The sequence below is a fragment of the Triticum dicoccoides genome, chromosome 6A (assembly GCF_002162155.2).
Source record: "Triticum dicoccoides isolate Atlit2015 ecotype Zavitan chromosome 6A, WEW_v2.0, whole genome shotgun sequence".
NCBI lineage: Eukaryota > Viridiplantae > Streptophyta > Magnoliopsida > Poales > Poaceae > Triticum > Triticum dicoccoides.
Genome location: NC_041390.1, coordinates 187,142,823 through 187,214,911, shown reverse-complemented (window position 1 = coordinate 187,214,911; position 72,089 = coordinate 187,142,823). Strand labels below are relative to the sequence as shown.

Here is a 72,089-nt window from a genome sequence, read left to right as displayed (position 1 = left end):
TCTACAAGCATAGAAAATTTTCTACTCTCCACATAAACAAGATTCTTCTCAATCGGAATAGTGTGAGCATCATAAGAAACTCGAATACTATAAATTGTTTCCACATTGAAAGAATAAAATTTAGAAAAAGGGTAATCATAATCATGACAAGTTTTATAAATATAATCATCACTACTTTTTATAGCGTAGGTGTCATCACAATAATCATCATAAGTAGCAACTTTGTTCTCATCATAATCAATTGAAACCTCTTCCAAGATAGTGGAATCATTACTAAATAAAGTCATGACCTCTCCAAATCCACTTTCATCAATATAATTATCATAAGTAGGAGGCATGCTATCATTATAACAATTTTGCATATCAAAACTTGAGAGGCTAAACATATCATCTTCATAAAACATAGCATCCCCAAGCTTGGGACAAACATTAATTGCAACAAATACATTCTCAAACATGTCATTCTCATCAAACATAGCATCCCCAAGCTTGGGCCTTTTCATATCATAAGCATAATCACTCTCATCATTGATAGTATGGATAGCACCAATAGTATAACAATTATCATCATCACAATGAGTAATAGGAGCAACATCATATGGGAGGGATACCTTTTCGCCTTTGCTCCTCCGTCTTTTCTTTTTCTTCTTCACATCATGTGTGGGTTTAATCCTCTTTTCGGAGCTCCTTATTAATGAGATTGGTTGAATAGGAGGCTCCTCCTCGTTACCTGATTCATCATAAGAAATAATAGGAGAATATTGGGAAGTCTCTTCCCTTTCATTAGTATTCTCTTCATCTTCTATCTGTTTTCTTGTCTTTATGTAATTGGCCATATAAGGATTTTCAATGCAATTCACCGCATAATACATAAAAATTTCTTCTAGATCAAAATCAAGAAATCTATCAAGATTAAATTTTGGAATACCCTCAGTTATACGTTTCATTTCTTCATACCCCAAAAGAAGATTGAGCTCTTTATGACGCTCAAGGGTAATCAAGTTATCACAATTTTTGGACACGATTTGATCATGAAACAAATAGCATTGGAGCTTTAAATGACCATGTTCATTGCAAAGTTCACAAGGATCGAGATAAATATTGAATCTTTCAGCACAATCATCTAGCCTTTCTTGCAACCATTTAGTTTCCAAATACTTATGCCTCTTGCTAAATCTATCTTCCCTATTTGTTGTGTGCTTGCAAGCTCTATGTATTCCACAAAAGCTGGCATGCTTATAAGAGACATTTTCATCATGATTAGTGCAATCATCATTAGTACTATGGATATTCAAAGAATTCATACTAACAACATTGCAATCATGCTCATCATTCAAAGATTTAGTGCCAAACATTCTAATGCATTCTTCTTCTAACACTTCCGCACAATTATCGGAATCCTTATTTTCATGAAAGACATTAAAAAGATGAAGCATATGAGGTACTCTTAATTCCATTTTTTTGTAGTTTTCTTTTATAAACTAAACTAGTGATAAAACAAGAAACAAAAAGATTCGATTGCAAGATCTAAAGATATACCTTCAAGCGCTAACCTCCCCGGCAACAGCGCCAGAAAAGAGCTTGATGTCTACTACACAACCTTCTTCTTGTAGACGTTGTTGGGCTCCAAGTGCAGAGGTTTGTAGGACAGTAGCAAATTTCCCTCAAGTGGATGACCTAAGGTTTATCAATCCGTGGGTGGCGTAGGATGAAGATGGTCTCCCTCAAGCAACCCTGCAACCAAATAACAAAGAGTCTCTTGTGTCCCCAACACACCCAATACAATGGTAAATTGTATAGGTGCACTAGTTCGGTGAAGAGATGGTGATACAAGTGCAATATAAATAGTAGATGTAGGTTTTTGTAATCTGAAAATATAAAAACAGCAAGGTAACTAATGATAAAAGTGAGCGAAAACGGTATTGCAATGCTAGGAAACAAGGCCTAGGGTTCATACTTTCACTAGTGCAAGTTCTCTCAACAATAATAACATAAATGTATCATATAAATATCCCTCAACATGCAACAAAGAGTCACTCCAAAGTTACTAATAGCGGAGAACAAACGAAGAGATTATGGTAGGGTACGAAACCACCTCAAAGTTATCCTTTCTGATCGATCTATTCAAGAGTCCGTAGTAAAATAACACAAAGCTATTCTTTCCGTTCGATCTATCATAGAGTCCGTACTAGAATAACACCTTAAGACACAAATCAACCAAAACCCTAATGTCACCTAGATACTCCAATGTCACCTCAAGTACCCGTGGGTATGATTATACGATATGCATCATACAATCTCAGATTCATCTATTCAACCAACACAAAGAACTTCAAAGAGTGCCCCAAAGTTTCTACCGGAGAGCCAAGACAGAAACGTGTGCCAACCCCTATGCATAAGTTCACGAGGTCACGGAACTCGCAAGTTGATCACCAAAACATACATTAAGTGGATCACGTGATATCCCATTGTCACCACAGATAAGCACATGCAAGACATACATCAAGTGTTATCAAATCCTTAAAGACTCAATTCGATAAGATAACTTCAAAGGGAAAACTAAATCAATTACAAGAGATTAGAGGGGGAGAAACATCATAAGCTCCAACTATAATAGCAAAGCTCGTGATACATCAAGATCGTGCCAAATCAAGAACACGAGAGAGAGAGAGAGATCAAACATATAGCTACTGGTACATACCCTCAGCCCCGAGGTTGGACTACTCCCTCCTCATCATGGAGAGCGCCGGGATGATGAAGATGGCCACCGGAGAGGGATTCCCCCCTCCAGCAGGGTGCCAGAACGGCTCTAGATTGGTTTTCGGTGGCTACAGAGGCTTGCGGCGGCGGAACTCCCGATCTAGGTTATTTTCTGAAGGTTTCTGTATTTATATGAAATTTTGGCGTCGGTCTCACTTCAAGAAGGTTCCCGGGTCATCCACTAGGCAGACCCACGCGCCTGGGGGGGCACCCTCGTGGATGTCACGGGACTCTTTTGGCTCAACTCTTTTACTCCGGGGTCTTCTTTTGGTCCATAAAAAATCGTCAAAAATTGGCACGTCAATTGGACTCTGTTTGGTATTCCTTTTCTGTAGAACTCAAAAACAAGGAAAAAACAGAAACTGGCACTGGGCTCTAGGTTAATAGGTTAGTCCCAAAAATCTTATAAAATAGCATATAAATGCATATAAAACATCCAAGGTTGATAATATAATAGCATGGAACAATAAAAAATTATAAATATGTTGGAGACGTATAACTGGTTCCCACGCATACCCTGGTCTATTTTACCGCTAAGGTATTCAGAAACACTCCGCACCTTCGGGTCCAGAGGTTGAAGCTAAAACGTCTGCCATGACAATTGTTTTTATAATTCAGCTAGAGTCACATATGTCAAGGAAAGTACATAGTCACTAGGACTCAAAAATTTCCTCCTCTATGTTGTCCAGCAGGCAGTCTAACTTACAATCCTGCTAGGAATACTTGGCGGCTACTTCTACTTGGTCATATACCAAATTAACGAGAACTTCTTTTCCATCTGACCCTAGAGGTCCGACCCGAGCCATATGATTCGGATCAAGCTTGGTATACCATGTTTTCACCATGGCCTAGGCTTCCCGTGCACCTTCCCAACAGGCCGATATCTTCCACAGTCGAAAGCGCCGCCGCACTCCCTTGAATAGTTGTATCAGCTACTCCATCTTTCCTGGAGGGGAGGCGGATGGCCATAGGGCCTTGGCAACACTTCGCATCTCCTGCCAAGCTTGCTCGTGCACCTGCGACAGCTCTTGTAGCAGATCGCTCGAAGATCCGGGCAAATCCTCTTTGGGACGACCGGTCAGCATACCTGTAGATATTACTCTATCAGCACCTTCTGCCTCTGAATTATTCGAAGGTAAGTTCGACCACATACTGAATATGTCGCCTCACAGCCTTTTATTCTCCTTTACGGAGTCCGCCAGCTGGGCCCGTACATCTTTTAGTTCCTCGCCCAGTTGGGTGTTCGAATCCCGGAGCTTGTTTTTCTTCACAACAACCTTTGTTAACACATGCTCGCCCGCGGCTAGCAGTTTTTTGGATCCTCGTTCTTCGCTTCGAGCGGCTTCCAGTTGTTCTTGCAGTTGACCTAATGATCCAATTAAGAGGTAAGCAACAGTGTTAGCATTATTGGTATACCATTATGTTTTCTCGATGGAGGGACACATTACCAGGAGATGCCTTCTTGGATTTCTCTAGTTCGGCATTGGCAGCATTTAGTTGGCTCCTACACTTTTCTAGTTCCGAAGGCAGATGGAGCGCGCGATGGTGATCTCATCAACTTTGGAAACACTTCCAACACACATTGTCACCTCGCCCTTAGCCAGTCTCCGTTTAGTCCGTAGCTTTTGCTTCAAGTCACCAGTAATAGCAACTGAACCGGTATCCAATACCCAGGTGCTACCAGGAGTACTAGCGAGGTACACATTAATAACACGTATATACTTTGTTGAAGTTGCCAGTCTTCTTATCTACCATGCATTTGGGGTAATTCCGCTACCAGTGACCGTTCCCCTTACAATAGAAGCACTTAGTCTCGGGTTTGGGTTCAACCTTGGGTTCCTTCACTGGAGCGGCAACTGGTTTGCCATCCATGAAGTTTCCCTTCTAGCCCTTGCCCTTCTTGAAACCAGTGGTCTTGTTAAACCATCAACACTTGATGCTCCTTCTTGATTTCTACCCTTTACGGTCTTAAGCACCGCGAACAGCTCCGGGATCAACTCCATCCCTTGCATGTCATAGTTCATCACGAAGATCTAGTAGCTTAGTGATAGTGGCTAGAGAACTCTATCAATCACTATCTTATCTAGAAGTTTAACTCCCACTTGATTTAAGTGATTGTAGCACCCAGACATTCTGAGCACATGCTCAGTAGCTGAGCTATTCTCCTCCATCTTGTTGGCTAAAGAACTTGTCAGAGGTCTCACACCTCTCAACACAGGCATGAGCCTGAAATCCCAATTTCAGCTCTTGGAACATCTCATACGTTCTATGGCGTTTAAAACGTCATTGGAATCCCGATTCTAAGCCGTAAAGTATGGTGCACTAAACTATCAAGTAGTCATCAGGACGTGTATGTCAGGTGTTCACAACATCCACAGACGACGTTGTAGGGGTTTGCACATCGAGCGGTGCATCAAAGACGTAAGCCTTCTGTGTAGCAGTGAGGACACTCCTTGGACTATGGACCTAGTCTGCATCATTGCTTACAATATCTTTCAACTTAATCTTTCTCTAGGAACGTATTGAAACAGGGAGCTACAATGTGAGCTATTTATCTACAACATATTTGCAAAGACAATTTAGACTATGTTCATGATAATTGAGTTCATCTAATGAACTCCCACTCAGATAGACATCCCTCTAGTCATCTAAGTGAAACATGATCTGAGTCAACTAGGCCGTGTCCGATCATCACGTGAGACGGACTAGTCAACATCGGTGAACATCTTCATGTTGATCGTATCTTCTACACGACTCATGCTCGACCTTTCGGTCTTCCGTGTTTCGAGGCCATGTCTGTACATGCTAGGCTCGTCAAGTCAACCTAAGTGTTTTTGCTGTGTAAATCTAGCTTACATCCGTTGTATTCGAACGTTAGAATCTATCACACCCGATCATCACATGGTGCTTCAAAACGACGAACCTTCGCAACGGTGCACAGTTAGGGGGAACACTTTTCTTGAAATTTTAGTGAGGGATCATCTTATTTAAGCTACTGTCGTTCTAAGCAAATAAGATGTAAAACAAGATAAACATCACATGCAATCAAATAGTGACATGATATGGCCAATATCATTTTGCTCCTTATGATCTCCATCTTCGGGGCTCCATGATCATCATTGTCACCGGCATGACACCATGATCTCCATCATCATGATCTCCATCATCGTGTCTTCTTGAAGTTGTCTCGTCATCTATTACTTCTACTACTATGGCTAATGCTTTAGCAATAAAGTAAAGTAATTACATGACGTTTATGTTGACACGCAGGTCATAAATAAATTAAGACAACTCCTATGGCTCCTGCCAGTTGTCATAATTATCGACATGCAAGTCGTGATTCCTATTACAAGAACATGATCAATCTCATACATCACATATATCATTCATCACATCCTTTTGGCCATATCACATCACAAGGCATATGCTGCAAAAACAAGTTAGACGTCCTCTAATTGTTGTTGCAAGTTTTTATGTGGTTGCTATAGGTTTCTAGCAAGAATGTTTCTTACCTACGCCAAAACCACAACGTGATATGCCAATTTCTATTCACCCTTCATAAGGACCCTTTTCATCGAATCCGATCCGACTAAAGTGGGAGAGACAGACACCCGCTAGCCACCTTATGCAACTAGTGCATGTCAGTCGTAGGAACCGGTCTCACATAAGCGTACGTGTAAGGTTCGTCCGGGCCGCTTCATCCCACGATGCCGCCGAATCAAGATAAGACTAGTAACGGCAAGTAAATTGACAAAATCGACGCCCACAACTGCTTGTGTTCTACTCGTGCATAGAAACTACGCATAGACCTAGCTCTGATACCACTGTTGGGGAACGTAGCATAAATTCAAAATTTTCTACGCATCACCAAGATCAATCTATGGAGTAATCTAGCAATGAGGGGAAGGAGAGTGCATCTACATACCCTTGTAGATCGCTAAGCGGAAGCGTTCAAGTGAACGGGGTTGATGGAGTCGTACTCGTCGTGATCCAAATCACCGATGATCCTAGTGCCGAATGGACGGCACCTCCGTGTTCAACACACGTATAGCCCGGTGACGTCTCCTACGCCTTGATCCAGCAAGGGGAGAAGGAGAGGTTGGGGAAGACTCCATCGAGCAGCAGCACGATGGTGTGGTGGTGGTGGAGGAGCGTGGTACTCCAGCAGGGCTTCGCCAAGCACCGCAAGAGACGAGGAGGGAGAGGGGTAGGGCTGCGCCAAGAAGGAGATGTTCTCGTGTGTATGGCAGCCCAAAACCCCCACTATATATAGGGGAAAGGGAGGGGCTGCGCCCCCACCTAGGTTTCCACCCCTAGGGGTGGCGGCCAGCCCTAGATCCCATCTAGGGAGCGGCCAAGGCGGGAGAGAGGGGGGCGCACCACTAGGTGGGCCTTAGGCCCATCTGAGCCTAGGGTTTCCCCCTTTTCCCTTCTCTCTTCGCCTTGGGCCCTGGTGGGGGGCGCACCAGCCCACCTGGGGCTGGTCCCCTCCCACATTGGCCCATGCAGCCCTCCGGGGCTGGTGGCCCCACTTGGTGGACCACCGGGACCCTCCCGGTGGTCCCGGTACATTACCGATAAAACCTGAAACCTTTCCAGCGACCAAAACAGGACTTCCCATATATAAATCTTCACCTCCGGACCATTCCGGAACTCCTCGGGACGTACGGGATCTCATCCGGGACTCCAAACAACATTCGGTAACCACGTATATCTATTCCCTATAACCCTAGCGTCATCGAACCTTAAGTGTGTAGACCCTACGGGTTCAGGAACCATGCAGACATGACCGAGACAACTCTCCGGTCAATAACCAACAGCGGGATCTGGATACCCATGTTGGCTCCCACATGTTCCACGATGATCTCATCGGATGAACCACAATGTCAAGGATTCAATCAATCCCGTATACAATTCCCTTTGTCTAGCGGTACGATACTTGCCCGAGATTCGATCGTCGGTATCCCGATACCTTGTTCAATCTCGTTACCGGCAAGTCTCTTTACTCGTTCAGTAACACATCATCCCGTGATCAACTCCTTGGTCACATTGTGCACATTATGATGATGTCCTACCGAGTGGGCCCAGAGATACCTCTCCGTTACACGGAGTGACAAATCCCAGTCTCGATTCGTGCCAACCCAACAGACACTTTTGGAGATACCTGTAGTGTACCTTTATAGCCACCCAGTTACGTTGTGGCGTTTGGCACACCCAAAGCACTCCTACGGTATCCGGGAGTTGCACAATCTCATGATCTAAGGAAATGATACTTGACATTAGAAAAGCTTTAGCATACGAACTACACGATCTTTGTGCTAGGCTTAGGATTGGGTCTTGTCCATCACATCATTCTCCTAATGATGTGATCCCGTTATCAACGACATCCAATGTCCATGGTCAGGAAACCATAACCATCTATTGATCAACGAGCTAGTCAACTAGAGGCTTACTAGGGACATGGTGTTGTCTATGTATCCACACATGTATCTGAGTTTCCTATCAATACAATTCTAGCATGGATAATAAACGATTATCATGAACAATGAAATATATAATAATAACTAATTTATTATTGCCTCTAGGGCATATTTCCAACAAAACTGACAGGTGGAGCCCACCTGTCAGCCTCTCTGGGTTAAACAGTGGGTTAAACTAATCTAACAGACTAATTAGAGGGTGGGCCCCAAGTGTCAGTGAATAACTAACTACTAATTAAATAACAGATTTTTACTAGCATTTTTTTTATTTATAAAAATGTTTTAAGCTAGTGGGGCCGCATGTCAGTGGGTTAGAGTGCCCAGTCAGTAGTTGACCCAGTCAACAGGCTCAACTAGGGCCCGTGGGGCCCAGCGGCAGTGTCATAGGGGCCCACTTGTGAGGCCACGTCGGCGATGACTGGAGACGCGACGCCAGCGACCAAAACAGTGGTCGGGCTTGCCGGACTTTGCCGGAAATCGCGCATAAGGGGGTCTTTTGGCACGGGACTTGGCGCGTTCAAACGAGCGCATGAAGGCGCGTCGACTGGGGGCGGTGGCATCGCTGGAGTTGGCCGGAGCGGCACCGACAAGCGGCGAGGGCGGCGGTCGCTTGGGCGACGATGAGGATGGTGCTACAGGGCACGACACTGGATGCGGGCCACGATGCAGGGCTACAGAGAGTGTGCTGAGCACGAGGCCGTGTTCGGCTGAGCTCGCCGGCAGGTGTGGCCACGGCAACTATGAAGTAGGGCGGCAACGAGCTACGATGACGTTGCATGCTAGCGGCAGGGGGGCCGAGACGCACTAGGAGAAGCAAAGGAAGGAGGGAGGCGGAGCTCACCTCGGGGGCACACGGGGGGCCGATGAAAGATTAGGACCAGCAGGTGGCGACGGGGTCAGAAGAGACGGCGGGGCTCGTCGGGGCTGATGTCGAAGACGACTGGTAGGGGTCGATGCCGGGGCCCTCGACTCGGTCTAGTCGGCGAAGATGAAGCAGGGGACGGCGGCGGTCCTCCTGGGCACGGAGTGGCCGGTGATCACAGCGGGGTGAGGTGGCCGGCGATGACGGAGCGCGACCGTGCGGGGAGGGCGAGGGGAGAGAGAAGGTGGATCTGGGGGTGGGTGAAGGTAGGTGGGGGAGGACTCGAGGAGCCGGAGGGGGCGCTCTTATACCCTCCCTCGTCGTCAATGGCGAGGTGGTTCGATGGCGACCGGCGAGCGCGATCGCTGGGTCGGGTGAACAAAAAGGAGGGAGGCGACCAGGGGAGGTGGGCTGCTGGGTTGGGTCGCCCAGATGACTAAGGCCCATGGGGGTCAAGTTTTTTTTGCTTTTTCACCTTTCTTTGGTTTCTGTTTTTTTATATAAACATAGATGGGTAAGAAAATATTGGGCATGTTATTTACTTAGAAAAAATATGGGAAGTGCCCCTTTTATTCCCAGGTGATCTTATGCAGTGCCACAATTATTTTGGAGACCAGGAGAATTCATTTGGTAATTTTCATAAATAGGATAGCATTTAAAAATGCTGAATTGGTGCTATTATAATTGCTAATGCTCATCTTTGCACAAAAGTTATGTTGTGTTCCTTAACAAATAATTGTTATGGAATTTTTGACAAATGATGAACATTTTTCCAGCAACTTTGGAGCAACTTCAAACTTCACTTGAATTGGAATTGACTGGAATTTCAAATGGGATATTGAACAAAGGTGATTAAGCACTGTTTGAAAAAATGACTAGTTTAATCACAGAGGGTTACTGTAGCATGACACCGGGGGTGTTACAAATCTCCTCCACTACAAGAAATCTCGTCCCGAGATTTAAGGGGTGGAGTAAGGGGGAAAGAGTTGGTTACGAAATTCTAACGAGTCTTCACAGTCTTGACTACCCTTCTCAAAGAAGCTGATCCCTTTTGTTGATGCCTTCATTTCAATGCATCAGGGCATCATGATGAAGTCTTAGTCCTCTCTTCAGGATCATCACCATACTTACGAAAGGATGATAGGGGAAACTCTGTAAGGACGAGTTTTAACAAGATTGAGCATCAGACGATTAACTCAGGGGAAGAAGCATAAAGTGCCTCTCGAGTTGTTTGTATAAAACACCTCGAGAGCATTATATAGTGGGGGGTATGAAAGTTTTAAATGGGTAAGCAATCATTCGATACCTGAAGTAGAGTGTGAAGGGGGTCCAGAGTAGCGGAAAAAATATTGTGTCTGATACCAGAATAGATCATCTCTAGAACGATGGCTCATGAATTACATACGAAGGCAAGTGGAAAGGATACTTCAGAATCAAGGATGTACAAGAAAGTCAGGTTTCGATCCTGTGGAACTATGGGTTATGGGACCACCATGTGGGTTAAGAGTCGGAAGAGCAGTGACATCTTGTACGTTCATGATAGCAAGCATGTCAAACGATAGTCTGTCAGTTATGTTGGCAACTACGTTGGTACTATGGGCGAGGGATGAAGAGAACCATTTTCCTACTCGCAAGGCGAGGCGGACCAATAGGCAAAGTTCTCGTGCATCGGTGGTTACCGAAAAGTCACCAACAATAGTAACAGGGTTATAATGACGATGTTGTACATCGAGGTGTTTACATAAGCAGGAGAGTATTACTGCTTAGATCATATAGATCACAAGAAAGGTTAAACCAAACAATGTAAAGAAAAAAATTATCAGATTAAACAAAACAATGGAAAGGAAAATGTGTTTAAACACATATTTCCGGGGCACATCCTTCCCAAGGACAAGCAGAGCATTATATCCATGACAGGGTAGAAAGTAGAAAACCATTTAGGTAAGGGGAGAGGAATTTCATGATGTTACCCATACAATGGTCTTTGGATAAGTCATCAAGAAACAGTTAGCATTGCGCCTCCATTGTTCTTAATGATGTTCGGAGTAACAAAGTCATGCTTTTGGGTAGCGTTGACATGGTCATCAGGGAAAGGTTGGACCTTGGGAACACAAAGGATCCATCGGGAATTTTTAGAACATCTCTTGCAATTTTATCAGGGAAAAGATGAGGAGGTGGCCGATGGGTTCAGCAGCAATCTATCAACATGTCAAAAAGGATGTATTTCCAAAAGTTATATGAACAAGTTTTGTGTTTGAGGGGGTGACAAGAATGTTGTCAATGATAACACAAATCATCAAGGGGCAAGGTTGGTATTTCTCATCATGAATCTGATTTATATCCTAGAACAGCTTAGAATGTTGATGATGATCACGACACATTTGTTGAGAGATTTCATGAAGATGTAATTGATCGGCGATGACATCAAGTCAAAGGAATGATGAAGCGAAAGGTTATTGGAACCACGAGTACAACACAAACTCTAAATCAAGCTTGTTGTTCAAGGTGAAAAATGATAAGACGATGAAGATCGATGTAAGCTTAGCTCATTGTCAAAAATTATGCTCCGGGAAGAAGGACCAGGTAGCACAGTTAAAATTTGGCACGATAATGATATTGTCGATCAGTCTAGGGATGACTAGAAGGGTTATTAAACTCATAAGCAACAAAAAATACTTAAGACTTATTGAATCGGAGTGTGGAATCAATTCACCTATCAGTGTTCTCGGTTGACAAACAACCCAGAACCCATGAAGTGACTAAGAAAGGGTAAGGTAGTACTTCATCAAAAGTTCATAAGATGTAGTGCAATGCATGATATCCTCGAGATACTAGAGGGTAATACTCGAAGATAGGGCATAATAGAGTTTGGACATGTGTATTCATCTCTAGAAGACCAGTACTTTAACTTGTCCGAGAAATGAGATCAAAGAAGAACTATATGGTCGGAACCACATTTGCGAAAGACCAAATCCCAGATATAATAACTTATACCAAGGGGACAATTAATTTTAGGAGAACCTTCCATGATAAGATCTACATCGTTTCCATGGGCATGAACATAAAGTTCAAGGTCGACTCCCACTTCTCCAATACATAACCTTTCATTCACTTCTCACTTTGAAATTGGCATTGGTGTTGAAAGTTTTACCTGGTGAAATATCAGATGAGTATGACTCGTGAAATCTTTCGGTTTCACACAAATGGCAAAAGAATAGATTCAACCCATAGGGGCATCTTGGGAATATATGACATAAACTCCAAGAGTAAATGACACAAGCTCGGAAGGTAGAGCATGGTTGACAAAAACAGAGGATACAAATTGTCAAAGACATTATGTACCATGGGAATAACTCACAAGAATTTTGAAAGTGAAGAATACTATCGGATAATAACTCAGCAATGGCCCTGGTGGTCCACAATGGAGCAAATGTGAGTATCGGTACTCAATCAGAGGAAGAAAGAATGCAAGGGCATCAGATTGTAGAACATCTGAATAATTCAATGCTTAGATAACAAAGGAATTATGATTTACAAAATGAAGGATCAGAAGCAGACGCCCTTATCAAGGATGGATAAGTTGAATAGACCTAGGGGTACAACTGAGGACAAATAGATTGGTCGAGAACCGGCTCATGTTCAAAATGACGTCTGAGCCGGAAAGATATTTTAAAAGGATCGACTGATGATTGCGTGCATGCGCACAACTGTTGAATCAATAGGATCAAAATGGGAATCACAAAGGATTTTAAGGAATATTGCTAGACATATGGAATTAACCATAATGCAAGCACGAAAGAATTTCAAGAGCGGTACGCTACTAAGGATTTCAGAAGATCGAATAGTATTTCAAAGAATTTTATGAAACACATGAAAAATGGGGATGAGCGTATACTCGGTAAGTGCGAGGAATTATCCGTAGAGGTATTCATGTGACAAAGAACTGCAAGGCAGTAGGCACAAAGTATTCTCAGAACAAAAGAGAGAACTTTGGGGTATCTTGTGATAACAAGATCAACGGGGAATGACGGTATGAATGACAAATGTATGTGGTCATCCATAGGGGTTTATCGATGAGAGGGAATTTCAAAAGCGATGACACAAAGTCTTGAGAGAACATCGTAGAGTATCTTCGAAATCTTCTGGTGCAGTAGGCGATCATCTGTAATAAGGGGTTCTCCAGGTGGATGTGACCACGAGATCCTAATGTTAGAGTCAGTAAAACCTTTAACCCTAGGAGAAGAGAGATCAGAACCCCAGAGTAAGACAAGGAATAAAAGATCCTAATACCAACCAATCATGACGTGGGCCCGTAAGACACACAACCATGTTAGTAAAAGTTTTTCAGTGACTAGACTCAATTTCGGCCAAGGAGTTGGAAAGGGGGCTACCTACAGGCAGTCAGCTCTAATACCAACTTGTGAGACCCTCGATTCAATCATACACTAATCATACACGAAAATGTGTACGATCAAGATCAAGGACTCACGGGAAGATATCACAACACAACTCTAGAAACAAATTAAAATAATACAAGCTTTATATTACAAGCCAGGGGCCTCGAGGGCTCGAATACATAAGCTTGAAAACACAAGAGTCAGCGGAAGCAACAATATTTGAGTACAGACATAAGTTAGACAAGTTTGCCTTAAGAAGGCTAGCACAAAAGCATCTACGATCCAAAAGGTAAGGCCTCCTGCCTGGGAGCCTCCTAACTACTCTTGGTCGTCGGCGGTCTCCACATAGTAGTAAGCACCTCGTGGTAGTAGTAGTCGTCATCGAAGGTGGCGTCTGGATCCTGGGCTCCACCATCTGGTTGCGACATCCGAGAAGAATGGAAAAGGGAAAAAATGGGAGCAAAGCAACCGTTAGTACTCATCCAAAGTACTCGCAAGCAAGGATCTACACTACATTTGCATCGGTGTCAAAGGGGTAGTATCTGTGGACTGAACTGCAGAATGCTAGAAGGGAAGGGGAAAGCCAAGTCCTATCTAAGACTAGCATCTTCAGCGGTCTTGCACCATTAGAAGAGTGCAGACTAGCATAAAGTAAAGTAGTAGTAGTAGTAGTGTCATCAACCTCACCCAGAGATCCTTCCTCGACCTCCTGCGAGAAAGCAATCCCAGAGCCATACTATCCATTTCTCATCTCAAGTATCCAGTTCTAGTTGTATCGATCGGAATACAACTCCAAGTGTTTGTTACCGTAGGACAGGCTATCGATAGATGTTTTCTTCCCTGCAGGGGTGCACCAAATTACCCACCATGTTCGCTTAACTCTGGTCATACACACTTTACTAGGTCATGCCCGGCCTCGGCCAAACTATACGCCGCAACCCGACCTAGGCTTAATAGAGAGGTCAGCACGACGGACTAAACCTATGCCCCCAGGGGTCTTGGGCCATCACCCCGGGAACTCCTGCACATTGCGTGGGCAGCCGATGAGCAGACCAACCCGGCGCGCGCCGCTCAGTCGCATGACGTCTATTTAAGCTTCAGCTGATGCATACGACGCAGAAGGCCTAAACTATGCCCACGTGATGGTTAGTGCTATCAGGCCAGAGGCCCCTCGGATCAAATATCCAAATCATAGTGGATTAGGAGCACGCGGTAACGAGCAGAGACTCACGATCGATGTGACCCCGTCGCCCTGTCTCGAGGACTTGTGGCAAGGGCTAAGAATGCCCGGCCACGCCTCGTAATTATCTCGCGGGCACCTTCCAGGTCAACCCGAGTCCACATCACTCGCAATTAAGCTCGCGCGGGTACCCCTCAGGGCCAACCCGTCTTTAGTAACCTGGTTCAGGGTACCAAGTCATAGTAACCATAGTAATCGTGTGTCTAACACCAAGGGGAACCCTGAGGAACCACCCTCGATGGATTCCACTCGATGTAATCATCAAGGTGAACGTAAGAGGAACCACCCTCGAGGTTCACACTTGAGGGGTTGCACGACAGAGTCGTATCGGAAGTGGTTAAGGAGGAAATCACCCTTGATGACCACAACCAAATAGCTACACTACAGAGATCTCGTCAGGAGTGATGTATGAGGTTCCACCCTCGGCACTCGATGGTAACTCTGTGGAGTCGAGCAACAAAAGGAGCATGATGTGATGTGAGGTGTCAGGCTCTGGTCTGTTCACACACGAACACGTCACCGTGTACCTCCAACGCCGACGGTGATGCACCGCAGCTCACGTCGAAGGAGACCCATCCGGAAGCGCGGTACGCAAGCAATCCGGCGGGTGCTTTTCAGGACCCGAAACTCCACACGCCCGGGAGGGACCCCGTCTGGACGTGCGGTGGCTATGGACTACCCTAGGTCGGTTCGCCCGCCCCTAGAGCCTCGAGGATCGCTGCCCTTCAACACGAAGAACGAACGAAGAACGAGAGAGAAAGAACAAGGGAGGGATGTAAAACTAGGATAAAAGTAGATGTGTTTTGCGATTGTGTGTTGTTTCAATCGGCCGTCACCCCCAACATATATAAGAGACGACTGGACTTCCCGCTCAAGCAAAGGATTTATCTAGGCTTACCTTACAAGAAAATTACATCAATTCCCGTCCAAAACCCTAGTCAAATTCGGACTGATTTTATCCGAACTTTCCAAAACTGTTCGGTTTAAACTGGCTGTACTTTGAGAGTCCTTTTTGTGGTGACAAACAACCTCGGATGGAAACGAGCCCAAAAGCAATTTTGACCGTTTCGATGAGACGAACAACTTTCATGTTGAACGTTTTTTCATCAGAGGTCATCTCGAAGGTCAAATCGCTCGTGCAAGACAGCTAATTATTCATGCAGCACATCAGACATACCCACATATGTGTCTGGTTCCGGGTGTCATATTTTTGCTCACTGGAGGGTCGCGCTGTGCGGGCTCTAACTTTTGCATATGACCTCGGATTGAGACGATCTTTATATCAAAATCGATCGTTTCGACGAGATGAAGACAATTCATGTAGATCAGTTTTCAATATGGGGCAGTCTTGGGGGTGTAATCAGCTGAATAGTGTTCTGAATACAAAATCTAAGTACTTCGAACACAACTTCGGCCTTAGAGATGAGACTGGATGACTATGGCCCAAATATCAAAGTTTTTCCTTTTGATGATACAGAACTTTCTCACTTTGAGCACTTCTCCATTTGAGGCCATCTTAATTAAGTTCTTCGCCATGCCAAAATCTGGTGTCAACACATGCCCCTCTGTTTTTTGGCAAACTTGTGTGCCGAAAAATAACTTGCACGATGATTTTCCTAAGGACAATGTCAACACTCCATCGGCTATTTTATGTGCTTCGGACGATAAGTATATATCGGCCATTTGGATTAGCAACAAAAAACATATGATGATTTGGTAATACCCTTTCATGATGTAAGAAATTATATTGCATCCATGGTTTAAAATAAGCCCATTGAGGGTAACCAATCATACCTGATGAGAAATTCCATGGCATAGGCATCAACGACATCGCTGAAGAAAATGGATAATGTGTGGACCGAAGATGTTGAAACCTTCGGCTTGGTCCTTCATAGTTTTCACTTTTTCCCTTCTTCACATTTGCCGCACTCCTTGTAAAGGAAGCTTGCACATAATTCTTATTTTGAATACTTCCTTTGGGAACCCATGCCATATTCCTTTATTCAAGTTCTTGTGCACTAAGTTTTTGTAATTTCTTATTTTGCCAATATGATAAGACGAGTGGGCACCCTGGCTGTGATTTTGTTTGAAGCAATGGAAATTCTTGTTTTACCATGTGCACTCTCAACTTCTTCTCTTCGGATTTGGTACTTGATTGACTTGCCTCATCTCCATTAGTAGCCAATTTCAATAATTTAATTGGCTCCTTCTCATTTGAGATCAAATCTGAAGTAGCACTCTTATGACCATCTTTTTTAACACGATAAATTTGTTTGACCACCTCTTTCTTGTTCCTTGAGCTCTGGACCGATTCCTTATGACTGAAACGGTCTTTGACATGTGATTGTTCAAATGTTAGTCTTTTTGGAGCTGCATAATGTTTGTGAGATGGTCTAAAATAAGATGAAGAATGCGCCCTTGTATCATACTTGTCCCATGATGGATATGGATTTACATGATCATAGTAAGGTATCCATGGCATTGACATTGGCGGCACAAAATATGGATATGAATATACCGCATTAGAATTCTCATTTTGCCAATACCAATCCTCGGGTTTGCGCCTAGGGGGTGATCTTGATGCTTTTCCATTAGTTGGCCGATAAGCACTTTTCTCTTCACTCTTCTTTTGATATTTATCTAATAATTGTGCAAAAGTGACCTTGGATTTCTTGCACTTGTGCTTATTGCGGCCTTTATATCCTTTGTCTTGACTTGCATCAATCTTTGGATTTTCTTGTTGCCCCCCAGTCCTTAGCATCTTCATTGTATCTTCGATAGAACTCATGCCTTCAAGAATATTTTCATTGTGCTCTTGAACAACTTTTTTACTTGAAAGCTTGATACCATCACCTGTAGTTTTTACCTTCTCATCTTTAAAGGAATCATCTTGAAGCAGCCGATTCAAAAACCTTTTTCCATTAGGACCAATCAGAATAGACTGGTCATCCCTTGATGTTTCAACAAATTTTAATCGTCCTTTATAAATGGCCGATTTAACTATTTGACGAAACATGTTGCAATCCTCAAAATTATGCTTGGATGAATCATGCAACTTGCAATACATTCGTCCTTGGATTGATGGCTTCACATGGTGATCAAGAACTTTAATGTAATTATTTTTTAGCAACAAATCAAATATTTGATCACACATGCTTGAATTGAAGGTATACTTCTTATTTTATAGCCGATCTTGGTGTGCAAACAGCTTTGGAGATGAGCAAATGAATGGTTCAGATTTGTAATCTCCCCATTTGGCTATGCATTGTGTTTTACACCCTATCTCCAATGTATTTGGATAAGATATTATATTAGCATCGGATTTTTCAAAAGAATTTGACCTTGGCTTTAAATTTCTGAAACGAAAATAGTTAGAATACACATGTCTCTATTGAGACCAATTGCAAGCCAAGTAAGAAACAAGCAAAGCTACCCAATTAGATATGAAATTTTGATAAAGCAATGGGGAAAACTTTGGCTGCAATAATAGGTCACTATCGGTCTTTATAAATGGCACAATAGACTGGCCGATATGTTCTATAACAGTTTTATTGCTAAAAAGTAAATTTCCCTTCGTCATTGATCTTTCAAAATTACTTATGAGAATTTCTCTTATAGAAGCATCAACAATAAAGCTGCGACCAAATCGGAAGATAGGTAAATCACTTGCTAGATATACCTTTTCAAACACGTTGGGAGAGCATGATGGTTGCGTTACTTGAACGATAGCTTGTTCCTCTTTCAAATAGCTCCCCAACACCTTGTCATCTTGTTTTTCTAGAATAGATTTGCCATACGTAATATTTGATTCGGTCTTTTCAATAGCCGAATTAACTTTATTATCTGAATCACCATCTTTTTTGATAATTCTATCCACACCCAATGCTTTCTCTTTTTGGCATAATCTAGCTTGGATTGCAGTAGAATTAATAGGCTTTCCCTCTTTTATTAATTCATGTAGAACAACATTGCATTCATCCCAAAAAGATGTAAGATTTTTCTTAATGACCCAATCTGGATAGAATTGCCCCCGACACTTTTAGACTCTTTCGGTAATGATATGTCACCGAAATTCTGTAATTGTGTTGGGGGGACATGATATGCCACGGTAGTAGGTGAAGGCATTTGTGCTCCTGTAGAAGTTTCGCTTATTCGGCCATGACCATGAAGGTGGGGAGCCGAATTATGGACATCAACAGTTGCGTATGGTGCCAGAAAATTAGTAGCATGAGGTGTAGCATATGATGTTTGAGGGTAATTGGCCGAATAACTAGTAGTAGCATGGCCAATTCCCTATCCACCGGCACGTTTGGATTAACAAACTGCAAGTTATTTGCCGATGAATAAAAAGTTGAAACACTTTGTTGCATCCTATTGGAAGTTCCTACATGGGGTATCTCAACTTGATTAACCGAACTCATCATGTTGTTCATCGGCATATAGATTTGTGGGGTTGCCGATGCATGGGAGTTGGGATACATATGTTGCATGTTGCTGAAATTATATGAAGTTGAAGCATGAAGATTATTCTGAATCGGTTGTTGCACATAATTAGATACATTATTGATAAAACTAGGGCTAACTGATACATTATGCTCATTAGACGATCTAGCAACAACATATGCATTATTTACATCTACATAAGTGAAGTGGGTATTCATATTACCTTTGTAGATGTCAAACCCTAGATGACGATCTCTTCGTAGCAAGAACGGGCCGGAGACCGTTCAACGCTTCGTCCCCAGCGGAGTCACCAAAAAGTGTGTTCGCACATGAAAACGTCACCGTGTACCCTCGACGCCGGGGGTGATGCACCGCAGCTCACGTTGAAGGAGACCCGCCGGAAGCGCGGTACTCAAGACAATCCGGTGGGCGCTTTTGTACACCCGAAACCCCACACGCCCGGGAGGGACCCCATCAGGGTGCGCGGCGGCTATGGGCTGCCCTAGGCCGGTTCGCCCGCCCCTAGAGCCTCGAGGATCGCTGCCCTTCAACACGAAGAACGAACGAAGAACGAGAGAGAAAGAACAAGGGAGGGATGTAAAACTAGGGTAAAAAGTAGATGTGTTTTGCGTTTGTGTGTTTTTGCAATCGTCCGTCACCCCCAACATATATAAGAGGCGGCTGGACTTCCCGTACAAGCAAAGGATTTGTCTAGGCTTTCCTTACAAGAAAATTATACAATTCACGTCCAAAACCCTAGTCAAATTCAGACTGGTTTTATCCGAACTTTCCAAAACTGTTCGGTTTAAACTGGCTGTACTTTGAGGGTCCTTTTGTGGTGACAAATGATCTCAGATGGAAACGAGCCCAAAAGCAATCTTGACCGTTTCAATGAGACGAACAACTTTCATGCTGAACGTTTTTTCATCAGAGGTCATCTCGAGGGTCAAATCGCTCGTGCAAGACAGCTAATTATTCACGCAACACATCAGACATACCCACATATGTGTCTGGTTCCGGCGTCATATTTTTGCTCACTGGAGGGTCGCGCTGTGTGGGCTCTAACTTTTGCATATGACCTCAGATTGAGACGATCTTTATATAAAAATCGATCGTTTCGACGAGACGAAGACAATTCATGTAGATCAGTTTTCAATATGGGGCAGTCTTGGGGGCGTAATCAGCCGAATAGTGTTCTGAATACAAAATCTAAGTACTTCGAACACAACTTCGGCCTTAGAGATGAGACCGGATAACTCTGGCCCAAATATCAAAGTCTTTCCTTTTGACGATACGGAACTTTCTCACTTTGAGCACTTCTCCATTTGAGGCCATCTTAATTAAGTTCTTCGTCGTGCCAAAATCTGGTGTCAACATGGTCATCGATCACGTTGATCGAGCCGTCGATGATGAAGCCGGGGCAACAAGGACCAGGTGGGTGTCACTGATAGATCACTAACCAACCTATACTAAGCAGTTTAGGATATGCAGGTAAGGTACAATGAGCAGGTTACAAAAGCAGGCTATGCATCAGAATAGGAGGAAACAATAACAGTGGCAAAATCTAATGCAAGCATGAGAGAATGGAATGGCGATATCGGGATTATCAAAGTGGGGCTTGCCTGGAAGCTCTGCTATAAAGGAAGAAGGGTCATCGGAGACGTAGTCGATCACAGGGGTAACATCGATCTCGAGGTCTACCGGAGAGAAAGGGGGGAAGAAACAATAAATATAAAGTAAACAAAGCATCACAAAGCATAACATGGCAATATGTTGTGCCGAGTGTGACCTAACGTATGGCTACACGATATAGGTGAAGGGAGAATTCAATCGGGAATTTTTTTCTCGGTGTTAGGCATTTACAGACAAACGAACCGGAGTGGGAAAGTTGCAGGTTTGATATGCTAGGGATGTGTGGCGGAGAAACGAGCTACGTATCTGAATATGTCTCGTCGTTCTGAGCAACTTTCATGTAGAAAACATTTACATTTGAGTTACGGATTAATTTCTATGATTTTTCAAAGTTTTAAACATATTCTGAAATGATTTTAATAACAGAAAAAAGAGTTATTGCGTCAGTATGACACCATCAATGCGTCAGCATTCGGCTGACCTGCTGACTGGTCAAACTTACAGGTGGGGCCCACCTGTCAGCCTCTCTGGGTTAAACAGTGGGTTAAAGTAATCTAACAGATTAATTAGAGGGGTGGGCCCCAAGTGTCAGTGAATAACTAACTACTAATTAAATAACAGATTTTGACTAATAGTTTTTTTATTTATAAAAACGTTTAAGCTAGTGGGGCCCGCATGTTAGTGGGTCAGAGTGCCCAGTCAGCAGTTGACCTAGTCAACAGGGTTAACTTGGGCCCATGGGGCCCAGCGGCAGTGTCACAGGGGCCCACTTGTGAGGCCACGTCGGCGACGACCGGAGACGCGACGCTGGCGACCAAAACAGCGGCGGGGCTCGCAGACTTTGCTGGAAATCGCGCACAGGGGGGTCTTTTGGCGCGGGACTTGGCGCGTTCGAACGAGCGCATGAAGTCGCGTCGACTGGGGGCGGTGGCATCGCCGGAGTTGGCCAGAGCGGCGCCGACGAGCGGCGAGGACGACGATCGCGCTTGGGCGATGATGAGGATGGTGCTACGGGCACGGCATGGAATGTGGTCCATGGCGCTGGGTTGCGGGGAGCGAGCTGAGCACGAGGCCGTGTTCGGCTGAGCTCGTCGGTGGGTGTGGCCACGGCGACTATGAAGCAGGGCGGCGACGAGCTACGGCGACGTTGCGTGCTAGCAGAAGGGGGGCCGAGACGCGCTAGGAGAAGCAAAGGAAGGAGGGAGGCGAAGCTCACCTCGGGGGCACACAGGGGCCCGATGAAAGATTAGGAGCAGCAGGCGGCGACGGGGTCGGAAGAGACGGCGGGGCTCGTCGGGGCAGCTGTCGAAGACGACAGGTAGGGGTCGATGTCGGGGCCCTTGACTTGGTCTGGTCGGCGATGATGAAGCAAGGGACGGCGGCGGTCCTCCTGGGCACGGAGGAAGGGCGCGGGGAGGCCGGTGATCATGGCGGGGCGAGGTGGCCGACGATGGCGGAGCGCGGCTGTGCGAGGAGGGCGAGGGGAGAGAGAAGGTGGATCTGGGGGTGGGTGGAGGTAGGTGGGGGGAGGACTTGAGGAGCCGGAGGGGCGCTCTTATCCCCTCCCTTGTCGTCGACGGTGAGGTGGTTCGGTGGCGACCGACGAGCGCAGTCGCTGGGTCGGGAGAACAGAGAGGAGGGAGGCGACCGGGGGAGGTGGGCTGCTGGGTTGGGCCGCCCAGATGACTAAGGCCCAGGGGGTCAGGGGTTTTTTTTCTCCTTTCTTTGATTTCTGTTTTTTTTATATAAACAAAGATGGGTAAGAAAATATTGGGCATGTTATTTACTTAGAAAAAAATATGGGAAGCGCCCCTTTTTATTCCCTGGTGATCTTAGACAGTGCCACAATTATTTTGGAGACCAGAAGAATTCATTTGGTAATTTTCATAAATAGGATAGCATTTAAAAATGCTAAATTGGTGCTGTTATAATTGCTAATGCTCGTCTTTGCACAAAAGTGATGTTGTGTTCCTTAACAAATAGTTGTTATGGAATTTTTGACAAATGATGAACATTTTTCCAGCAACTTTTGAACAACTTCAAACTTCACTTGAATTTGAATTGACTAGAATTTCAAGTGGGATATTGAACAAAGGTGATTAAGCACTATTTGGAAAAATGATTAGTTTAATCACAGAGGGTTACTGTAGCATGACACTCGGGGTGTAACACTGGGCCAACTCTTGGTTGATGAACAAGGTGGAGCTCCCGCTATCCACCAGCAACAGGACCTCGCACCCTTGAATGGATGCCAGCAGCTAGAAAGCCTTTGGTGAAACAGTGACGTCAAGAGTCGACCGGGATATGGCCATCACCGTGTCGCTCGGCGCCATGCCACCGCTCGATGGTGATGAAGAGTCGATGCCGAAGAGCTCGAGCATCTCCTCGACGACGTGCAGCTGAACCAATGCGGGGCAGATGTGGTCATGGCCCCATCGCTCACAACACTTGAAGCACAGCCCGTGAGCGTGCCGGTAGTCGCATAGCGCCTTGACCTTGCTGTTGTCGGTGTGCGCGGCGTCAGTACCACGACGATCTGTTGCTGTCGAGGAAGAGGGCGTCGCCTCCGCCCGCGTCGGTGGTGGTGGTAGTGGTAGCGCCACTCCCGCTCGCACAGGAGGGTCGTGTGTGTGCAGCGGGTGGTGGATCCCGCGCCATCGGCCACCTCTTCTTGCAGGAGTGCCAGGGCACATGCTGTGTCCAGGTCCGGCGGTCTCTGAACCAGGACCACGACGCGGATGTCCTTCCGGAGTCCCTCGACAAAACGAGTGAGAAAATAGAAGGAATAAATTGTGTCAGAATAAGAACTAAGATGGTTAATAATGGACTCGAATTGCTCAATGTAATCTGCGACCGTTGTTGTTTGCCGTACAGTATAAAACTGACGGATCAATGTTTGGTGGCGATCGCGGCCAAATCGCGTACACAACAGAGCAGTAAAGGATTCCCAATCGAATTCTGCGAGCCGTTTTTGGATGGACTGTAACTAGATGGATGAGAAATCCGAAAATTTTAACGCGGCCATGGGTACCCAGAATGAAGGAAGAATTCCAACCATGGTAAAGTACTGCTCGCAGAGGGTTTTCCACAGCTTGGGGTTGTCGCCCGTGGACTGCAGAAACTGGATGGATGGGTGCGCCTGACCCAGGCCACTGAGCAGTTGGCTCACGTGGGCGAACGGAGAGAGAGCGGGGGGGGTGACGAGGGGGCGTCGGACTGACCATTTGCCCGGAGCGGCGGCGGCGTCTGGAACGACGCCGCAGGCGGCCCCCTTGGGATGTTGAAGACGCCGTGGCCAACGGGCCCTTGGAGAGGTGATGCCGCGCCGGACACAGTCCCGATGTGGGCACCGGTCGTCGCATGTAGGGAGGTGCTCGGAGGGAGCGCCTAGTTCGTTGTGGCCTCTGATCGTGGTGGTGGAGGAGCGATCTGCGGAGCCGCCACCGCATCGGACAGATCGGCGACGCGCCGCTCGAGATCGTGGCACCATGCCACTAGGTCGTCGATCTTGGAGGTGGAGGCGTGGATCGCGACAGTGTGCTCCTTGAGGGTCGTCTCTAGCCGCTCTAGGAAGGACTGGACGGATGGATCCATGGCCGTGAGTTGAGCTCGTCCTTGGCGTAGGGATCGGGTCTCAATGAACTGGGCCAGATCGACGTTGTGGAAGGAGGTGGGGATGGTCTCCGATACCAGATGTAAGGAGCTTGATATGGATTGCTCACAATCGTGGTGGCTACAAGTGTTGATCGAGGGGAATTGTCTCTATTACATGAACTAGGGTTACAAGAATGGGAAATCGGGAGTAGGTAGCCGTCGGTTCCGTTTCTGCCTGATCCACTAGATGCTTCTCTTGCTGCCGAGACTGCCTTAAGTAGCTGATGGGATGGGCTGGAGTCACCGCGTTGGTTGGGTCGCTCGCTTGGTGGCGAGCTAGTCGAGCCACCTGTGTCTGGGCCCATTGGCAGATCCAGGATTGGAGCAAGCCCCGGGCCCAATTTTTTTTTGTCGCGAGAGAAAAACTTAAAATCCATCAAGCTACATCTACCTCAAAAGAATACCTCAAATATGGCTCAATTGCACCAAAAATTTAGAATTTAAACTCAATGCTTAAAGATACAACAAAATAGATAAAAAGATGACAAGAACTACGAACAGTACACGCAGTAAATAGAGTACCAAATCAATTGTTTGCTTCATCAGTGTCTTCCATAACTTGATCAACGGTGGAAGAAGAGCCAACACCTTAGAGAAATCAGAAGCAAGATTTCATGAGAGAAGACATAAAGATTAAGTGAAACAATTAACATTGTACAAAGTTGAAAACTTACTACTACGATGAGCTAAAGTTCCTTTGCGAAATCTATAGCCTTGAAAGCGATATATAATAGCATCATCATCAACCTTTGCAAATATCTCGCTCAATATTGCACACCATGGAATAATTCAACCAATCATCACCCATCTTATTCCTCAACTCAGTCTTGATAATACTCATAGTTGAGAAAGCTCTTTCCACGGTTGCAACAGGCAAAATCATTGCCAACTCAATAAGACGATATACCAAAGGAAAGACTATGTGTCTATCAGTTTGAACCATCTTCACAGCAAGACTACCAAGGTCATTACAACTAACAAAACTTGAATCAGCCCTCACATCAGCAATGAAGTTTTCAAGTTGGTTTCTAAGGACAAAAGAAACCACACATATGGAGAAGTCATCAGGATACATCTGAGCAAGTTGAACAAGTTTGTCTTCATCAAAATTAGCAAATGAGTTCCTTGGATCAAGACAAGCAATGCATCTCAACAATTGAGTAGATCTTTCAGCAAAGCGGTTATTTAACTTATAATTATTTGGTCAAGCAGAACATTCAATATTTCATATCTGAAGCGTTGATAGAAAGTTACCATTTGACCACCACGCCCCCTTGAACGACCCCGAGCGGGTATTGTATCATCCATGTTAGGCAATATAATGTTATGTTTGACACAAAAGTCAGTTGTGTCCTTCAAGAGTTGATCCCATCCATTATCTCTTATATTTTGAAGTTTCCGCAATGTGATCGCAATCAAACTCACTGCTAGAACTATGTTTTGATCTTTCCTTTGCAACATTGTGACAACTCATTAATCTTGCCCAATAGTTTGATCATAACATGCAATATGAAAACAAATTCTTAAGTTTCCATCTGAGATATCAAGCCACTTGTTGTGGTTCTTTGTGTTAAATTTTTTGCATCATCATGGATGTTCTCTAATACATGCAAAACAGATGTCCACATCTCAATAAACCGACACAAAGTTTTATGATGTGTGCCCCACCGTGTATCCCCAGGTCTTACAAGGTTGGTTGCTTGGTTTTTCCCTCTTCCAGAAAAAATTTCCCTAGACTCCAATTGACTCACAATATTATCATGTTGTTCTTGGGCTAGTTCATCATGTCTCTTACGAGAAGCATTGACGGTGTTGACAATCAAAGTTATGTGGTTAAAGAAATCCAATACAGAGGAACAATACTTGGCAATTGCAACAACCACTAACTGCAACTGATGGGCAAAGCAATGAATATAAAATGCATCAGGATTTTCATCTAGTATCAACCTTTGCAACCCACGAAATTGTCCTCTCATGTTAGAAGCTCCATCGTACCCTTGCCCTCTCAATTTAGACATAGACAAGCCATGTTCAAGAAACATACCATCCAAAGCTGCTTTCAGAGAAGCTGCCCTTGTGTCCCCAACATGCTTAATCCCAATGAACCTCTCAATCGCATACCCATGTTTATCAACATACCTACATAACACAAAGAAGCACGAGAAACCAACAATTAGATACTACAATACTACTATTAGTAAGGAACAAAACAACAACTAACATAAAAGATACAAAGTTACTGACCTTAAAACCATAGCCATTTGCTCCTTTATTGATGCATCTCTGGACTCATCAACAAGTAAAGAAAAATTTCTATCTCCAATATCATCAATAGTTGCTTTGGTGGTCTCTTCTGCATAAGCTTGACACAGTTGCAATTGTATCCCATGTGAAGTCATCAAATGGTTCCCGCCCGCACTATCAAGCAAAGTCTTAGCATTTGAATCCTTCCCCCTATACCAACTCATCATCTCCAAAAAATTCCCCCTATTCTTTGAGCTCGAGCTCTCATCATGACCACGAAAAGCAAGAGCTTGTAATAGAAGAAATCTGATAACACCCAAAATAATGACAAGACGAGCTCTATATTCTTCCTTGCTCTTTTTGGTGCCACGATCGAGCACATTTACCATGGATTGCCTTTGATTTTTGAATGCCACATATTGTTGTCTAGCTTTATTGTGAGCACTATCATGTTTACCAACAAGTGTATCAATAATACTAAGTCCATCCTTCCAATTTTTAAATCCTACTGTTGTGAATGCCTCAAGAAACAAAAGGCCACCTCCTTAGCAACATTATATTCCAACCAATGGGAATGCTTCCCAAACCATTTAGCTTGAAAGGATCTCTTTTTCAAAGATGTTCCTCTAGTTTCTTTTTTAAATTTATGTCCAGTTGGTTGGCATGGACCCATATTTACATACATCCTTCTAGCGACATCTCTAATGTCCGGATATAAGCTTTCAATAGGTTTCCTAAGACCAGGATCAGGTTGAATATCACCTTCCCTCAGTTGACCACGAGCAAAATCTGGACTATTACTTTCTCGAGTTCAGATTGAAGGCGGGTTGTTTGAAGTCAAAGGTGGTGGTCCCATTTCTGCATTGGTTCCATTTTCTAGAGTTGCTTCAGTCCTCTCAGCCCCTTCATTGCCTCCAGCTAAAACCCCGGGTGTAGACACTTCTGTTGCTGCCACGGATGAAAAATATCTCTTCATCTTTTATTCTATAAAATGAAATGAAATTGATATTCAGTTAATATTAACAGTAACAACAGCAACATTCACAAAGAACTGGCTATGAAATTGATATTAATAGTAGCAACACCATCATTCACATTCAAATACAGCAGGCAGCAGATAAAAAATGTTCAGTCTTTAAAATTTCTATCAACATTCAACAACAGTCAACTGTCAACAGGCATCAGCCATTACCAATCCAGCAGACGGAGAAAAGGAGTCAGGAGAGGCCGGAGCAGAGCGGGCGAGCCGACGAGCAGCGAAGCAGCAGGGCCAACAAGGCAGCAAGGGGACGGCGGCGGCGCGAGCCGGCGAGCACCGGAGGCACGGAGCAGCAAGCCGCCAGCGGCTACCGAGCAGGGGACGGGCGAGCGGTGGAGGTCGGAGGGCGGAGGGCGCGGGCGAGTGGCGGAGCCACGGAGGGACCTGGGATGACCGGGGCCAGGGAGGCGCCGGAGCGGAGAGGAGTCACGGGCGGGCGGCGGCTCCTTGCTCAGCGTGGCTAGGTCTGGGGCTCTGGCCTCTATGCGTCGGACGAGCTAGGGTGTGAAATTGGGCTGGGCCCTGGCTGTGTGTTGGGCTAAGGCGCTAAGCCCCGAGCCCGATTCAAAAATATGCCTAGGTAATAACTAAAAAAGCACGCCCCGGGCCTGGGCCCAAATCCGTCCTTGTTTGGGCCCTCCTTGACAGCGCGCGTGTTGGACGCTACTAGTGTAGGGGCGCTGACAGATTGGATGCTTTGTTTCCTGCAAAAGTACAGGCATACCAAACTTCCCGAATGATTGAAAAGCAGCGATTCCCCGAACGCAGCTACAGTGAGAAAACCTGCAGGAAGCAATCTCTTTGAGCTTTCTTTGCTTTTCCGGTGAAGCGAATGGGCCCTTAGCACAAAACTACATGACCGGGGCCAGGGAGGCGCCGGAGCGGAGCGGAGTCACGGGCGGCGGCGGCTCCTTGCTCAGCGTGGCTAGGTCTGGGGCTTTGGCCTCTGTGCGTCGGACGAGCTGGGGTGTGAAATTGGGCTGGGCCCTGGCTGTGTGTTGGGCTAAGGTGCTAAGCCCCGGGCCGATTCAAAAATATGCCTAGGTAATAACTAAAAAAAAGCACGCCCCGGGCCTGGGCCCAAATCTGTCCCTGTTTGGGCCCTCCTTGACAGCGCGCATGTTGGACGCTACTAGTGTAGGGGCGCTGACAGATTGGATGCTTTGTTTCCTGCAAAAGTACAGGCATACCAAACTTTCCGAATAATTGAAAAGCAGCGATTCCCCGAACGCAGCTACAGTGAGAAAACCTGCAGGAAGCAATCTCTTTGAGGTTTCTTTGCTTTTCCGTGAAGCGAATGGGCGCTTAGCACAAGACTACATGACCAGGGCCGGGAGGCGCCGGAGCGGAGAGGAGTCACGGGCGGCGGCGGCTCCTTGCTCAGCGTGGCTAGGTCTAGGGCTCTGGCCTCTGTGCGTCGGACGAGCTAGGATGTGAAATTGGGCTGGGCCCTGGCTGTGTGTTGGGCTAAGGCGCTAAGCCCCGGGCCCGATTCAAAAATATGCCTATGTAATAACTAAAAAAAGCACGCCCCGGGCCTGGGCCCAAATCCGTCCCTGTCTGGGGCGTCCTTGATAGCGCGCGTGTTGGACGCTGCTAGTGTAAAGGCGCTGACAGATTGGATGCTTTGTTTCCTGCAAAAATACAAGCATACCAAACTTTCCGAATGATTGAAAAGCAGCGATTCCCCGAACGCAGCTACAGTGAGAAAACCTGCAGGAAGCAATCTCTTTAAGGTTTCTTTGCTTTTCCCGTGAAGCGAATGGGCCCTTAGTACAAGACTACAAGAGCCAGTTGGCCACAGCGGCTAGCATAGCATTGCTTTTTGGGGGGTTTTGTCATCTCGGGAAAGCCATATGGGCCAGCCCAGGTTTGCCACGCCTGTGGGAAATGTCGACACTTCGACGCAATTACTCCCTTTGCATTACTTTTTTTAGAATTACCTTTGCATTACTGGGGTAGCCACCAGACGCCGAAATTATTAATTAAGGAGTAGTTGTTGCAAAGAACACTCCACTTTTTTAGGTCGTGACAAGTGACACACATGCAGCGCGTCACTTGTCGCAATCTGGGAGTTTTCCCTTTTTTCGTAGATTCCTTTATTCAAAACGTTTTATCTTTTAAACCGTGCGTCCGAATCTTGAACCGTTTTCATCATTCGATTCCTCGCATCGAGATTTTTAAAACTAGATCCCATGTTGATAGGTTTTGACGAACTTTTTTTCACGAAAAAACCGATCGAAAAAACAGAACCGGAAGCACGGTTTTTTTCCCTTTCCAAAAGAGGCACGCCCGTGCCTCTCATGGAAGCAAAACCGTGACTCTCGTGAAAGGAAAAAAAAACAAAGAATGTGTTTTTTTCATTTCCAAGAGGCACGGCCGTGACTCTCGCGAAAGTACAACCGTGCCTCTCGCGAAAGCAAAACCGTGACTCTCGTGAAAAAAAAATAGAAACACGTATTTTTTCCCTTTCCGAGAGGCACGGCCGTGACTTTCGCGTAAGCACAACTGTGCCTCTCGCGGAAGCAAAACCGTGACTCTCACGAAAGAAAAAAAAACAAAAAACGCGTTTTGTTTTTCCCTTTCCGAGAGGCACGGCCGTGACTCTCGTGAAAGCACAACCGTGCCTCTCGCGGAAGCAAAACCGTGATTCGCGAAATAAAAAAAAAAAGAAAACGCGTTTTTTTTTCGTTTTTGAAAGGCACGGCCGTGACTCTCGATAAAGCACAGCCATGCCTCTCGCGAAAGAAAAACCGTAACTTTCGCCAAAGGAAAAAAACACGTTTTTTCGCACAAAATATTTTTTTTTGAATTTTTTTTATCAAAAAGCTAAGAAAGACCGGGAGAAAACTAAAACGTCGAAAAAAACCGTTTAAAAAGCCAAAAACGCGTGCGGAAAAATTTAAAAAATAAAATCCGAAGGAAGCGTTCAGAACGCGACATGTGGCGAATGGCTGAGAGCGCGCCAAGTGACGCTGATCGTTGCGAGGCTCGCGAAGGAGCGCTCGTTAACTAGTTGCTCCCACCAGACGCTCTGCGGTAACATCGCGGGTGCGCATTACTACAGGCCCAAACCAAGTTTGATGGAAATTGACCCCCTGCACCATCTCCTAAACAAGGCTACATCTCAAGGGCACCTCCATCCTCTCTGTGGTAGGACAACGATCATTCGTGCCTCTCTTTATGCTGATGATGCAGCCATCTTTGTCAACCCCATCAAGGAGGGCATCCAGTATTTTGCTTCTGTCCTGGCTTCCTTTGGAGAGGTTACCGGTTTAGTCACTAACTGTGCTAAAAGCCTTGTCGCCCCGATTCGTTGTGAAAGTGTCGATCTTCAAGACATTCTTCATGCTTTTCCGGCTGTCCGCACGTCCTTTCCAATGAGATATCTTGGACTACCATTATCAGTCAAGCGCCTCAAGAGGATCCACTTTCAGCACCTTGAGGATAAGGTGGCTGGCAAACTCCCTCCGTGGCAAGGAAGACATGTCGCTACCGCCGGTCGGGCCGTCCTTGTCAAAGCTGTTCTCACTGCCATTGCCATTTACCACCTCACGCCGCTCAACATCCCAGCTAAGGTCCTCAGAAAGATTGATTCTATTCGTCGCGCCTATCTTTGGGCGGCCATCGACAAGGTTTCTGGTGGGAAATGCAAAGTCAACTGGGACCTTGTTTGCAAGCCTAAGAAGCACGGTGGCTTAGGTGTGCTCAACTTGGACAAGTTTGCTAAGGCTCTTAGGCTTCGATGGCTCTAGTTCGAGTGGCAAGAGCCCACAAGACCGTGGATTGGTATGGGTACGCCATGCACTGATGAAGACAGGGACTTTTTTGCAGCTGCCACTTCCGTCACGGTTGGCAATGGGCATGTGGCTAAGTTCTGGAACTCCTCCTGGCTTGATGGCATGCGCCCACGGGACCTAGCGCCTGGCATTTTCGACCTCTCCCGAAGGAAAAACTGCTCGGTCAAACAGGCTTTAACAAACAACACTTGGATCTCTCATATTGACTTCTCCGACGGTCTCACAGTAGACCATGTCCACCAGTTCGTCGCACTCTGGGAGAAGATTGACTCGGTCACTCTGGATGAGGACGTGGAGGATTCCATTATTTGGAAGTTCACCAAGGACGGATCGTACTCAGCTTCCTCGGCTTACAAGGCGCAGTTTGAGGGCCTAACTACGTCAACCATGGTCCTATCGGTGTGGAAGGTGTGGGCTCCTCCGCGGTGCAAATTTTTCGCATGGCTTGTACTTCAAGATAGAATCTGGACATCGGACCGCCTTGCTCGACGTGGGTGGCCCAACTGCGGGCTATGCCCGCTTTGCAAGCAAAGCCCAGAGACGGCAGCCCACTTACTGTTCCAATGTCGCTACACCCTTCGTGTGTGGAACGATATTCTTCGTTGGCTTGGCATGGATCACACTCAGGCTACTACTTGGTCAGCGAGGGGCTCGGTGTGGGAATGGTGGAATGGAAACGTATATCTTCGTTCTGAATCCCCCAAGACGCTCGCCTCACTAATGATGCTAATCTCCTGAGAAATTTGGACGGAGCGCAATGCTAGAGTTTTCCGCAACACCGCCGCACCTACGACGGTCGTCATTAGTAAGATAAAAGAGGGGTTGTCGCTTTGGGCGTTGGCGGGCGCCAAGCATTTGAGTGTTGTAATGCCGCGAGAGTAGATTTTATTTCTTGCCACTTCGTGGCCTGTCTAAACCTTCTTCTTAATCAATGAAATGGCAAATCTTTTGCCTTGTTTCAAAAAAAAAAGTTGTTGGAAGGCCTCTGGACCTGGAGCCCTGGACACATTAGCCTGGCAGCTCCTATCTGCCGCTTACTGCAGCAGACAGTCGAGCAAACGCACAGGTGGCCCCGACTGGGCCGGCCCACTACTGAGAATGAGCGACGCGACCGGAACTGTAGCAACTGTAAGTTCGCGAGAAAAAGGAGCATTACAGAGGATCGAACTCAAGACCTCCAGCAAACTAGATTTTCAGGCTAGCCACTGTACATAGCTAGTAAGCTTGTACGTGCAACACACGACAATACAATATAAAAAAAATCTCATCCATCTAGTTAGACTTATGAACCAACAAGAAAAACATCCTACATAAATTTCTAGACGTAAGATTTAACCGAGTAATTGCAGAGAAAATATTTTGATAAGATGTCCGAACCTCTGTAGTTGCAAATTCAATGCACAGATAAACATTTTTTGTTGTAATAAGTGCTCGGTCATCCAAAAAATCTAATACACTTTGGATCCTTGTTAATCATCTCAAGCATCAGATAAAGTTATATTCATGTGAAGCAAATTGATTATATAAGAATGTTTTGTTTCGTCGCACAAAAGTACAATATTCCATTCAAGAAATCCTTAAATATGCACGTGCGAGCGCGCACACACACAAAAAAAATCAAGTATATCCATATTACATCACAAAAACAAGTATTTTTGTATTGCATCTTAAAGAAAGTACACTCATATTCCAAACAAGCATATTATTTTTGAAAAGTTGACATGAGCAATGTCGTACCTATTGGTAGGATTAGATAGTTTTACAATCGGATCCATACAGCCAAGCTCCCCAAACCGTTTTAGCATAAAGGATGAGAAACATGGGACATACCTTATTTCTTACTAAAATATCCATAGAAATAGTAACGGCCAAATTTACATCCCAGAGACGTGTCCATTGCTAAAACTAAAACATGTGGTACTTTGGAACAGATGTAGCAAGTACAACTACAACTAAGACGAATTTTGCACACACCTGTGTGTGTATGCATGGTACAATTCATAACTGATTTGCAAACCAAAAAATGATAAATCGCTACCGGAAAGCACTATCCGAAACTATTACAGCAATATACTACAGGATGTACAAACCACTTATAAGCTGCATTAAACTGAGACTGGAGAAAATTTTGTAGTGGAAATGGCACTACACTATTCAGTTAACTCAAAAGAAAATCACAATGAGGATGTGTGCACCTAGAACATTGCTCATCAACCAATTGAGCAGACTCTATGTGGCTTTTAGTGGAAATCCCACCTTTTTTCTTCAGAAAACACATACACAAAGAAGAGAAGAATTCAACAGGTTTGTCGTATGAAAGCAATCATCTATTCATCCACAAATGTTTTCTTGGAATGGCCCGCCATCACGGCTGCATTTGCCAATACATGTCAGAGGTGCATGCTTATTGATAGCCAATCAAAGCAATTCCAGAGCAGAGCTCGAACTTACAAGGTCGATGATTATAGGCTGAGTTCAACAGTTGTATTGTTCTGATAAAAAATAATACTGTAACAAGGAGGCCCATGAGGAAGAATGTCCAAAAAAACTGTTAAAAATGATTCTGAGTCTGAATAGTACATGAACATATGCCCAAAATGTATTCACCTCTTTGTAATGGTTACAAGAGAAATAAAGCTCAGTAGTTTTTCTTCTTGACCTCCAGTTCCTATGGATCAAGCAAGTAAATGAACGCCACTTAACAAAGCATATGCGCTCGTCTTCATTCTCACTGAAAAGTAAAAAAGGAAAAGTGAGATAGTACTTAGTGTGGCGGCAGGTGTCCAGAAAAGAGCAATCTCCTAGATTTGTATCAGTATGTGGAGCAATAATAAGGCGAAAGTGAACCTGCTCCAAATGAAAGAAAAAGTTGGACCTAATTATCATTAATAGCTAAAAAATATCTACTGAAACCAGTACTGTTTCAAGCATAGTATGAAGAAAATTTATATAAAGACCTAAAATAGAAAAAAAACTAAACTGGTATTATATTTGCATCTCTGAACTGAATAAACATTTAACAACTATATTATTTTTCAGTTCAAAGACATGTGTTGAATAATGTCCATCAGTAGTCAGAACAGGTCACTGAGAACACCTCAGTTTTGCATCATCGAGAAGAGTAGGGAGATCTTCTTGTTCAGGAAGCTCGTCCTCGTGCACCATCATTTCCTCACTGGACAGAACAAATTAATCCAGCAAGTTAGTGATCCTAAAAGATTAACACCACAATCTTTGAGGCAATAACACAAGCACCTGGTGCAGCGAAGAGTGGTGTGTGCGTGGGTCGCCTGCTCGTGGAGGTGTCGAAAAGCCAACGGGGAGCGCGCCGGTGCTGTGTGGTGGCAGCGGGGAGGTCCGGCGAGGGGAGCAGGGAGGAAAGCGATGAGGCCCGGCGATGTCGGCATCTATGAGGCTGTTGGCGATGTTAGTTGGGAAGGGACACGACGTGCGGGCAGCAATGGGGTGCCGGACGGCTGTTGGAGGTGGATGGCGAGGCTCCGGCCACCGTCCTTCGGGGACCCTTGGTCGGCCAGCGACGGATCTGGCAGCCTGGTCTCCCGCATCCATGGAGGCCACCAAGCAGAGGAGGACGGCATCGATGGGCCACTCACTAGACCTCTAGGCGCCCGAAGCAGCCGTCGGCATGGGAGTGGCGGCGCCCTGAGCAGCCGTCGGCATGGGAGTGGCGGCGCCCGGCGAGGGAGGGGAGGCGTGCGGCCGGCGCGGGAGGAAGGAGGAGCGGAGAGGTCCTGCGGGCGTGGGCGTAGTGCGCAGCGGGTTTTTTTTTCGAAAGGGTGGGTGGGTTAACGATCGTGGCTTACGCGTAAAACACGGAGATATTTTAGACCCTTGGATTCAGTAAATAGACGGTCCGTGTTATTTGAATTTGCCCCTCTCTTCCTTCTATCTACTACTTCTATAAAAGCACGAAAAAGCGGAGAACCAAATCATCTCAACCATCAAACTATGTTGATCCTATGGTCCAAATCGTCTCATAGATCAAACGCGTTTGACATTGTAATTACCCACCACTGCCATTGGTCATAAACTCATAACCATGTTTAGCACCTACGAGAGAAAAAAGGCCTGCAGAACATCTCCCCCACCGTCACGACTGCCCACGATCTCCCGTTCCTCTCCCACCAGCCCCTTCCGGCACCTTCTCTTCCGCTTGTGTGCTCTTGCCCCGCCCAAATCTTCCACATGGTCTTCATGGCCGCCGCGGCCAGATCTTCGGCTCCATCCCCTTGCATCACTGCCTTGGTTGACGGCTTTCGCGACACCCTCAATCACACAACCCTCTCCCCAACGGCCCCCGTGCCACCCTCACATGAGGCGCTCCCCCTGCCGCCATCATGACGCACTCATCGGCGCGCTCTTCGCCGGAGCGGCGTGCGCTGGATGCCGGAGCCGGGAAGGAGTGTGGCCATCAGTGGGGGAGAAAACAAGGGGAGGCATGGTCGTGCTCTCTCTGGTCGTCGGAGGGAAAGAGCCAAGGGAAGAGGCGGTCTACGAGATGTAGTGTCTGGCCGGATAGGACGCGCGGCAGGGAAGGCAGCGGCCAGATCACGGTGGGGTGAGGCCTGGTTGCCATGCAGGGCACATGGCGGTTACATCCGGGCCACGCTGGGAGCAGTTCTTTTCCTTTCGCTGACATGCTTCTGCCAAATGATGATTGTTTCAGGTGCTTGATCGAAAGAACATACGGGTGCATTATGCAAATAGTGGAGCGATGCGCTGATGTTTCTGCTGCTTCTCCTGCTGCTATAGACGTGTAAGGCACTTATTCGGAATATGTAATGTTAGATGTAGGCATGGAGCCCTGAACATGTACTCTGTATACCTGCAGAGAGATTTATGGTTTGCAGACATATAAAAACCCCTTGATACAATTTCGTTCTGTGTGCCATCTGCGAGTTCCTGTAACAATAGAGTAATTTATTTGGAAGCAATTGTTATTGAGGTAGAGTCTTTCTGGGTAGTTTGCCGCAAGTATTTTTTTTGCGGGTGAGTTTGCCGCAAGTATTAAACTTATTATTTCAGTTTGAGATACAACTGGAAATCTGAAATCAATACTTCTTCTCAGACAATCTAGATGGTTTATAAAATTTATTTCGCAAAGCTTGTACAGAAGCTTAACAATATGCCTTTTACTTTGAGATATTGTGGTGTTAAATGACCGCTTCATAAATCATAATCTGTGGTGGTGTTTGTTCAACCAAAGGTGAAGAATATTACTACAAAAAACTATGCGAGCAAGCAAATTCACTTCATATCAAAACTTGATAAGGCACGTGGCGACACTAGGAGGTGTTGTACTGCTCGGTAGCCTGCCACAGTCGAGAGGCATAGAGCCAAAGTTGTGAGTGGGCAGTCTTTGGTCTAAGGTTTTTTAAATGCATCAAAATTTATGTTTGATTTTAACCTGAATCTTGCAGATGGTTTCTGGGCTGTAGCTACAATTTATTTTGCATCATACGACGGTCACAGAATGAGGTTCAGTTGTGCGTTCATAGTAATTTAAAAAAATGTACATATGAACCGACTGCGTCAGTTGTTTTGCTTCTCCTATTCCCTTGAAAGGATTGCTTGATGGAAAGATGTTTTTGCTTTTGCAGCCTTATTTCTTATGTAATTTTTGCAGTGGTGCTTATGTATAGTTGATTAATGAAAGGTATGACCAAGTAGGCTGATGTCAAAAGCTTTATAGATCACGGCATAATTGATGCTGATTTCATATCTTGAAGTTTTTTATTCCTGTAACGAAAATATTGCTAATGTTTCGAGTACCCCCCTGGTTGTAGAGCAAGGGCTCGCTTCCTTATATTTTCAATGCATAGTTTGAATTTTTATCTTTTCCTTTTTGGGTTGCCCTTAATGACCACCGCTAAGTTTCCTTTGCATTTTGTGGAAGCACATGGAAATGCAGGTTCTGCTTGATGAATTGGTTGACTTAGCACCCATGGACTCGAGCTGAAAGGAAGTAGCCTTGTAAGGACCGAAGCCATGCAAGATACAAATAATTGCTGCCTTGGCATTATCTCTTTCTTCATGGTGTTTAGATTGTAGTGATATGATAGATGATAGTGAAATCCAGAATTTTGAGAGCTCATGTGTGTGTGTAAGACCAGTAAGGGGTGGATTGCCTTTGATGTTGATCTTGTATCCACCTATGAGCATATGAAATTAAATAGGTATGCATTGACTCATCAGGAAAGAAATTTACTTCAATGGGTTTAATTTCAATATAAGCTTTAGGCAAGTTCGCAATTTGCGAAGTCTGGATCTTACCTTGATTTAAACTGGCATAATATATGCAAGGAATTTAAAGTAGATATATGTGGATTGAAGTTTAAACATGTTCATATTCAAATTTTAAACTCGAAAAAGACATGCATTGCACGTGCAAGCTTACTAGTAGGGGTAGTAGATGAGAACTAGTGATTACTTGCCAGCGCAAAGACTATAAGAACAATAAAACGTAGATCCAGAAATTCTTCCTTTTCTATTTTTGTTTTTTGACTTTTTTGTTCGAAATTCCAAAAAATGTTCTTGAACCTAAAATTTGTTAAAAGATCCAGAAAAATGGTCTATATTTCGAAAAAGTGCATACATTTTTAGAATTTCTGAACATTTTCATAGTCAAGAACATTTTTTTTCATATGTGAACAAAAAATGAGACTGCAGAAAATATTTTTGAAAAACGTGAAGCATTTTTTGAAGTTGTGAACAAAATTTTAAACCACGAACATTTTTTTGAATATTTGAACAAATATTTGAAAATGAAACATTTCATGAAATTACGAAAAAAGTTTGAAACTGCAAATTTTTATAAAAAACGTGAAACATCTTCTGAAGTTCTGAACAAATTATGAAATTCCGAACAGATTTTTAAACCACAAACATTTGTTGAATTTTGGAAGACATATTTGAAATGGAACATTTCATGAAATTACGAACAAAAATTGGAACGGCTAATATTTTTTGAATTTGTGATTTTTTTGAAAACGGAACTTTAGGAAATATCTAACAAAAATTTGAAAGCACAAACATTTTTTGAAATTCCTGAACACTTTTTCAAACTCAAACATTTTTTAATTTCAGACCAAAATTTGCAACCGCGAAAATTTTTTGCAATTCCGGAAGTTTTTTGAAAAAATGAACGTTTTTAAGTTTCTGAACAAAATTTTGAGATACATGAACATTATTTCAAATTCCTATACATTTTTTGGAATTCAATTTTTTTTTAATTTGTGAACATATTTTAAACATTGGAACATATTTTTAAAATCCGAACAAAATTTAAATGGTTGGAACAAAGGAAATATTGACTTGAGAAAGGAAAAAAAGTTGAAAATAAAAAAAAGAAAAAAACAGAAAAATTAAAATAAAAGAAGAAAGAAATAAAAAACAGAAAAACGAAAAACCAAAGAGAAACAGAAAAAACCGTTGCAGGGAACCTTCTAGAAGGTTTCCAAAACCATAAAACCCGACTGGGAAGCTCTAGAAGGTTCCCACAACCGGATATGCTGCAACACGTTAAATGGGCCGGCCCAAGTCATTGCTCGATCGGCAGTGTGTGCGAAAGGCCGACAATTTGACACAACGTGCGTCAAATAGGGGTATTCCCATTAGCCTCCGCCGTAATTCTAAAGAAAAAAAAGAGCCTCCGTCGTCCTCGCCGCGCAGCAACACGCCTTGCCGGCGCCCGCTCCCCGCCGGCACCGTCCACTATCACCCCGAGCGGCACGACATTGCAAGCTTCCCAACACCTCCCCCAAGAATTTCTCCAAAAAAAAAAGAACACCTCCCCCAAAACTGTGTGCCGCGCGCCAATCCCGACCCCGCTTGCTCGGCCCCGCCGCCGCAGCGCATCGCCCGCGCTCCGCTCCTTCAGACGGGATGACGCCCGAAGGCCTCTCCGGCGCCACCACGAGAGACCTATCCACCTCGCCCCCACTGCCACAAGGTGAATCAAACCGATGCCACCACCAATTCTACTCGCACCTGCTGATGTTGCCTGGTAGAGTTATCAAATGCTCGTCGTAGGGTTCGGACTGTGGGCTAAAGCTGCCTTGATTAGTCATGGCTCAAGAGGGTTTCACTCCTTGGTTTGAATGGCGGATTTAGGATTTTACTTAGTACACAGGAGCCATTTTTCACACGCACATGTTTTTTTGTTTGGAAAACGTTGGCTAGCACAATTCAGCGGGTTTACGGAGTCTGTAAAGTCAAAGGTACATTCTGAGTCGAAGCACCAAATTCAGCCAAGGGACCGTGAATGCCTTTTGCGCTCACAAAATAGTTCAACGCGTGTTATAAAACTCCGAATAGTTCAGATGTGTATGTGTTAAATGATAATGGTTTGAAATAGGTGCCAGTGCTGAAGTGATATCGAAGCCAAATTGTATATGGCTTGACAATTAACATTTTGGAAGTTAACTCTATAATCTCCATAAGTTTAATAGAAAGATCACAAGATTTTTTCTTAAAATTTTGAGCCTATCATCTCTTCTACTCCTATGTCATTAATAATGTTACCTGGTTGGAAACTAATCTTGTTGAATCTGCAATGACATTACTGGTGTGTTGTTTGTTGAGGTGTTGGTGGGCTAGGCTAAATTTGACGTACAATATGCATATGAACCAATGTAAAAAATAGAGTTCTACCAAAAATAGCGTAGCCCTTCTCCAAGTGCTATACAAGTTATAGCGTGCTATATTCAAAATAGCGTTTTGAAAATAAAATGTCACATGTATCCCAAAATAGAGAGAAAGCGAGCATGTCTGCTCTAGTTTATTATTTATTCCATCAGCAAAACCTAAGCAGTGGTGAAAGATAGTGGTGGCCGCAGTTTGACCGAACCTTAGCTTAGCTGCTAATAGCTCACTTGTTCGTGAAACTTTGGGCCTGCTTAACTTCAGGGAATTTGCAAGCTTTCCACGAGTTAGACTTTCTAGACGAAACTGCAGATGTTGTGCCCACCCATAACTACTATCCTAGAGCAGACAGAATACAAATACAGAAAGCTACTACTATCTTGGTGACCTAGGCCCTCCATAAAAAAGCCAAGACCCAAAGTTAGCCATTACAAGATGGGAACTGGGGATACTAAATAGCATCAAACCAAAATAACATGGTTGCTCACAAGACCAAATTAGTAATCTTTACTTCTATTTTGATATTTGATATTTCTGCTAAATGGTCTTAGAGCATCTTCTAATTAAGACAAGCAAGACGTAATTTACCTAGATAAAAACCGTCAAACAAACTCATAATACCTTTACTAATCAAAGGCCAATAGTGCTGATAAAACTCTATTGTGAAACCATCTAGGCCAGGAGTCTTATTACGTTTCATTTGAAAAGTAGCATTGTTAACCTCCTCTACAGTAAAAGGTGCATGTAATTTAGCTCTATCACAATCCTCTAGAACATTTTCCAAAGGAACCTGTATAGATATATGCACACTATCTTCTACAAGGCCAAACAATTTTTCAAGAAATTAGTAGCATATCAAAATCTCCTCACCGCCCTGTACAACCACCTCTTCCTGATGCAAAGAAATATACATGTGATGCTCAATTATATAATGCAATGTGATGCTCAATTATATATGCAATCTGATGTTCAGTGATTATATAAGTTTTGGAGGTTTGTAGTAAATCTTGTTTTTCCTTTTCTTACCACTAGCTTTAGAAATAAAATAGGAAGTGAGAGAATCCCCTTTAAGAAACTCAGTCATCTTAGCCCTCTGAAACCACTTGACCCGCTCCTCTTTCCTGATGCACTGTTCACTCAACTGCTTTCTCAGATTAAAATTAGTCAAATCTAGACCATTTACCTCACTGTATCTATGGATACTGTTTTTTTAAGAAACACTCATAATTAATATTCCAGCCCTTCAAAGTACTCCTCAAAGTTCTTGCTCTATTCTGCCCACCTGTCCAACAATGGTCTTAGAATTGGATGATTGCAATACTTAAAGCAAGATCCAAGAGAAGTAACTGGCTCTAATGTATCTGATATAACCCCAACTAGCTAGGTACAACAGAGTAGCAGATAAACAAGTGTTGATACAAGAAGTGGCAGGGTTATGTTAGTAAAAGTGACATTAATAATCTATTTAAAATTAACAATAGTGTTGTATTTCATCAAGTCAATTGTCCAAATAAAGCTGGTATTTGTGTGCTGTGAAATCGTCAATGACATTAGTGGTTTGTACTCTAAATTTGACATACAACATGTATATGAACTAGTGAGTTTTGCAAATTATTTGGGGGAGGGAGTGGGGATACCTCCCATAGACTACGCACTAGATCTGCTCATGCTCACATCTCATAAAAATTGCTGGTCTTTTAACATTTTGATACTAACATAGAAAAATTGCAACCACATACTTTGTCTCTTATCTGTTCTTATGACTTTGTCGTATTATTACCGCTCTATGGATTGTAGACCTCATTTATTTGTTTCCTTGTGTTCCTTGTCAATCCACATCTGGGTCAAAGATATAAAACTTTAATTAATGTTTGTTCCTACTTTTGAATTGTGAAACTTAGCTCATGCCGTTACAAATCCGTGTTGTGAATAAGTATAGTGGTTTTGAATAATTATTAGGAGACAGAAAAATAAATACAGATACAACCTAGAAACCTACTATACTGCTTATCTAAGATTTCTTGACCTTTGCATCACTGCAATACATATCCAGCAGTTATATGAATAAACTACAAGCTTGGCACACTTCTATATACTGATAGTGCAACAGGAGGAAAAATAGCCCATTGTCGCCGAAAGTTTAAATGATCTGATCGCCATCCTTGCTTACAGTTCTAATTCAAATACGAGTGCTCTATTGTCATGGAAATACTTTAGTTCTGGTTGCCTCCTTGTTGCAAACTAACCAAGCTATAATATGTTCCAGAGGGACCCTTTGACATGAGGGATGAGTGTGTGCCCTTCTCCACAACAATTCCTTTGTCGAGCACAGTGATCAGGTCACAATTTTGGATTGTGCTGAGCCTGTGTGCCACCACCACACTTGTCCTGCCAACCATCACTCTCTCCAGTGCCTCCTGTACCACCTTTTCGGACTGGCTGTCCAGTGCACTGGTAGCCTCATCTAGTAGCAAGATGGCCGGGTTCTTCAGGATGGCACGGGCAATTGCAATGCGCTGCTTCTGCCCTCCTGACAGCTGAACACCTCTCTCGCCACACCATGTGTCATATCCATCCTTGAGGTTGCTGATGAAGTCATGTGCATTGGCGGACCTTGCTGCATTCTCAATTTCTGCCTCACTTGCTGTTTCTGTGCCATACACAATGTTTTCTCTGATTGTGCCGGCAAATAGCGTTGGCTCCTGGCTGACCAGTCCAATGTGCCGCCGCAGGGCTCGAAGATTATATGTTTTGATGTCTCTGCCATCAATTTTTACCATTCCCCTCACCGGGTCATAGAATCGCTCTATAAGCCCAATGATGGTCGACTTGCCAGAGCCACTTTGCCCAACCAGGGCTGTTGACTTGCCTGATTGGATGCTTAATGAGAATCCTTTGAAGATGATCACATCTGGCCTTGACGGGTATGCAAAGTCGACTCCTCTGATGTCCACTTCGCCTTTGAGCTTCTCTGGCTTGTATCCTTCAGGGTTGTCAGGGTCGATTTCTGTTACCCGGTCGAGAACAGCAAACACCGAGGCGATTGCATCAGCACCCTTAGCTAGGTCTGTTGTCATGCTACCTGCATCAGCAATCACACGCCCTGTGCTTACTAGAATCATGAAGGTCTGGAAGAGTGCCTTGGCAGTAATGTGGTGCTGAGCTATGAGCCGGCCACCAAACCAGAAGTCCAGGGCCCATGTGCATGTCATCAAGCTCATGGAAGTGCCAAGGCCAAGGCCTGCAATCCACGACTGCCGGATGCTTTCCTTCCGTGGGCCGTTCTGTGCTTGGTTGAAGAGGCCTAAGATGCGGTCCTGGGATGAGAAGGCCGTGATGGTACGGAGATTGGAGACAGCCTCAGCAGCTAGCTTGCTACTTTCAGATTGTGCCTGTATTGATTTCTTGGACATGCTCTTGAGTAAGACACGGCGAGCATAGAAGCAGACAATGATGAGAGGCTGCACTGCTATCATGACAAGGGCCAGGCGCCAGGCAATGACCAGACCCATGGTGCAAGCAATAAGCACCGCAGAAACTGTTTGGATCACCAGCGCCATTCGGTCACCCACTAGAGACCTCACCTGTAACAAAACACAAAATCATTATGCAAGGTTAGATGAATTTCCATTGAAGTATCAACATGCTTAATTTCTGTCTAGTACTTACCACGTTAGCGTCCTTGGCAAGCTGTGAGCATATGGCACCGCTGGAGTTCTCATCGCGGTCAAACCATCCGATCTCGAAAGTGAGGATTTTTGTTAGCATCTGTTCCCTGATCCTCTTGGTGAGGTATTCTCCCATGGCACCGAAGTTGTAATGCTGTCCAATGTTGATCAAGAACGAGAGCACTGCAAGGGCAACAAAGATGAGAGCGTAGGTCCTTGTTTTGTCCCTGATCTCGCCGTGATCGGTCAAGAAGTAGACTGAGATCATGCTTCCCATCGCGTATGCATAAGCAGGCTGGATGCCTCCAAACACAATTGCACTGAAGCCTCCCATAAGCGCCTGCCTCCACTCTGGCGCATTGAGCATAAGCAGCCTTCTGAAGGACGGCAGAGGAAGCTTTGGATCCTCAGTGTTGTCGGCATCGCCTGCATCACCCAGTGACCGGGCTGAGCTTGACCTGCTAGCCGCGGAGAATCTCCTGCTCATGCTGTGGCTGCTGGACTGCCCCAGGGCAGAAGTGCTGCCGGCTCCACTGACCTCATCAACCTCATTCGATTCTCTAGTCTGCTGAAGGCGAACTAGAGATGAGTAGAGGCCATTCTCATCGGCGATGAGCTCTTCATGGGAGCCCAGCTCCTTGACCTCGCCGTACTGCATGACAGCAATCATGTCAGCATTGCGGATAGTGGAGAGGCGATGTGCAACGACGATAGTCGTCCGGCCCACGGAGGCCAGGTCGAGTGCCTCCTGTACGACACGCTCTGACTCAGTATCCAGTGCACTGGTGGCTTCATCAAGGAGGAGGATCTTGGGTGACTTCAGGATTGCTCTGGCAATAGCAATCCTCTGCTTCTGCCCTCCAGACATCTGGACACCACGCTCACCCACCTGTTTTTATTTCAAGTGCGGTTAATATCAGACTGTCAGAGTATGAACCACAACTTCAGTTCACAACTTCACATAAGAAGGAAAAATTGGAAAGTATCAATAGCTTAAGATGAACTAGTTTCTTGATGAGCTAACAATTGTAATCCTTAAATGGGTTATCATATTCATCCATATATGTAAATTTACCCTCCCTGCATACCGTGCCCAGAAAATTGAACACATAAGCTGTCAATGGTAGTCAAACGCGTTGCAGGGAATAAAACAGCAACTTTAGTTGATAAATAAATTATAGGCAGGAAATCTTTGTTCTGGAGACCTAGAAACGCTTGGAAGCATCAGCATCAGAGGAATATAGCAGTGTCATTTCAAGTATGAGATCCTGCTTGTTCCATCAATATTTCGGCTCATTATTTAACCGTATGGCGTCAATTCATCATGGACAATGATAGTCCCTGAAAGTTGATCCAAGTATGTGTTTATACAATATCTGATTCATTTTTTCATTCTCAGAACTAATTCATCTTATCCTTCCATGTTAGTTGATCGATCCATTGCCGGAATAGTGGTTCCGAATCAAACTGATAAACACCCTGAAGGCAGTACAGTGGAAAGATTAAGGTGCCTATTATTTTCATAGGACACTTTACTGTGTGTGATCTTTTCATAGTACTTGAACAATGGGAATGGAAGTTCAGTAGGTGGATACGAACTGGCAGATACTCAACAGGGACAGGGAGGGTAGTATTTTTAGTGCCTATCAGGTCATTGTGTTAGCTGGTTCGCCCACATCAAAATCTAGTGCGTCCTAATTTTATGCGCCCCGCGGCAGGTTTGCACACAGTAGAAATGGTAGTGGTGGGGTTTCTGGCCATGAATGAACTTTTGAGGTTTACATGCATGCCACTTGGAGTTCGAATCATCAGGGGATCTCTCATTATTAGCTGGGGGCTGCATCTTGAAGAATACCTATGTTGGAACAGCACAGCGGCTGGAAAAAGACACACCCTTTTCCCTTTAACGCCGAGTGAGAGTTTGCAGTGACCGGCCGCAGCGGACCAGATCAGTGATGCTTTTTCTGAATCGTTTTTGATTTTTTGGTCGATTAAAGTTGCCTTCCGGAACCAGCCATGGCACGACACGTACGCACGCACGGCGCACAGGCACTTCCTTCTGTCAGATCTCTGCCTAACATATTGCTGTCAAAAATATTCAGTGCATGACAGGACCAGGGTGAAAATCCTGTTTGCTGGGAAAGTTGGAACACCGTAACTGTTGGCTGGCAAGCCTTTTCTGGTTACTAGATTTGCAAAAAGGCCTCCTAGCTGCTTGCCAGTGCCCACCGACCATGGACATGGAGGCCTCCCTTTTCCACTTGGGTTTCACCACTCTATGATTCCTAGCCCCCGCCATTGGCCATATTCGAAACTGCCAAGCGAGTGCTTTGAATTTCCATGCCATCTCCACTCGAACTGAATTACCGTGAAGTGGTGTTGTAGCAGCCTTAGAAGTAATAGTACCGACACTTTGAGCTAACAGGGAAAAAAAGATGAAATTTATAGGGCAATTTATGCTGGATCCTAATATTTGACCTTAGCTTATAATTAAGCTTATGCTGCCATCTAGAACTCATGCTGCCATGCAGTACGGGTATTTTGGAAGACATCTGGTACAATATTCTTTCGGTAATGAAAACGATGGAGATATCATAATGCACTGATTTGTTGTTGCCCAGAAGTGGACGCATGATGTGTGGCAGGTCAGGTCTGCTGGAGAAGAACTAAGTGGAGAAGAACTGTATGCTGAAGCGAAACTGAACTGGTGGCAAGGGTGGCTGAACTGTATGCTGAAGTTGAACTGGTGACGGATAATGCACTTTACGCCCACGCACCACGAGGCGGCCACTCTCGGCGGCCACTCTCCTTCATCCCAGAGCAATGTGCCGCAGTGTGATGTTTTGTGCTCCCTCCATCCCAAAATAAATGTCGTGGTTTTACTTCAAATTTGTTCGATTTAAACTAAAACAACGACACTGATTTTGGGACGGAGGGAGTAAATCGTTGCTTAGAGCTTTTTGTTTCTGTTTTTGTTTTGTCTGATGATGCACCTTAGTTTGCGGGATTTCTTGTTCATTAGCTTGCAGACTTCCAGCGCCTGACTGTGTCCTCAGGTGTTCATATGTTTATCAGCTTTAATTTTAAATAACTTCAGTATGTAATGAACTCTTTTGTTGCAGGATGATTTGGTGGCTTCCGGTGCCTGACTTGGTGTTAAAATTTTGTGCATATGCGCATGCATCTCCAGTCTTGGGATCCTTGAGGGCGCTCCAAGGGTACACTTGTCACACTGCAAGTCTCCATCCATACACCTACATTTGTACCCAATATTATGGCATCGCTTCCATTCTGCTGACTTGGTTCAACTGAGTCCCCCATTTGGAACTTGGTGCAGGAAGGGCAACATTTATGGAGACTGGATACTGAGAGGATCACTTTCTATGTGATGGCATATAATGATACTTATTGCGCGCTTGCTTATTCTTTAGGCGTCCGAAAAACATTCAGGCGCCAGTGAATCCGCGGAGCTCCGAGGGTGAGACGGGGATGCGGCGCCGAAGAGTAGCGGGAGCCGACAGTTCATCCGGCGTCGAAGGGTGAGTCTACGGGCAGACGCAGGAGGAGGAAGAACATGACTCTGGCCTGTGGGATATTGATCGGACGGTTGAGGGAAATTTGATTGAACTGGTTTCTTTTTCAGACGACTTTAGTGCTCCCTCTGTCTCAAAATGTAAGACGTATCAACGTAAGGGCAGTCTAACATGCCCCCCCTGTGCGAACCCGCTCCGGCGACCACAGCCACCCACCTGCGTCCGTCCGCTCCGGCGGCCACAGCCACCAAAATCCAGGCAGTGTCGGTCCAGGTGGACCCCGCCTCCACTCCCTCCCTGCGGCGCCCTCTCGGGTTCCCCACGCCCCCTCCCCCTCCACCGCGGGATCCAGCGTGGGATCCAGATCTGTCACCGCGTCGGGTGCTTCGCTCGGGCTCATCGGTCGTCCTGGAGTCGCCTGAGCACGGGGCCGCGGCTATGGGCGGAGCGCGGGGCGTCTCGGGGCCCAAGCGCGTGAGCTTCGAGATCTCCTCCAGCTGCATTGATGCGGGCCGGGGATGTGCAACTGCGCCACCATTCAATGAAGCTTCTGATGCGTATCCGTCTGCTGGGTGCATTCATGCTGCTGATCCTCGGCCAGCTGCGCCCGCGCCTGTGCAGTCATGGGCATCCCTCGCCGGTCGCCCTTCCAACTCCTATTCAGACAACAACGCACACCAGTGGCAGGTGGTGTGCCCGGCGCATTGGTGGCGCCATCAAGGCGTCTGTGGTCAGAGGGGGCAGCCGCACCGCGCGGCCGTCTCGTCATCTGGCACCGGGAATCGAGCGACTTCATGGAGAGACAGAAGGGCGGTGAAGCCTCATAAACGCAAGTGCCATCGTTGCAAGCAACGCGGGCATATATCCGTGGACTGCAGGGATCCCATTGTCTGCGACTATTGCAACAGGCAAGGCCACCGGCTCCGAGAGTGTTCCACCAGGCTGCAGCAGCTTCGCGCTCGACGCGCTCCCACTGTGCCCTTTCCACCTCGCCCGCGCCCCCTGGTGCCGGCTGCCATGCCACGACTGGGTGAGTCGGCCTCGCGTCCCGCGGAGGGGGTTTGTCGTCATGGCGTCCACGCCAGACATGGACGCGCAGGCGGCGGCGCTCGCCAACATTGCTGCTCTGGTCTGGCTCGGCGGCAACCGCCCGCGGATCAACGCGGCCACCATGGAGGAGGCGATCCACCGCTACACCAGGGTGCCAAAGGCGGACATCACGGTCGTCCCCCACCACCCGGAGGATTTTTTCGTCAAGTTCACCTTCCCGCATCACCGGGATTTGCTGACGGCGGCACCAGGCAGGTTCTCTCATGGGGACCTTGACATCCATGCGGCCAACTGGAGGCCGCTGACCAGGGCAGATGCTGCGTCCTTCCACCACCATGTCCACTTGTGCCTTGAGGAGGTGCCGTTGCAGGCATGGTCGGAGGAGGCGGTCGGCAAGATCATCGGCAGCTCGTGCATCCTCCACTACTTCGACATTGCCACACTGCAGAAGGTGGACGCGACCACTTTGGACCTCTGGGCATGGTGCGTCAACCCCTCCACTATCCCTAAGGTCATGTGGGTGACCATCGTCGGCAGCGAGGTCGTTGTGTCTACATCGGCCATGGGCGGGCGCAAAGGGCTCACCTACAGGGTCATAGTCCATCTGGACAGGCTAGAAGACTTCACCCCGTACGAGGACGGGTCCATCCCATCGAGGCCACGCAGCTCCGACCGCTATGACTAGGTGCACGGGATCGTCGACGGCGAGGCCGCGCTGCGCGACCGGGGGCGTCGGCCGCCCAGCAATGGAGGTGGTGGTCGGCGGCGTGATGATGATGGCAGAGACCGCCGCGGCGACGAGGACCGGAGCCGAGAGGAAGATCGCCGCGGGCGCCGAGACGACCGTCCTGCCTCCTGGCGGGGTCGCAGGCTGTGGATAGGCGGGCGGAGGATGGGCGCCACGAGGACCGGCGGGACTACCGCCGCGATGGGCGTCGGCATGAGGAGGGCGGCCGAAGGATCGACCTATCCAAGGTGCAGCTGTTACCCGGAGGTGCAGTCATCCCTGCCTCGGGACGCCGTCGTCGGGCCATGTCACCAGTCTCCACAAGACGTTGCAGTTCCAGAACCGTGGCGAGGACACCTGACAAGCGCCGCTCACCTGTTGCTGCCCTCGCCTGGCGCCTTAAGAGGGCGGTTGCGGGATGCCTGGGTGTCCACTCCACGGCCGTGGTCACCCCATCGTCGTATACCGTCGGCGCTCCCGGCTACGCCGTCCAGGACTACTTCGGTTGGGGCACGAGCTGCTGCTGAACCGGAGGTGGCCCAGCTGAGGCTGCTCACGCGTGAGGCTTCTCTGCAAGGGGGAGCCAGGTGTGCAGCAGCGCTAGAGGTTGCTGCTAGGTCGCCCAGGACGTCGCTGCATGTGCCAAACACTTTTCCAGGCCAGGCCAACTGCTCTACTATGCCTTTTACGGCGAACGAGCCTTCAGAGACATCACCAATCCTTGCCACCCCACTGGGGTCACCGAGCCCTGAAGATGCCATCTCCACACCCTTGTTTGTGCAGAGGGAGGCCCCCTTGCTCCCTACGCCGCAACCCACCAAGACGGCGGACCACGCAGCTAGGCGCAAGACTTTGGCGCCGGGGTTCTCGCTGAGCAGGCGCAGCGCCCGGCTAAAGGCAAAAAACAGAGGAACACCAGTGGCTCAAATGGCTCAAAAGATTCTGTGCCAACGTGTGGGGATCACGCACGAAGGAAACCAGATCACTGAAGAGGCCATCTCCAAGTTCCCTGAGCTGTTTTGAGGACAGCTACCTCCCATTGCTGTCGGGGCACTCCGTGCACTATTTCGTCTGGACTGTGATCTTGCAACAACCGTAGAAGACGCCCTTTCTGGAGCATGGTGGAGCAGAGGGGCTGGACCACGAGGAGGCTGTGCAGCTAGACGACACTGCTACTATTTGATTGTCCGCCTGGTAGTAGTCATGTTTGAGTCCTTTTAGTTCGAGATGTTAGTCCAGTCCAAGTTCTCTTTTCTGTGTGAAGCCAATCCCTGTTCGATGGCTGTTGTTCCTCATGTATGGTTGTGTCCGTTCCTGTACTTGCAACCGGCTGTATGCCTTGATGTAATGAAGTGGTTCTTTGCCACGGTCTCTCTGATGTCAAAATTGTCTAGATCAGTGAACACAACCTAAGCATTATCAGTTGGAATGTGCAAGGACTAAATTGTCTGGATCGCAGAACTACCGTGCATGAGGCCATCTTCGCGTCCCGCTGCAACCTGCTGTGCATTCAGGAGTCCAAGTTAGCTGCCCTGGACGCGGCCACATCGGCCTATCTTGGTGGATATAGGCTGAAAGGCTTCGCTTTTTTGCCAGCTTTGGGTACTAGGGGAGGAATAATCTTGCTTTGGAACGAAGATACCATCAGCGCCTCTGACATCGCCGTGGGGGAGTTCTACCTATCGGCCATGATCACGCTCCTCAACTCCGACATCTCTTTCAAGCTGACCACAGTGTATGGCCCGACGGACAGTAGAAGAAAAGATGATTTTTTCGCGGAGTTGCTAGCCCAGAAACCTGCAGCTGGCACCTTATGGCTTGCAAACGGGGATTTCAACCAGATATATAAGGCGTGGGACAAAAACAAGAGGAACGCAAATATCTCACGCATAAATCGCTTCCGCAACGCCCTGAATGCCTGTGAGCTAAAGGAGATACATTTGCAAAATCGTAAATTTACGTGGAGCAACGAGAGGCTTGATCCTACGTTGTGCAAGCTCGATACTTTTTTCTGCAACTCCGACTGGGATATCCAGTTCAGTTCCCACGCCCTCTCCGCCATGGCAACTTCTCTCTCTGATCATTGCCCACTCATCCTAGCTAGCGAATTTGGGCCAAAGAAGCCCCAGATTTTCAGATTTGAGAATTTCTGGATTAAGTTGCCGGGCTTTGGTCAGGTTGTTGCGGAGGTGTGGGGAAAGCCTACCAAGCACACTGAGCCTTGCCGAATACTTGCCGAAAAGCTTCGTCGGCTCGGCGTCGCGCTGCGAAGATGGAGCAATAGTTTCTTTTCTAGTGCAAAGCTACAGCTCACGATGGCTTTGGAGGTTATCCTCGGGCTTGACATGGCCATGGATCTAAGGCCTCTTTCTCCGGAGGAATGGGATTTGAGGATGAGGCTCAAGAGGAGAGTCATTGGCTATGCGATTCTGGAGAGGGCAAGGAAGAGGCAAGCCTCGAGGATCAGGAACCTGAAGGAGGGTGACGCCAACACAAAGTTCTTCCACATTAAAGTGAACGCACGGAGGAGGAAGAATTTCATCCGCAGGCTGCGGGTGGGGGCTCTTTGGGCTTGCACGCACAAGGAGAAGGAGAAGGTGGTTCATGACCACTTCTCCACTATGCTGCAGAAGAAGCCTCGACCGCATAGCGACCTTAATTGGAACAACATAAACTTCAATCAGTGCGATATGTCCAGCCTGGATGAACCGTTCAGCGAGCATGAGGCCCTTGACGCCATAGGAGACATGCCCAAGGATAAAGCCCCGGGGCCGGATGGCTTTACGGGGGCCTTTTTCAAGGCTTCTTGGGAGGTCATTAAGGCGGACATCATGGCTGTGGTCAATAGTTTTGCCGACCTACGTTCTGAGCACTTCCAATGGGTGAATACGGCTAACGTAGTTCTCCTTCCCAAGAAAGATGGGGCGGAGAGCATCTCTGACTTCAGACCAATCAGCCTCATCCATGCGGTGGCTAAGATTGTGGCCAAGATGATGGCAACTCGGTTAGCACCATTCATGCACACTCTGATATCCCATAGCCAGAGCGCCTTCATCAAGTCCAGAAGCATCCACGATAATTTTATGTACGTGCGCAACCTTGCTCGGCGGATGCACCGGTTAAAGAAGCCTACCCTCCTCTTCAAGCTAGACATAAAAAAGGCTTTTGATTTTGTCAGATGGGACTACTTGCTCAGCCTTCTCAGTCGGCGTGGTTTCCCAACACGGTTCAGAGATATGCTCACCGCCTTGTTGCAGTCGTCCTCATCCAGAGTCCTTCTCAATGGGATTCCGGGTGAGCCTATGTGGCACGGTGTGGGCCTCTGGCAGGGAGAGCCGCTCTCCCCCCTTCTATTTGTCCTGGCCATTGACCCTATCCAAAGCATTCTCGACACCGCCACAAGACAGGGCAAGCTACACCGGATAGGGGGCAGGGCCACCTGCATGCGCTCCTCGCTATATGCCGATGATGCCGCCATATTTGTGGCGCCTTTCAAGGAGGACATCCAGCAATTAACCTCCATCCTGGCTGGGTTTGGCGAAGTCACCGGTCTCACAATGAACCTCGAAAAGAGCTCGGTGGTTCCTATTAGTTGCAGCGGCATTGACCTGGATGCCGTTCTTGAGTGCTTTCCGGCCAAGCGTGCTACTTTCCCAATGCGCTACCTCAGCCTCCCGCTGTCCGTTCACCGGCTCAGGAAAATTGATCTTCAACACTTGGTAGACAAAGCTGCAGGGAGCTTGGTTCCTTGGCAGGGCCGGTTCATCACGGCGGCTGGGCGAACCGAGTTGGTTAGATCGGTGACCATCTCCCAGGCCACTTTCCATGCCACAACGATTAAACTTCCTGAGAGTACTCTGAGCAATCTTAATAAGCTCGAGAGGGCCTTCCTTTGGGCGGGAGCAGAGAAGGTCTCTGGCGGGCAATGCAAGGTCAACTGGAAGGCCGTGTGCAGACCAAAGAGCCTTGGCGGCTTGGGAGTCTTCGACCTTCACTTATATGCGAGAGCTTTGCGCCTGAGATGGCTATGGTATGAATGGAAGGAACCCGATAGACCATGGGTCGGCTTGGGAAACCCATGCGACTCCATGGACAGAGAGCTCTTCTATGTGGCGACTACTATCACCGTGGGGGATGGTCGGATGGCGCATTTCTGGCACTCACCGTGGCTGGAAGGAAAGAAACCCAAGGACATCGCCCCGCTCGTGTTCGCGAGCTCATCCAACAAGAATAAATCTGTAAAGGAGGCCATGCAGGATCAAAATTGGGTGCACTGGATTAAAATGGAGGATGGGCTTTCAGTTGACCATATTGCACAGTTCTGCACACTTTGGGAGAAGCTCAGCCAAGTTGAACTTCGAGATGACCTGGCCGATGACATAAAGTGGAACCTCACGACCAATGGCACATATTCGTCCGCCTCGGCCTACAAGGTGCAATTCGAAGGGGCGGTGGCAACCAACATGAAGAAAGTGATATGAGGAAACTGGGCACCCCCCAAGTGCAAGTTTTTCGCGTGGCTCATCAACAAGAACAGGGTTTGGACGGCAGACCGGCTACAACGGCGAGGGTGGCCAAATTGCAATTTATGCCAACTATGCAAAAGGGAGCCGGAGACGGCGGCACACATTATGTTCCAGTGTAGGTTCTCCATGCGCATTTAGAATGCGGTGAGATGTTGGCTTGACACGCCGGAGCTCGACACCGCCGATTGGGTTGGAATCTCTTCGGTCCATGAGTGGTGGACTAGAACGATCCTTGGCCGCGGACACCGGAGGAAGACGATCTCTTCGCTTGTAATGCTAGTCTCTTGGGAGGTTTGGAAAGAGAGAAACGCGAGGGTGTTCCAAAAGAAATCCTCAATGCCAACCACGGTGCTAGAGGGCATCAAGGTGGAGGCCAGGAATTGGGTTCTGGCCGGGGCTAAACACTTGGGATCCTTGATGCCGTGAGAGTAGTCCGTTTTGTTTTCGCATTTGTTGAGGAGTAATGACCCTCATTGAGACTTTGTTCTATACTCCTTTATTAATGAGATGAGGCAAAGCTTTTGCCTCCGTTTTAAAAAAAATGTAAGACGTTTTTTGATTTTGAGACATAAGAGAGTATTTCCTTTACACTGGGTCAAGATAACTGAGGTGTTTTATTTTGGTGGGATTGGGAACTCGACAGGATGATCAGCTCCCCCGAATCCCAGATTGCGTAAGGGCTTTTCTTCTTCTTCTTCTTTTTTGCGGGGGCGTAAGGGCTTTTCTTCAGAGGCAATTAAGGGTCATGTTCTCTGCCCGCGGCTGAAGTTCTTAAAAAAGGTGACCACACTAGAAACAAAGGGTGCTTCTTCCATACGCTCAAAAAAAAGGGTGCTTCTTCCAGAAAACAATCAATAAATGCCTTATTAAGAACCCCTCCTATAAAAGGAAGGCACAACTCGCAACGCACAAAGGGAGGAGTTGGGATTCCAGGGCCACACGCCGCGGCTGCCTACCAGTACTAGTCCTGTTCAATTAAACAAGGAGGAGAATTTCGCTGTGGCATGTTTAGTTATTCTGTTGGTTAGTTTGGGCCAGTTTGAGCAAAATATCAAGGTGAATATGGTTCCACACGCACCATTGGGATCTTACTATTCATCAAGCAATGTTTTTTTTTCTGGATTATCATGGATGTCATTTCTTAGCGAAACTTCACAATCGACTATCTATGTTACAACAAAATTCAGTACTACTATTTTGTAAAACTTTTTTTACTGTTCATGGGTGCACGTGGAGCCATGCTCCAAAAATTCCCGCCCCGTTTGTGGTTGCTACTATGCTGCAGGGGTATGAAAATGGAAGCACCTTTATGGTTGCTACTATATTCTTTCTTATTCTTATCTTTTCCAGTTCCAGTAAGATTTTTCTTGCATACACATACTCCATAACTAAGCATGTCCATGTCAGTGCAAAGTAGAGCTTCCATTTTTTGGGATGGTGCTCTATGATTTGTATATTGTTGATCTCTCTTTAGAATCTAGCCTTTAATAGTACGTTTTAAAACTATCTGAATCGTATTCCTTTCACTAGTAGTAATCGATTGGCTCTCGCTCTTGACTTTTGGGAGAAAAATACACATGGAGAGAGCAAACAGAGAAGGAAAAGGAAACAACAACATGATGAAAATTCTCGCCTTTTTACCGCATTTTGTGTGACTCCGTACTCCAATCCACCGAACATGTTAGCAGAAAGTTCGCAGAGAAAACAACTCAGACGAATCGCATAAGGAGAATTTCGCAACGGGAACAAAAGTTGACGAAAATGAAATTGACAGCGACTCGCCATGGATTGCGAATCACGGTACTACTAGAGTAAGAAAAAAGTTTGTAGTAATTGATTGTTACCTGTGTGTCGTAGCCCTGCGGCAGCTGGGAGATGAAGTTGTGCGCGTTGGCGGCCTTGGCGGCGGCCGTGACCTCCTCCGGCGTCGCGTCCTCCTTGCCGAACAGGATGTTCTCCATGATGGACGTGGCGAACAGCGCCGGCTCCTGGCTCACCAGCCCCATCTGCGTGCGCAGCCACTTGAGCCGCAGCCGCCGGATGTCCACGCCGTCCAGCGCCACCTCCCCGCCCGACGGGTCGTAGAACCGCTCCAGGAGCGCCACCACCGTCGACTTGCCGGACCCGCTGCTGCCCACCAGCGCCGCCGTGCGACCCGCCGGCACGCGCAGGCAGAAGCTGGCGAAGATGGGGCTCTCCGGCCGCGACGGGTAGCAGAACTCCACGTTCTTGAACTCCACCTCGCCGGCCACGTTCGCCAGCTCCTCCCCGGTGTCGCTGCCCGAGTCGATCTTGGGCACCCGCCGGATCACCGCCAGCACCCGCTCCCCCGCCGCGCTCGCCTCCGAGAAGTACTTGACGTTCGACAGCCCCGACCCCAGTGCCCTGCATGCACGCGTTTTTCAAGGATCGTCGTTAATGGCGGCGCGCGCGCGGCTATGTGTCGTGCATGGACAATGGACCGGAAACTAGATAGATTATTGCCACTTACAGGCCGCCGAGGATGATGGAGGCGGAGGCGGCGAAGACGGTGCCGCCCTGGTAGCCGTGGTACATGACGAGGCGGCTGCCGTACCAGACGTTGAAGGCCCAGATGGCGAAGGTGATGCCGTTGCTGCCGACGGCGATGCCCTTGGCGAGCCCCTGCTTGATCCCTAGCCGCGTCGACTCCTCGAGCGCCGCCGAGAAGTGCGCCATGGTGGCGCGCTCCGCCGCGAAGGAGTAGACGGTGCGCACCGAGGAGATGGCCTGCTCGGCGACGGCGCCCGGGCGCGTGTACTGCTCCCTGATCCGGCGCGCGAGGCCGATGAGGATGCGGCCGTACATGAAGCCGGGGATGATGAGCAGCAGGACCGACGGCAGCGCCACCAGGGTGAGCCGCCACAGCAGCGCCAAGGCCACGGCGTAGCTGCCGAAGAACATGGCGGCGTTCATGACGAAGTTGGGCACCTTCTCGCTCAGCACGTCCTGCACCACCAGGCTGTCGTTGGAGACGCTGGCGATCACCTCCGCCGTCGACCCCACCTTTAGGTCGAAGTACTCCACGTCCTGCCGGAGCACCGCCGCCAGGTACCGCGCGCGCATCCGCGACGCCTGCCGCTCCGCCGTCCGCGACCAGCAGTACCCCTCTGCACACGCATCGATCACATTGAGAACTGCATGGCTGCATGTACGCCATTGGCACGGCATCCAAATGTATTCTCACTCACCTAGGAACGCCATGACCCAGCAACCCAGCGCCAAGAAGACGAGGTTCCGCGCGTTCTGGCCGATCGAGTGGATTCATTCCAACACGGGAATTGCATGTCAATATCTCGTCATGGCTGCCACGGCCGGCTGAACAATGGCCAGAAAGAAATGCTGAAGTCGTACCTCGTCGATCTTGGAGCTGAACTCCTGGAGGAGGTCGGGGCCGCTGCCGAGGTCGTTGAAGATGCGGCTGGTGATGAGCAGCATCGCCGGCGTGGAGATGCCGTCGCCGATGGCGCCCACCAGGCCCAGCACCATGAGCGCCACGTCCGCCGCGTCGGCGTGCATGAACACCGACACGAGCGACGAGCCGAAGGGCGCCTTCTTGGCGTCTGCCGCGCCACCCATGCCCGGCGAACCCGCGAGCTCGCTCGTTGGTTGCTTCCGATGGAGAGTTTTACTCGATATGTTGGCTGACTCTAGGTTGGAGTATGGAAGTATAACCCGGCCTCCTTTTTAGGTCGTTTGATTAGGTGGTAGACTCTGACTTGTCTAGCCAAGCTCGTCCGCCGGAGGAAGAGAGGGATGGCCCCGGCTGGCTTATATATAGGGCGCCGGGCAGCAGGTGCAGGTGCATGCGCGAGTTATCCTGCTTTTCTCTTGATTCCCGCCTGGTCCTGGGAAATTCTGTTGCGTCGACGCAAGAACTAACTGCGGCGCTAAAAATTTGTCCAAAAAGAAAAAAACTGCGGCGCTAAAAGGATGGCCCTGAAAAATCTCCAGCACGAGGCTTTGCCTCAACCCACTTGAGACATTCAAGCCTTGGAGGCAGCAGGCGCTAGCATTTCTGTGTACCGCTCTTAAATTCGCGATGTTAAGAGTATCTATAGCCGGAATTTGCAAATCCGGCCCATCAAACACGCATCTGGGACCGATCACATCTTAAATTAGTCATTCTGTATCTGATTTTTCATATTTTAACTCCTAGATTCATACAAAGCATGCAAAAGAAATTCTACGTACTACATACTACGTGCTAACCTAGGTCATCGGAGATGTCCATGATAACGGTGCCTTGCGCCGGTTGGACGGGCGGGTAGGAGGGCTCCGGCTCATCCTCCTCCTACTTGACCTCATCCATGTAGACGAGCATCTCCGCCTCCTCCGCGGCCTGCTGCGCCTCCATCTCCTGCCGGCAACGACGTCTGGCCTCTGCAGCCGAGTCCGAGCGGAGGGAATCGAGGATAGCCTACAGATCCGCGTCGCCAACGTCCCCCATATCCTCCTCCTCCTTCCCTGGATCCACTGCATCTGGAGGTAGCCCCGCCACGTTCCGGGCTTCGCGCCTTGCCCGGATCTGCTCAAGGAGCTCGAGTCGGCGCTCCGGCGTTACAAATGGCTCGTTTCTCACCCGGCGGCGTGGGGGCATGGCTACTAGACGGACGGGAGGGGGGGAGTGGAAAGTGGCGGCGGCGGCAAACATGCATAGGGAAATGTGGATGGTAGGGTTTTGGTGCCGCCGGTCGACTTAAATAGCTGGGCTAGGCACTACGCGGCCTGCCGGAGCGGCGACACCGGTCCGACGAAGGAGACGAGATTCGGACCGCCAGGTTTCTGAATGTTTCCGCGTGGGACCCGGTCGTTAGTCCGACGTGGCGGTCGTGCTCGAGCGGCCCCATATCCGTTTCATATTTGGGTTGGATATGAGGGGTGCCGGTTAGCATGAGCGTTTGAGACCCGTTTGAGGGGTCGTCTGGGTCAAAAAATCGTAACCGGTCAATGACCGGATGGGCCGTCCGGACGTTTGAGGAGTGTTTGGGGTGCCTGATTATAGATGCTCTAACAGCAACGCTAACTTAAACTAGCAAAACAAATAATCAAATCCGTTCGCTGCTACAAGATATAATGCATATATAAATAATTAAACAAATAATTGAGGCCATCTAGAAAAGCTCGTTTCTTCCTTAGATGTCCGGGTGTGTTCTAACATCAAACAAGCGGTAAGTACGTTCCACAAAATTAAACGTCTAGACAATTCAGCCTCCCCCAAATACAGACCATATGTCGAGGAGAAATCTGGATGTCTCGACTAACTGCCATGTTATCTCCAACACGTAGGCCCAACACAAAAATCCCATTCCATAATGCACCATTCCTTTTTCCCGTCGAACCCTCGCCTTCCCGCTCGGTTTTCCACCGTAGCGGGACATTCTCGTTGGAGCCTCCTTCTTAAAACCAGATGACGCATACCTTACCTTTGTCGTGCATTGAAACAGAGTTGAAAATTTTCATGTTTACAATGTAATAGTGGGTTAAACTAACACATACTATTGACACAAAACAATAATAACTATGGAGACCATTTTCAAAGGTCCATTCTACTTTGCAAATGCACCCTTGTGTGGGAGGCGAGGAGCAACCTGAACGTATTTCTAGTCACCAATAAGCTCCACCTCTCGCCCATATACAATTCATTGCTAGAAGGGATAATTGTTGTCTTCTCTTCCTCGTCCTTCCCTACATCTTCTACTCCTAGCCTTTTCGCCAATTCATTTCGTTGGCGCCAATCAGTATCAAGCAACACAAAATAAACAGCCCCTGCACACAGATAACAAATTCGCGCAACCCGACGTGTTAAAGGAGTTGTCAATCCCTTTCGGGTAACGGTGTCAGAAATTGGTGTGTGGCGGGAGAAAGTTGTAATAGATTGAATAAATAGATCGAAATAAAATAAAGTGCAGCAAAGTATTTCTAGGTTTTTAGATTAATAGATCTGAAAATAAAAGCAAAAGAATATAGATCGCAAAGGCAAATATATGAGAAAGAAGACCCGGGGGCCGTAGGTTTCACTAGTGGCTTCTCTCGAGAAAAATAGCAAACGGTGGGTGAACAAATTACTGTTGGGCAATTGATAGAACTTCAAATAATTATGATGATATCTAGGAAATGATCATTATATAGGCATCACGTTCAAGATTAGTAGACCGACTCCTGCCTGCATCTACTACTGTTACTCCACACATTGACCACTATCCAGCATGCATCTAGTGTATTAAGTTCATGGAGAAACGGAGTAATGCAATAATAACGATGACATGATGTAGACAAGATCTATCTATGTAGAGATAGACCCCATCGTTTTATCCTTAGTAGCAATGATACATACGTGTCGTTTCCCTTTCTGTCACTGGGATCAAGCACCGTAAGATCGAACCCACTACAAAGCACATCTTCCCATTGCAAGATAAATAGATCAAGTTGGCCAAACAAAATCCAAATATCGGAGAAGAAATACGAGGCTATAAGCAATCATGCATATAAGAGATCAAAGAAACTCAAATAACTTTCATGGATATAAAAAGATAGATCTGATCATAAACTCAAAGTTCATCGGATCCCAACAAACACACCGCAAAAGAGTTACATCATATGGATCTCCAAGAGACCATTGTATTGAGAATCAAGAGAGAGAAATGAAGCCATCTAACTACTAACTATGGACCCGAAGGTCTACAAAGAACTACTCACGCATCATCGGAGAGGCACCAATGAAGGTGGTGAACCCCATCCGAGATGTTGTCTAGATTGGATCTGGTGGTTCTGGACTCTGCGGCGGCTGGATGAATATTTCGTCGACTCCCCTAGGGTTCTGGGATTTTTGGAGTATTCATAGAGCAAAGAGGCGGTCCGGGGGGCACCCGAGGTGGGCACAACCCACCAGGGCGCGCCTGGGCCTCCTGACGTGCCCTGGTGGGTTGTGCCCCCCTTGGGGCACCCCCAGGCACAGTCAGGGCCAGTTGTGTTCCTTCTGGCCCATAAAAATTCTCCGTAATGTTTCGTGGCATTTGGACTCCGTCTGATATTGATTTTCTGCGATGTAAAAAACACGGAAAAAACAGGAACTGGCACTTGGCACTATGTCAATAGATTAGTACCAAAATGATATAAAATGACTATAAAATGATTATAAAACATCCAAGATTGATAATATAATAGCATGGAACAATCAAAAATTATAGATACGTTGGAGACGTATCAGCATCCCCAGGCTTAATTCTTTCTCGTCCTTGAGTAGGTAAGTGATAAAAACAGAATTTTTGATGTGGAATGCTGCCTATCTTGTCATATCATATTCTTTTCTTTATAGCATGGATATTTGGACTTTTAGTCGTTTAAAGCAATAGTCTAGTTTTGACATGATAATTTAGATACTCAAGCATATCAACTAGCAACCATGTCTTTCAAAATATCAACGCGAAAATGAGTTATCCCTAGCCCATCATACTCAAACATTGATCCATTCATGAAACACACTCGAATATTAGCTATACCCAATACTTAAGTATGGTCATATTGCCTCCTAGTTGGTGCTTTTATAAGACAAGATGGAGACTCAAAAATAAAAATTGCATAAAGTAAAAGAAAGGCCCTTCGCAGAGGGAAGTAGGGATTTGTAGAGGTGCCAGAGCTCAAAGCGAAAAGCTTATAGATAAAAACATTTTGGGAGGTGTATCCATCCCACCAACGAAAACGACTTAGAATTCCCAATACTTTCCATGCATAGATATATCATAGGCGGTTCCCAAATAAAAAATAAAGTTTATTCCTTTTTCCACCATACTTTCAATTTTCATGGCTAGCCGTATCCACGGGTGCCCTTCATACCAACACTTTCCAAGGAATTTATTATTTGACAACATAAAGTAAATTCATTTTTTTGCATTTAGGGACTGGGCATCCCTAATACCTTTTCCTTACTCTCATGCAATGGCAAGTGAATAAACACTCATCTTGAGAATAACACACCTAGCATGGAAAATATTAGCCACCCCTCACCGCCCCGCGAGCGAAAAACACACAAAAGAGAAGTTTATTTTGAAAATTAGAGATGGCACACGCAAATTTGCTTAGAACGGCAAAAGAATACCGCATATAGGTAGATATAGTGGACTCATGTGGCAAACCTGGGTTAAAGGTTTTTGGATGCACAAGTAGTGATCATACTTAGTGCAAAATGAAGGCTAGCAAAGGATTAGGAAGCGACCAACTAAGAAACAAATAATCTCATAAGCAAGCATTAAGCATAAATAACACCGAATAATGCATCATAAGTAGGATATAATTTCATTGCATGACTATTGACTTTCGTACTTGCACAGGGAATCACAAACCTTAACACCAATATTCTTACTAAAGCATAATTACTCACCAACATAACTCACATATCACATCATCATATGTCAAAACTATTACTAAGAATCAAGTTTATTTTGTCCAATAATCTTCATGATTTTTTATTATATCCTTCTTGGATATCTATCACTTTGGGACTAATTTTCATGTATTGCTTTTGACAAGCTCCAACAATTATAAGTGAAGATCATGAGCATAATAAAAAAATTTTCTCTCAAATTAATTTAAGTGAAGCAAGAGAGAATTTATTGAAAATTTTACTAACTCTCAAACAAATTTAAGTGAAGCAAGAGAGCATTTCTTCAAAAATACTAAAGCACATTGTGCTAAAAAATATATAAGAGAAGCACTAGAGCAAGTCCATAGCTCATAAAAATTTAAGCGAAGCATAGAGAGCAATTCTAATGAGTCATGACATAATTTTGGCTCTCTCAAATAGGTGTGTCCAGAAAGGATTGATGACTTAAAACACAAAATAAAATAAGCAAAGACTCATATCATACAAGACACTCCAAGCAAAACACATATCATGTGACAAACAAAAATATAGTTTTGAGTAAAATACCGATGGTTGTTGGAAGAAAGTGGGGATGCCACTCGGGGGCATCCCCAAGCTTAGTTGGTTGCTCATTTTTGGATAATATCTTGGGATGCCGGGGCATCCCCAAGCTTAGGCTCTTCCATCCTTCCTTCATCCATTGTAAGATAACCCAAAGCTTGAAAACTTCAATCACACAAAACTCAACAAAATCTTCGTGAGATCCGTTAGTATAAGAATAATAAATCACTACTATAAGTATTGTATAAAACCAATTCATATTTTGTTTTTGTATTATATCTATTGTATTCCAACTTTTCTATGGGAAAAACTCATCAAAGAAAACCATAGAGCCATCAAAATAAGCACACAACACAAAGGAAACAGAATCTATCAAAACAGAACAGTGTGTAGCAATCTAACTATTCCGAATACTTCTGTAACCCCCAAAATTCTGAAAAATTGGGATGACCTGAGAAATTTGTATGTTGATCTAATGCAAGTTGAATGGGTATTTTATCGCTCTCTGGTAAAAAATGAAAATTAATTTCGTGAGCGTAAAATTTTCTGTTTTTTCAGCAAGATCAAACAACTATCACCCAAGAAAATTCTAAAGGCTTTACTTGGCACAAACACTAATTAAAACACAAAAAACACAAATCATAACAGTAGCATAATTTTGCTAACACACAAAAACAGGAAGCAAAAAGCAAAAAGCAAAAATAAAATTTATTCATTGGGTTGCCTCCCAACAAGCGCTATAGTTTTACGCCCTTAGCTAGGCATAAAGCAAGGACCTAAGTTTTGTCATCTTTGTCAAATTCTTCAATCAAACACTTAGGATCCTTCAGAGATTTAGCATAAAGATCTTCAATAACAATACTCCTAGGAATAAATTGAAAGATTTCATTCTTGCAGAAAGGATCTCTTATCACTTCAACAAAATCCGGGTGAACACTAATCATCTTAAGATCTCCATTATTACTATTACTAGAAGTTGCACCCTTGTTCTTGGATCTACCCCTCCTTACGGGAGTTTTCTTGATAGTTTTAGCAGAAGCAAAAGCCGTGCTTAGATTACTAAAGATTTCTTCTAATTTGTCAATCTGAGATGGACTTTCTTCTATTCTTTCATGGATTAACGTACCCTTCTCTTTTAACAACTTAAGAATATCTCCCACTTTTGACCCAATATTGGTACAAAAATTATGAATCTTTTTATCTATAATTTCCATATGATCTTCGGTGAGCATTTTCTTTTCAATAGCATCTAGTTTTTCCATAACATGCTCAAGAGTCAAAGTTGTTTCATTAACCATAAGTGGTGGTGAGCCCACTAAATTTCCGGTAGCATTAAAGGCATCAAGAGAAGGATACATCAAGAAATTTCCACCGGTAATCGTGTCAAGGATGAATCTATACCAAGTGGTGATGCCAACATAAAAACAACGAAGAAGAACAATGGTGGATTGCTTACGGGTAGATCTATTATGAGCATTGCAAATCCTATACCAAGCATCTTTTAAATTTTCTCCTCCCCTTTGTTTAAAGTTGATAACCTTGTTCTCGGGGGTGCAGGCAATAGAGGAAGAACTATCCATAATGATAATAACGGCAAATAAAATTGCACACAAAAACAGATCTGGCAAGAAAACGGCGAACGGGAAAAAAAGAGGCAAATAAAACAACAAATTTTTGTGAAGTGGGGGAGAGGACAACGAGAGGCAAATAATGTAAACTGCGAGGAGATGAGATTTGTGATTAAGAACCTATTATATGTTGAAGATCCTCCTCGGCAACGATGCTAGAAATTCCTTTTGATGTCGCTTGAAGCTACATCGGTATTTCCCCAAAGAGGAAGGGATGATGCAACACAGCAGCGGTAGGTATTCCCCTCAGATATGAAAACAAGGTTATCAAACCAGTAGGAGAAGCAAGCAACACAATGTAAACAGCCCCTGCACACAGATAACAAATCCTCGCAACCCGACGTGCTAAAGGGGTTGTCAATCCCTTTCGGGTAACGGTGCCAGAAATTGGTTCGTGACGGGAGGAAGTTGTAATAGATTGAATAAATAGATCGCAAATAAAATAAAGTGCATCAAAGTATTTTGGGTTTTTGGATTAATAGATCTAAAAATAAAAGAAAAAGAAAATAGACCACAAAGGCAAATATATGAGAAAGAAGACCCGGGGACGTAGGTTTCACTAGTGGCTTCTCTCGAGAAAAATAGCAAACGGTGGGTGAACAAATTACTGTTGGGCAATTAATAGAACTTCAAATAATTATGATGATATCCATGCAATGATCATTATGTACGCATCACGTCCAAGATTAGTAAATCGACTCCTGCTTGCATCCACTACTATTACTCCACACATCGACCGCTATCCAGCATGCATCTAGTGTATTAAGTTCATGGAGAAACGGAGTAATGCAATAAGAATGATGACATGATGTATACAAGATCTATCTATGTAGAGATAGACCCCATCGTTTTATCCTTAGTAGCAACGATACATACGTGGTGTTTCCCTTTCTGTCACTGGGATCAAGCACCGTAAGATCGAACCCACTACAAAGCACCTCTTCCCATTGCAAGATAAATAGATCAAGTTGGCCAAAGAAAACCCAAATATTGGAGAATAAATACGAGGCTATAAGCACTCATGCATATAGGAGATCAAAGAAACTCAAATAACTTTCATGGATATAAAAAGATAGATCTGATCATAATCTCAAAGTTCATCGGATCCCAACAAACACACCGCAAAAGAGTTACATCATATGGATCTCCAAGAGACCATTGTGTTGAGAATCAAGAGAGAGAGAGATGAAGCCATCTAGCTACTAACTACGGACCCGAAGGTCTACAAAGAACTACTCACGCATCATCAGAGAGGCACCAATGGAGGTGGTGAACCCCATCCGAGATGGTGTCTAGATTGGATCTGGTGGTTCTGAACTCTACGGTGGCTGGATGAATATTTCGTTGACTCCCCTAGGTTTTGGGATTTTTGGGGTATTTATAGAGTGAAGAGGCGGTCCGGGGGCACCCGAGGTGGGCACAACCCACCAGGGCACGCCTGGGCCTCCTGGCGCGCCCTGGTGGGTTGTGCCCCCCTCAGGGCACCCCCAGGCGCAGTCAGGGCCCATTGTGTTCCTTCTGGCCCATAAAAATTGTCCGTAAAGTTTCGTGGCATTTGGACTCCGTCTGATATTGATTTTCTGCGATGTAAAAATAACATGGAAAAAACAAAAACTGGCACCTGGCACTATGTCAATAGGTTAGTACCAAAAAATGATATAAAATGATTATAAAACATCCAAGATTGATAATATAACAGCATGGTACAATCAAAAATTATAGATACGTTGGAGACGTATCACCTCACTGTATTCTCCTTGAGCTAAGGTCACACAGACCTCGCCCAATCACACGTGGTAAGTCTTCAGGTGACTTTCAAACCTTCACAGACTCGGTCACTGGGTGATCCACAATTCCTCTTGGATGCTCTAGACCATGACGCATAACCGTCTGGAGGATGCACATTCATCAAAGGTAACAAGCGTCATTCCCACACAGGAACAATCTCTTCAGTGATGCTTAATCACTTTGGGTTTGTAGGTGTTTGGGTTTGGGTTTTCCTCACTTGATGATTTTCGCTCAAAGTTCTCAGAGGATGGGATGCTCTCAATGACAAGTGTTAGTTTCTTTCGGAGCAGCCAACCAGCTAGTGGTTGTAGGGGGCGGCTATTTATAGCCTAGGGAGCAGCCCGACATGATAAGACATAAATGCCCTTCAATGATATGACCGTGAGGTGGGTAGATATTTTGGGACAGATGGCACATAGCACATCAACAGTCGGAAATTTTATTAGCAAATTCCTCAGGGCTATCATGTTCTTCACTTGTAGGCAATCCACGCTGGCGAATTCCTAACTCCTTAGTCAGAACAAATTCCCCAGAGACCAGAAGATCTTCGTATCTGTTACTGAAGAAATTGATTGAACTATATGAGATTTCCAATGGCTTCACTCGAAAATGATTGAGTATGTGTAGGATTTTGAGATGAGCATCACTTGGAAACTTTTCCTTGGTTTTACCTCGACCCCCTTTAATAGTACGGGGTTTCCTATGACTCAAGAATGAGAAAATGAAACTATGAAAACAAAAGTCTTCACGCTTCATAATCCTCGCATGAATATCAAAGTCTTCAAGGTCACACCAATTTCCTCACTTTCGAAGTCTTCAAGAAAACCAAAGTCTTCAACTAAAGACATTCATTTTTAGGGGTCGACTTTCATCGTAAATATCAAACTCCTTATAGACTTATAGAACCCGTGTACACTCACATACACCTTAGTCCCTTAACCTATAAGTTTTCAATACACCAAAATCACTAAGGGGCACTAGATGCACTTACAATCTCCCCCTTTTGGGTGATTGATGACAAATAGGTTAAGTTTTCAACGGGGATAAACATATGAAATGTAAATACTGGTACTGAGGAATTTGATTCCAAGATATAGAAGAACTCCCCCTGAAGATGTGCACATTTGAGTATTTTGCTTTGATTAGCAAATGCACATTGTAGAGCAACATCATGGAGATCTCCCCCAATATCTTGTAATTCATACAAGCATTTATCATATAATATGAAGAATTTGAAATGCATGATGAAATATGGATTCCGACGAAATCAGCATGCGTGCATTAAGGTACTTGAGGAAATAAGCATGCATAAAGTAGTTCAAAAGAGTTAGAGCACCATAGGACTTAAGTTTACAACTCATCAGAGTAAACACCTCAGAAGAGCAAGAGTTGTAACGTAACAAAAAACCACATATAAGAGACCCGCTTGAAGACTAACTCAAATTTCTCCCCTTTGTCATCGAATGACCAAAGGGGACAAAAAATGAGGACCAATGCTCCTGAATAATATAATCATGATGTCGATGGAGGAGCGCCAACGTTGTTGGGGTCGTCCGTTGGAGTAGGGCCAGCCGTAGTGTCGGTCAAGTCTTCAGCTTCATCCATCTCGCACGATGAAGAATATGAACTGGCGACCAGCTGAGGTACTTTGACCTTCTTGAATTTCTTCGAAGGTGGCTGTGCCCAGTCAAAGTCATGTTGAAATTCCATCTCCTTGAGATCTTAAGCACTATAAAGATTAGACAGAATAGCCCAAGTGCGGTCAAAGACTTCATGCAAATAGTAGTGGTTCTTCTTCACAGTATTTTGTGTGACTATCATGTTCTAATGAAGACTGAGGAGAAGTTCACGATCAATCATCACATGTAGAGCAGTGGCTTGATGATTTTGCTTTGAGGCTTTGGCGGCAGAATCTTGTGTTGTAGAGTCATCATTGGTGGAATAGGATGCAGCTTTGCGAAACTGTTCATCCAATGGACGAGTGCCTTCATCTATAATAGCAGCCTTGCCCTTCTCATCAGTCGAGGAATTAGTCATTTTGAGGACTTCAATAGGTGGCAAATAGCTGAGATGATTTTGACAGTCAGCCTGGTATTGAATTAAAGACCTTGATCTGATGAATTTCATGATCTAGGGAGCATAAGGCTTCAACTCAAAAGGTGACAGAGCAACATTGGCCAAAGTCCTCATGAAGAAATCGTGGTAGTTGATAGGAATACCATGTATGATATTGAATAGCAAATTCTTCATGATGCCAACAACCTCTTCTTCATCAGAGTTGTGGCCCTTGATTAGACTGATGGTTTTGGTCAATATGAGATAAACTATCCTTGGCACATATAGAAATTCCTTGACGAGGAATGTTGTCCTAGGAGCTTGGCCAGGCTTCAATGGCTTCATCGGCACTTGCATCAAGTGATTTGAAAGTTCAGGTTCCTAATAAATGAGTCTTGCGCCTTTAGTGGGAGGACTGACTGGGATGGCATGAAGCAATTCAGAGGCTGGTGCTTTGTGATGAGTATTCTCAGTCATCCATTCTAGCACCCATGAATTCACGCCTTCAACATTTCTGGTGAGATGCAGTGTGGCGTGGAATTGAAGAATGAGTTCTACATTCCAGTCGTAGATGTCAGCGCAGAAGTTCAGAAGCCCATCATCATGAAGAACATCGAGGATAGGTTGAAAGCACGAGAGAGACTCCATATTCACGTAAGGAATTTGTTGGTGCTCAAATACCTTGTCCTTATCAAATAGCAGTGAGGAATAAAAGTTCATCTGGCTGGCTATCCAGAAGCGCTTGCGTCAAAGTCTTGCAGAGTCATAGGGATTGTAATCCATGAAGAAATGATGCTAGGCGAAGAAATCATTAGCCTTGAATTTCTGCTTCTTGGTATGAGGATTTTGTGGCTTGGGCCGAAGATTTATAGTTGAAGGCTTCACAACCTCTTGGAGCACAACATTTGGCTTGAGGGTCTTGGTCAGCTTGACAAATCTGACTTTGGCACCTAGCCAATCAACATAGTATCTGTCAAATTCATCATTGAGGCCCTTGATTTCTGTTTGTAGAGCAACAAGTTCATCAGGGGATAAGTTCAGAACATTTTTCTTTAGAAAACACTCCTTTTTGTACCGAGCTTTCTTGACTTTCCTCCCCTATTCAAATTTCCATTTTTCTTCATTTATGAAGGCCGTCAACATATGAATTTGGCCAGGCATGAGGTTTAAGTCGGGCAGAGGAGTGTTAGGATCCTTGTGCCATAGATCAATAAAATCGACGATCTTCTTCGGATCCAGTAAGAGAGGCACAACATTGCCTTTGGCTCTAGCGGCCATTTGTTGCTTGTCTCTGATGATCTCAGCGAGTTCTTCATCATCACTAGCTTGACGGAACTTGAAAGGCAACTTGCTTCTTGTCAGGACTTAGCCTCGAGCTGCGTCCACCAACGGCCTTTTTCTTTAGTAAGGTCGGGCCTGTTGAGGACTGTGGCGGAGCTGAGGAACTTGCAGAGGCTCCTGAAATAATTGAGATTTCTGGGGTCCTTTGGCACGATGCTAGATGCACATGTGCTGAGGACTTTGCAGCTGCAACTGAGGATTTTGCAACTGAGGGAGTTGGAGTTGCCTTTGAAGATGTTGCCTGAGGAATTGGCCTTGAGGACTTTGAAGAACTTAGCTGTGAGGGCATTGTAGTGGAGGAACTCGGCTTTACAGCTGACTTCTTCGGCAAAGCCTTCTTGGGTTTGCTAGCAGAGGCCCCAGTAGCAGCAGCAGAATCTTCGTTGAATTTCTTCACTGCTTCCTTTGCCATTTTAGCCAACTTGGCTTGGCGCTTCGCCCATTCCTTGGGAAAATACTCACCTCTTCTTATGCTTGAGGAATCAGCAACTTGGCCTAGAGCCAATGGAGGTCTTGGGCATGGAGGGTGTAAAACGAATTTCTTCATGTACTTTGGAGTCACATATCTATACTCCCTCCATTCTCTTGCCCATCTCCTCTCAATCCTCTGAATGCGCACTTTGTGCTAATTTTTGTTCTCCTTTCCATGCTTGGCTTCATCAGGAGTGCAATATTCATCATATATGTCTTCAGGGATTTCAAAAGTTGTGTTTGTCTCTGGCCTCTTTCCTCCCTTCTGAGGTCTTTTACCTTCAGCCATTTTCTTCACTTGAGGATTTTGAACAATTGAGGTTTTTGAGGAGTTATGCAATTTATCTTCGAGGAACACTGCTAATGAGTTAAGTTGATGACAACCTAAAGATTCAGCAGTGGACATGTGTACCTGTGTACAGAGTATAGGTGCGAAGAATTTGGAGAGGTCATATGCGTTCTCAGAAATTTTTCGAAAGGATCAAGTTTGAGGAATTTGACCATGGTTGTCTTGAGGTTCTTGACTTAGGTTCCAGAGTTGTATAGATTTGAAAATCTACACAACTGAGGAATATTGAAGATTTTGTGGAAATTATGAGAATCAAACTAGGGCAGTAAAGTCAGATTTTATTTACCCTAGATGAAGAACACGACGAACTAAGAGTAGTAGTGGAGAAGCTTGTCCGTTCAGATCTTCCACACCCTAACTTGGCTGTGGAAGATAGCTACAACGGCGGTGGAGTGAGGATTTCCGCGGCCGGTGCGAGTACGACAACGACAAGGTCGAAGCAGTGAAGCTCTTCCTCACCGGTGACGATGGAGAGTATCAGCGACGCTAGGTCTGAGAGCTCGAGCGAGGAGAAGTCGAGCAGAGTAAATGAGTTCTGAGGACAAGAGGGGGTATTTATAGGCACGATGAAAACATCACGTCTGAAGAAATTGGACGAACGTGCCCCTGACCATTGCCATCCTAGCGACATGTGTCACCCACGTACTGAGATTTGGAGATCGTGGGTGAATAGTTTATCTTATCATGGGATGCAGAACGGTTTGAGCGGCAAAAGCCGAAAATTCAGATATGAAAATTTTAATGTTTTGTTCACAAGTTCTTCAGCTGACAAGGACACAATGAAGATTTTGAACGGGTTCCAAATAGAACGCATATGAAGAATTTGTGAACAAACTGGGTTGAATTTAGCATAGAGAGGGACTGGGTTGAGTTCAGTAGAGAGTGATATATAGTTCAGCTTCTTTGAGGACCAACATACTAAGGATCGTCCGAGGAAATGGCATGTGCCTAATGTTGACTTGTGATCCACACGATCACCAGCATAGTCAGAGTCAGAATATCCAATGAGATCAAAAGCCGAGCCCTTGGGATACCATAATCCAAGTGTTGGAGTGTGAGCTAGATATCGAAGAATATGCTTCACAGCCTTATGGTGTGATTCCTTTGGTGTAGCTTGAAAACGGGCACACATGCAAACACTAAGCATAATATCTGGCCCAGATGCACATAGATACAATAAAGGTCCAATCATGGAGCGGTATACCTTTTGATCGAAGTCTATACCATTTTCATTAGTGCATAGATGGCCATTTGTGGGCATAGGGATTTTGACGCCTTTGCAATCTTGCATGCCGATTTTGACGCCTCGAGGTATTTCTCTTGGGAAATGAAGATGTCATTGCGCTGTTGAAAAATTTGAAGACCTAAGAAGAATTTCAGTTCTCCCATCATAGACATTTGATATTCTTCACTCATCATATAGCCAAATTCATCACTATAACGTTGGTTAGTACAACCAAAGATAATATCATCAACATATATTTGGCACACGAATAATTCATCATCATAGGTTTTGGTGAAAAGAGTTGGGTCAAGTGAACCGGGTTTGAAGCCTTTCTTCATGAGGAATTCCTTCAAAGTATCATGCCACGCCCGAGGGGCCTGCTTGAGGCCATAGAGGGCCTTATTGAGTCTGAAGACTTTGTCAGGATGCTTAGGATCTTCAAAACCTGGGGGTTGAGCAACATATACTTCTTCCTCAAGCTTACCATTGAGGAACGCGCTTTTCACATCCATTTGATATAAGATGATATTATGATGGTTAGCATAAGAAAACAATATGCAAATAGGATCAAG

At 45.8% G+C, this 72,089-nt stretch overlaps 1 protein-coding gene across 1 annotated transcript; it reads right to left on the bottom strand.

Annotated features, from left to right (window-relative positions):
- Positions 1-42,112: 42,112 nt before the first annotated feature.
- Positions 42,113-57,472, bottom strand: LOC119316533 (putative multidrug resistance protein). The gene is made up of 6 exons (XM_037590853.1): positions 57,092-57,472; positions 56,929-56,983; positions 56,211-56,847; positions 55,564-56,104; positions 43,885-44,772; positions 42,113-43,799 (listed from the first exon to the last, which is right to left on the bottom strand). Exons 1-6 carry the CDS (start codon positions 57,314-57,316, stop codon positions 42,429-42,431), a joined length of 3,717 nt encoding a protein of 1,238 aa, XP_037446750.1. The 5' UTR covers positions 57,317-57,472; the 3' UTR covers positions 42,113-42,428.
- Between the last annotated feature and the right edge of the window lie 14,617 nt (positions 57,473-72,089).

Coding starts and splice junctions, on each gene's coding strand:
- LOC119316533 (XM_037590853.1), bottom strand. CDS start 57,316: ATGGGTGGCGCGGCAGACGCCAAGAAGGCGCCCTTCGGCTCGTCGCTC. Junction 56,105..56,210: donor TCCATCATCCTCGGCGGCCT/GTAAGTGGCAAT, acceptor GCGTGCATGCAG/GGCACTGGGGTCGGGGCTGT. Junction 44,773..55,563: donor CGCAGGGCTACGACACACAG/GTAACAATCAAT, acceptor AAATAAAAACAG/GTGGGTGAGCGTGGTGTCCA.